Source organism: Nerophis ophidion, linkage group LG29, assembly GCF_033978795.1.
Source record: "Nerophis ophidion isolate RoL-2023_Sa linkage group LG29, RoL_Noph_v1.0, whole genome shotgun sequence".
Lineage (NCBI taxonomy): Eukaryota > Metazoa > Chordata > Actinopteri > Syngnathiformes > Syngnathidae > Nerophis > Nerophis ophidion.
This window is the reverse complement of record NC_084639.1, coordinates 14,373,572-14,445,660: the sequence shown is the minus strand read 5'-3', so window position 1 is coordinate 14,445,660 and position 72,089 is coordinate 14,373,572. Positions and strand designations below refer to the sequence as shown.

Genomic DNA, 72,089 nt, shown 5'->3' with positions numbered 1-72,089 from the left:
GTAGTAGTGGGTTTCAGTAGGCCTTTAAGAGCGCTCAAAGAAGTGTGTCACCAGTACCCGGATGTTGTGCTCGCCACGCCCCAAAGGGTGAGTGTGCAGTAGTGATGAGGCGTCATGAAGCGTTTTGACACATAGCAAAACTATTGATATTGTCACTAAATACTGACATCTGCTGGACATTAAAAATCCCTACAGGCTTCCTCCCGATTGTAGCTGAGCTCCAGCACCCCTGAAAAGGGACTAGAGGATGGAAATGAATGCCTTTTTAAGCAACTAAACAATAAGTAGATTTGTAACAGAAAACAACCAAAAATATTTATGTATTTTGAAAAAAAAAAGTCAACAAAATAAGATAGAAAAACAGATTTGTTACCAAAAATAGTTAAAACGGTTTGTGTACAAAAATAATGCATTTGAAAAAAAAAAAAAAAGATATCGGAAATAATGGATTTGGAGTAAAAAAATGTAAACAATAATAATGTATTTAAAAAATAATGTAAACAAAATTATGTATTTGGAAAATTACTAATCAAAATAATGGAATATAAATATGTTTGAAAAACAAATTGTAAACGATAATAGATTTGAAAAGAAAAAGTACAATAAAAATAATGGATTTGAAAAAAAGACATGCACCTGGGGATAGGTTGATTGGCAATTTGGAGACTTGTCCAGGGTGTACATCACCTTCCGCCTGATTGTAGCTGAGATAGGCTCCAGCACCCCCCAAAAGGGACAAGCGGTAGGAAAATGGATGGATGCATATAAATGCCTTTTTAAAGCAACTAAACAATAAGTGGATTTGTAACCGAAAACAACCCAAATAGACATGTATTTGAAAAAAAAATGTCGACAAAATAAGATATAAAAACAGATTCGTAAACAAAAATAATGCATTTGAAAAAAAAATGACAACGGAAATAATGGATTCGGAGTAAAAAAATGTAAACAATAAAAATGTATTTGAAAAAGAATGTAAAAAAAATTACGTATTTGATAATTGCTAACCCAAAAAATTGAATATAAGTATAAATACGTATGAAAAACAAAATGTAAGCGATAATAGATTTGAAAAGAAAAAAGTACAATAAAAATAATGGATTTGAAAAAAGACACGCACCTGGGGATAGGTTGATTGGCAACACTAAATGGTCCTAGTGTCTATCTGTGTTGGCCCTGCGATGAGTTTGAGACTTGTCCAGGGTGTACCCCGCCTTCCGTCCAATTGTAGTTGAGATAGGCTCCAGCACCCCCCAGCACAAGCGGTAGAAAATGGATGGAAATAAATGTCTTTTCAAGCAACTAAACAAAAAGTGGACTTGTAACAGAAAACAACCAAATGTATATGTATTTGAAAAAAAAAATTCAACAAAATAAGATATAAAAACAGATTTGTAACTACAAAAGAATGTAAAAATATGTATTTGGAAAATTGCTAACCAAAAACTAATTGTAAACAATAGATTTGAAAAAAAAAAAAGTACAATATAAACAATTGATTTGAAAAAAAAAACATGCACCTGGGGATAGGTTGATTGGCAACACTAAATTGGCCCTAGTGTGTGAATGTTGTCTGTCTGTGTTGGCCCTGTGATGAGGTGGAAACTTGTCCAGGGTGTACCCCGCCTTCCGCCCAAATGCAGTGGCGATAGGCTCCAGCACTCTCCGCGACCCCATAAGGGACAAGTGGCAGAAATGGATGGATTTGAAAAAAAAAGTGTAAACAAAAGCGTTGGATTTGAAAAAAAAAAGTGTAAACACAATTATAGGATTTGAAAAAAGAGGTAAAAACAATTCTATTGGATTTAGGGGGGAAACAGATTTGTGAACAAAAATAATTAATTAGAAAAAAATTTGTATATAAAAGTAATGAATTTGGAAAGAAAACGATTTGTAAACAAACACAATGGATTTGAAAACAATTCTAAAATAATGGCTTTGGAAAAAAAAGTGTAAAAACAGGTAACGTATTTGGAATGAAAAAAGAAAAAGAGTTGCAACCCAAAATAATGGATTTACAAATGAAATATTTGTGAACATAAATAATGGCTTTGAAAGAAAGTATAAACAAAAGTATTGGATTTGGAAAGAAAGTGTATAAACATTTAAGTTCAATTTAACTTATTCAGGATCGCCCCTTGAGATGCAGCATCTTAATTTAAGGGGGCCCTCAGAGAAAATGGATTAAAAAAAAAAATATATATTTTCAATGCAAAATAACGGTTTAGAAAATAAAAGTTATTTAAACAAAAATTGATTTGAAACAAACAAAAACAAGTTTTTGCTTTTTATTTTGTTGGCCTGTTTTTGTCCAACCTAGTTGTTGGGAATTTCCCCTCCATATGTGTTGAGAGCAGTAGTGGTCAGCGGTCGCGTTCATACGGTCTAGGTCGACCAATGAAAAGGCTTGTAACATAATGTTCAGTCGTAACCAAAAAGATTAAAAAATAAAATAAAATAAAAAAAATAATGATTTTATTTGAAATCCATGTTTTTGTTCCAAAGACATGCACCTGGGGATAGGTTGATTGGCAACACTAAATTGGCTCTAGTGTGTGAATGTCAGTGTGAATGTTGTCTGTCTATCTGTGTTGGCCCTGCGATGAGGTGGCGACTTGTCCAGGGTGTACCCCGCCTTCCGTCCGATTGTAGCTGAGATAGGCGCCAGCGCCCCCCGCAACCCCAAAAGGGAATAAGCGGTAGAAAATGGATGAAAATTGTTTTTGTTTGCAAATATTGGCTGCATTAGAAGACCCAGCAAACACATCTAATGTACTGCCATCTACTGGTCACTTTTATCATTACACTCACCACACCCAAAGGTCATCTCCTGTTAGTGCGTAACTTACGACAGTCATAGATTTGGGACGGCACAAGATTGTTGAAATTGGCACCCTAAGTACGCAGTGGACACAGCTGAGTGCACTTATTGAAGTAGAAGTGTGTGTTTAGGAGCACTTAGTCTTTGCCTGTCTTAACAGAGAAGAAGGAACATCGCCGAGACTTCCCTCTTCACGCCTTCCCCCCGTCCGCTCCCCCTCCCCCCGCCCCTGGAGCCCCGCCCCCCCACGGCCCCCTGCACCCCGACGTGACGTGCGACGGCTGCAACGGCCCCGTGGTGGGCGTCCGCTTCAAGTGCACCGTCTGCACCGACTACGACCTTTGCTCCGCCTGCCAGGTGCGGGGCACGCACACCGAGCACGCCCTGCTGCCCATCTGGCACCCGCTGCAGGTGAGTCGCAATGTCCGCCGCCGTGTCGCAACGGTGTTTGAGTACAGTTCTGGAATGTTCTTTTGGCGTTGGCAGGCATGGTTCCCTCGGGGCAAGTGGATGAGATCACTGAGACACTGCACAAAAAACCAGCGCAAATGTTCCGCTGCCGGCGGCGCCCCCACCGGCGGATGCGGCTCCACGGGTGAAGGCGCCCATACCGGTCAGTCCCGTCACTGTCGCCATCACCGCCGCCGCTCGCCAACTTGCTTGGGCTTTAACTTTGACCTTTGAACCCTCCGCAGGACTTAGTTACCTGAAGAACGTGGGCGAGGGCGTGGCGGCCATGTTGAGCCCACTGGGTGAGTAAACAGGTGTACACGCTAACCGATGATTACAAGATGGCAAACGTCCACACTACACGGCATATTTACACACTTAGGAAGTATTTAGTCAGCCACCGATTGAGCAAATTCTCCCACTTAAAATGATGACAGAGGTCTGTCATTTTCATCATAGGTACACTTCAACTGTGAGAGACAGAATGTGAAAAAAATACCAGGAATTCACATTGTAGGAATTTTTAATAATTTATTTGTAAATTATGGTGGAAAATAAGTATTTGGTCAACCATTCAAAGCTCTCACTGATAGGTTTTGGCTCCAAATCTCACGATACATGGCCCCATTCATTCTTTCCTTAACACGGATCAATCGTCCTGTCCCCTTAGCAGAAAAACAGCCCCAAAGCATGATGTTTCCACCCCCATGCTTCACAGTAGGTATGGTGTTTAGGGGATGCAACTCAGTATTCTTCTTCCTCCAAACAAGACAGGTTGAGTTCATACCAAAACGGATAATGGATGATACATCAGAGGATTGGGAGAATGTCATGTGGTCAGATGAAACCAAAATAGAACTTTTTGGTACAAACTCAACTCGTCGTGTTTGTAGGAAGAAGAATACTGAGTTGCATCCCAAGAACACCATACCTACTGTGAAGCATGGGGGTGGAAACATCATGCTTTGGGGCTGTTTTTCTGTTAAGGGGACAGGACGATTGATCCGTGTTAAGGAAAGAATGAATGGGGCCATGTATCGTGAGATTTGGAGCCAAAACCTCCTTCCATCAGTGAGAGCGTTGAATGGTTGACCAAATACTTATTTTCCACCATAATTTACAAATAAATTCTTTAAAATTTTTACAATGTGAATTCCTGGATTTTTTTTCACATTCTGTCTCTCACAGTTGAAGTGTACCTATGATGAAAATTACAGACCTCTGTCATCATTTTAAGTGGGAGAACTTGCACAATCGGCGGCTGACTAAATACTTTTTTGCCCCACTGTATGCTACACATGCGTACAAAATCTGGTATTTGTGTATTCACGCCTCTAGATGCTTGCATATTTCCCATTTGTGATTTGAGTATTTACGTAGTTTACATTTATGTGAGTAGGCATTTTTACATAGCATATTGCTTACTTACCTATTTGCATACTCACTCAATTGCATATGTCGTCATTTGTATATTTACACATTTCTGGTTGTGCATTTGTGTATCACCGTATTTTTCGGACTATAAGTCGCAGTTTTTTTCATAGTTTGGCCGGGGGTGCGACATATACTCTGGAGAGAGTTATGTGTGAAATTATTAACACATTACCATAAAATATCAATATTATTTATCTCATTTGCGGAAGAGACGAAGAAAATGTCAGCAATCGTCACACACACGTTAGTCAATAAGAATTCGGCGGGGGAATGTCATGGTAGAAGTGCATTGTGGGTCATGGAATGCTAACTGCTATATGCTACTGCCGTAGCTATTAAAGTGGATCATTTCATCGTTGGCGGTAACTTATAAAAAGTGAGAAGGGCTGAACAAAAATGGCACCGAAAGGGAAATTATGTACTGCAGATTACAAGCTGGACGTAGTGAAATATGCAGCAGAAAACGACAAGAGGTAGTGGCGCATACCTTTGGAGTTGGCAGAGTTGTTTAGAAGCGACATCGAGGAAGAAGATTTCATGGGATTTATCGATTAGGAGTGACGGATTGTTTGGTAAAGGTATAGCATGTTCTATATGTTATAGTTATCTGAATGACTCTTACCATAATATGTTACGTTAACATACCAGGCACCTTCTCAGTTGGTTATTTATGCCTCATATAACGTACACTTATTCAGCCTGTTGTTCACTATTCTTTATTTATTTTAAATTGCCTTCAAATGTCTATTCTTGGTGTTGGGTTTTATCAAATAAATTTCCCCCCAAAATGCGACTTATACTCCAGTGCGACGTATATACCGGTATGTTTTTTTCCTTCATTATGCATTTTCGGCCGGAGCGACTTATAATCCAGAAAATACGGTAGTTTATTTGCATATTTGTTGATGTACTTACTTATTGACGTATTTAGACCTTTGCTTCTTGAAATTAGCATTTTATTTTGCGGAGCAGACTGAAGTGTTTGGACCACCGTGTCCTTTTATCTTACTTGATGGTTGTTCAAAGTGCACATTTTATAAATAGTACCATAAAAAAGTGGAACTCAAGAGCACACCAGTGAAATACAACCAGAAAGACTTGTAGTGTTGACTAATAACCCAAAAGCTAACAGCTCAATTTTTATTTCATCCGACCACAAAAGGTCTTGTCTTTGTCCGTGTGATGTCAGATGAAAGAAACATTGAGCGGTTTGGCCTCAATACCCAGCATTATGTTTGGAGGAGGTTAAGGTGAGGCCTTTAATTCCAGGAACACCATCCCTACTGTCAAGAATGGCGGTGGTAGTATTATGCTCTGGGCCTGTTTTGCTGCCAATGGAACTGGTGCTTTACAGAGAAAAAATGGGACAGTAAAAAAGGATTACCTCCAAATTCTCCAGGACAACCTAAAATCATCAACCCGGAGGTTGGGTCTTGGCCGCAGTTGGGTGTTCAAATAGGACAGGGGTGTCAAACGTACGGCCCGCGGGCCGGATTAGGCCAGAAAAAAGGTTTTAGCCTGTCCGCGGGATGAGTTTGCTTAATATAAAAATGTATAAAAGTAATTTTTGAATGAAAGAAACCGCTGTTCTAAATGTGACCACTAGATGCCGCAATAGCAATTCTTTGTAGATGATGCTACATATGTACAAAATACAAACCACATATTAGTGCACCAATGGAGGAAAATGAGCAAACTACATTATGTAATTTGATTTTGATAACATTTTTTATCTTGATAGATAGAAAATTAACACCGATGAATTGACTAATGAACATTATCACATAATTTATTCAGAAAGTATAAATAACGACAAAGATAGACATGCAACATGTAAGTGTAAAAAAAAAAACAACCCAACAACATTATGATTTGTACATTTTCAGAACGTGCTTGTTCTATTCTTAAAGGAATCTGAAGTTATCTTTATTTTTAAGTTATCGTGCCATGATTTTACCAGTCCGGGAGTAGATTTTTCTCCAAGTGGGCCCCCGATCTAAAATGAGTTTGACACCCCTGCAATAGGACAATGACCCCAAACACACCTCAAAAGTGGTAAAGGAATGGCTAAATCAGGCTTGAATTAAGGTTTTAGAATGGCCTTCCCAAAGTCCTGACATAAATGTGTGGACAATGCTGAAGAAACAAGTCCATGTCAGAAAACAAACACATTTAAATCATTTTAAATCCTTAATCTAAATGTTCCATCTAAATCAAAGTCTTAAATCTAAATGTTAGCTCTAAATTTTAAATCTAAATGTTGAATCCAATTTTAAATCCAAAATGTTCCATCTAAATCTTAAATCTAAGTCTCAATATTCGATCTAAATCTTAAATATATATTTAAATATAGATTTAAGTGCTTTTTAATGTTTATTCCAAATCTAAATGTCAGCAGTAAATGTTAAATCTAAAAATAAATGTTGAATCCAATTTAAAATCTTACATCAAAATGTTTAATCTAAACCTAAATGTTCACATGAAATGTTAAATCTAACTGTTCAATCTAAGTCTATAAGTTCGATCTATGTTATATGTAAATGTTCCAAATCTAAATGTTAAATTTAAGTCAAAAATCTAAATATTACATCCAAATGTGAGCACTTTGTTAAATCTAAAAGTGAGCTCTAAATGTTAAATGTAAACATAAATGTAGAATCCAATTTTAAAGCTCAAATATAAATCTAAATTTCACTCTAAATCCTAAATCTAAATCTTAGATATATATTCAAATCTAGATATAAGTGCTAAATGATAATTCCGAATCTAAGTGTTATTTCCAAATCTAAGTTTTAAATCTAAATGTGAGCACTTAATGTTGAATCTAAATGTTAGCTCTAAATGTTAAATATAAATGTGAGCTCTAAATGTTAAATCCAATTTTAAATCCTAAATCTAAATGTTCCTTCTAAATCTTAAATATATATTTAAATCTAGATCAAGTGTTTTTTAATGTTTATTCCAAATCTAAATCGAAATGTCAGCACTAAATGTTAAATCTAAAAATAAATGTTGAATCCAATTTAAAATCTTACATCAAAATGTATAATCTAAACCTAAATGTTCACTCAATGTCAAATCTAATTCTTTAATCCAAGTCTATAAATTCGATCTATATCTAAATGATCCAAATGTAAATGTTAAATCTAAGTCTTAAATCTAAATATTACATATAAATGTGAGCACTTTATTTTAAATCTAAAAGTGAGCTCTAAATGTTAAATGTAAACATAAATGTAGAATCCAATTTTAAATCTAATATAAATCTAAATTTCACTCTAAATCCTAAATCTAAATTTTAGATATATATTCAAATCTAGATATAAGTGCTAAATGATAATTCCGAATCTAAGTGTTATTTCCAAATGTAAGTTTTAAATCTAAATGTGAGCACTTAACGTTGAATCTAAATGTGAGCTCTAAATGTTAATTGTAAACAAATGTTGAAGCCAATTTCAAATCTTAAATCTAAAATTAATCCAAACCTAAATATTCACTCGAAATGTTAAATCTAATTGTTCAATCTAATACGCTAAGTTCGATCTATGTTATATCTAAATGTTCCAAATCTAAATGTTAAATCTAAGTCAAAAATCTAAATATTACATCTAAATGTGAGCACTTTGTTAAATCTAAAAGTGAGCTCTAAATGTTAAATGTAAACATATATGTAGAATCCAATTTTAAATCTCAAATATAAATCTAAATTTCACTCTAAATCCTAAATCTAAATCTTAGATATATATTCAAATCTAGATATAAGTGCTAAATGATAATTCCGACTCTAAGTGTTATTTCCAAATCTAAGTTTTAAATCTAAATGTGAGCACTTAATGTTGAATCTAAATGTGAGCTGTAAATGTTAATTGTAAACATAAATGTTGAAGCCAATTTTAAATCTTAAATCTAAATGTTTAATCTAAACCTAAACGTTCAATCGAAATGTTACTGAACTTCACCAATTTTCTCAAGAGGAGTGGTCAGAAATTCAACCGCAAGCTTGTGGATGGCTACCAAAAGTGCCTTATTGCAGTGAAACTTGCCAAGGGACATGTAAGCAAATATTAACATTGCTGTGTGTTGGTCACATTTTCAGCAGACTCATAATAAATTAATAAAAGAACCAAACTTCATGAATGTTCTATGTGAACAACAAGTATGTGCTCCAATCACGCTACCACACAAAAAAATAAGAGTTGTAGAAATGACTGGAAACTCAAAACAGCCATGACTGTACGTCCTTCACAAGTGTATGTAAACTTTTGACCGCGACTGTATGTATATTTGGAACTCTATGGCCTTCAAAATAAAAGCGTAACCTCTGTGTGGGAATGGAGGGAAAAAGGGTTTCCTGCAACAAAGAAGTGACGTGGTTTTCTTCGCAGGCATCGAAGTGGACATCGATGTGGAGCACCAGGGTCAAAAGACCAAGGTAACCCCGCCCCCTCAGAGTGACGGTGACGTGGAGATGGACGGGGCCGCCGAGTCGGGCGGTGCAAACGGCGGCGGCGAGCCGGCAAAGGTCTGTCGAGTGGTCACTTCCTGTTAGTGTGTTGTGGTCACGTGACTCTGACGCCCGTCATGTTTCCGCATGGACAGGTGGGCAAAGACTCCGACGAGGAGTGGACTCACCTGAACTCCAAAGAGGTGGACCCGTCCAGTGGAGAAGTGCAGTCCTTGAAAGCCGGGATCCAGGACCTCAAAGTGGAACCAAAAGTGAACAAGGCTCCTCCCATGGCTCCTCAGCCGGGTCCTTCAGAGGCGTTGTACCCTCACCTGCATCCAGGTACGACCTTCCCCAAGCTCCTCTTTGACCCATGGCCTTACCTTTGACCTTTGCCCCCGCACAGAGGCTGACCCCCGGCTGGTGGAGTCGTTGTCCCAGATGTTGTCCATGGGCTTCACTGACGAGAGTGGCTGGTTGACACGCCTCCTTCAGGCCAAAAACTTCGACATCGGCGCCGCCCTCGACGCCATCCAATACGCCAAAAAGCCCAACCCACAGCGACAGTGATGTCATCGCTTCATTTATTGATTTGTTTGCATCAATAATCAATCAGTCCATTTTCTTCAAATCTCAATAAAGCTTTTGGAGATCCTCAACACTGTTTTTCTTTACCAAGACTTCAAAGGTCAATATCTGAAAATAGGGGGAGGGGCCAGTTGGTGAGGGTGTTCTGAAGACGGGGGTTGGAATAGTCTGGTTTGTGATAGTGTTCTTTGGACTTGGGGGAAAGTGGTAGTGGTCTTAGAACTGCGGAGAACTCTAGTTGGTGGGGATATGTTTGGTCCTGATGTGTCTCAGAACTGGGGGGTTGTCTATTAGGTGAGTGGTCTTAGAACATGGGACAGACTACTTAATAGTGGTCTCATAACTGGAGGACAATCTTGTTAGCGGTAATATCAGGACTGGGGGTGGGACAGTCTGGTTTGTAATAATGGTCTTAAAACTAGCAGTGGCAGTGAAGTTGGTGATAGTTGTCTAAGAACTAGGGGGCAGACTGGTTGGCAGGGATGATTTTGGAACAGAGTAGGACCGTCTGATTTTTGACCAGGGTGCAGTCTGGTCTGTAGGAATATTTTTTGCACAGTCTTGGTGGGTATAGTTTCAGGACTGGGGTAGGATAGTGGTCTCAGAACAGGGGAGCAGTCTAGTTAATAAGTGGTCTTAGAAATGGGGAGAGACTGGTTAAGAGTGTTTTTGGTACTGAGAGGAGAAGAGTATGATTATTGACGAGGGGGCAGTCTGGTTTGTTGGCACAGAACTGGGGGTCGTCTTGTTGTTGGGAATATTTTTGGTCCTGATGTGGTCTCAGGAATGGGGGATAGTCTAGTTGGTGAGTGTTCTTAGAACTGGGGACAGACTGGTTGGTAAGAGTGTTTTTGGTACTGAGAATAGGAGAGTATGTTGACGAGGGGGCAGTCTCGTTTGATGGCACAGAACTGGGGGGTCGTCTTGTTGTTGGGAATATTTCCGGTCTAGTTGTGGTATTTTTGGTCCTGATGTGGTCTCGGGAATGAGGGATAGTCTAGTTGGTGAGTGTTCTTAGAACTGGGGACAGACTGGTTAGTAACTGTGTTTTTGGTACTCAAGAGCAGGAAAGTATGTTTTTTGACAAGGGGGAAGTCTAGTTGCGGTATTTTTGGCACAGGAGGTAAACTCTGGTTTCTCATAGTGGTCATAGGACTAGAGGACAGTCTTGTTAGTGGTAATATCAGGACTAGGGGTGGGACTGTGTGGTTTGTGATAATGGTATTGAAACTAGCAGGGGCAGTGAAGTTGGTGATAGTTGTCTAAGAACTAGGGGGCAGACTGGTTGGCAGGGATGTTTTTGGGACAGAGTAGGACCGTCTGATTTATGACCAGGGTGCAGTCTGGTTTGTGGGAATATTTTTAGCACAATCTTGTTGGTGGGTATAGTTTCAGGACTGGGGGTAGGACAGTGGTTTGTGATAGTGGTCTCAGTACAGTGAAGCAGTCTCGGTGTTGAGTGGTCTTAGAACTGAGGACAGACTGGTTGGTAAGAGTGTTTTTGGTACTGAGTAGTAGAGTATGTTTATTGACGAGGGGGTAGTCTGGTTTGTTGGCACAGACTGGGGGGTCGTCTTGTTGTTGGGAATATTTTTGGTCCTGATGTGGTCTCAGAACTGGGGGGTAGTCTATTTGATGAGTGATCTTAGAACTGGGGACAGACTGGTTAGTAAGGATGTTTTTGGTACTCAGAGTAGGAGATGTATGTTTTTTTTTTTACAAAGGGGAGGTCTAGTTGCGGTATTTTTGGCACAGGAGGTATACTCTGGTTTCTGATAGTGGTCATAGGACTGGAGGACAGTCTTGTTAGTGGTAATATCAGGGGTGGGACAGTCTGGTTTGTGATAATGGTATTAAAACTAACAGAGGCAGTGAAGTTGGTGATAGTTGTCTAAGAACTAGGGGGAAGACTGGTTGGCAGGGATGTTTTTGGGACAAAGTAGGACCGTCGGATTTGTGACCAGGGCGCAGTCTGGTTTGTTGGCACAGAACTGAGAGGTTGTCTTGTTGTTGGGAATATTTTTGGTCCTGATGTGGTCTTAGAACTGGGGGGTAGTCTATTTGGTGAGTGGCCTTAGAACTGGGGACAGACTGTTTAGTAAGGGTGTTTATGGAGAGTATGTTTTTTGACAAGGGGGGGAAGTCTAGTTGCGGTATTTTTGGCACATGATGAATACTCTGGTTTCTCATAGTGGTCATAGGACTGTAGGAAATTCTTGTTAGTGATAATATCAGGACTGGGGGTGGGACAGTCTGGTTTGTGATAATGTTATTAAACTAGCAGTGGCAGTGAAGTAGGTGATAGTTGTCTAAGAACTAGGGGGCAGACTGGTTGGCAGGGATGTTTTTGGGACAGAATAAGACCGTCTGATTTTGACCAGGGTGCAGTCTGGTTTGTGGGAATATTTTTAGCACAGTCTTGTTGGTGGGTATAGTTTTAGGACTGGGGTAGGACAGTGGTTTGTGACAGTGGTGTCAGAACAGGGGAGGAGTCTAGTTGGTGAGTGGTCTTAGAACTGGGGACAGACTGGTTGGTAAGAGTGTTTTTGGTACTGAGAGTAGGAGAGTATGATTATTGAAGAGCGGACAGTCTGGTTTGTTGGCACAGAACAGGGGGGTCGTCTTGTTGTTGGGAATATTTTTGGTCCTGATGTGGTCTCAGGAATGGGGGATAGTCTGGTTGGTGAGTGTCCTTAGAACTGGGGATGGACTGGTTAGTAACAGTGTTTTTGGTACTCAAGAGTAGGTTAGTATGTCTTTTGAGAAAGGGGAAGTCTAGTTGCGGTATTTTTGGCATATGATGTATACTCTGGTTTCTGATAGTGGTCATAGAACTGGAGGACAGTCTTCTTAGTGGTAATATTATCAAAACTGGGGGTGGGACAGTCTGTTTTTTGATAATGGTCTTAAAACTAGCAGGGGCAGTGAAGCTGGTGATAGTTGTCTAAAACTGGGTTGGCAGGGATGATTCTGGGACGGAGTAAAACCGTCTGATTTATGACCAGGGTGCAGTCTGATTTGTGGGAATATTTTTAGCACAATCTTGTTGGTGGGTATATTTTCAGGATAGTGGTTTGTGATAGTGGTCTCAGAACAGGGGAGCAGTCTAGTTGGTGAGTGGTCTTAGAACTGGGGACATACTGGTTGGTAAGAGTGTTTTTGGTACTGAGAATAGGAGAGTATGTTTGTTGACGAGGGGGCAGTCTCGTTTGATGGCACAGAACTGGTCATGTTGGTGGGTATATTTACAGTACAGGGAGTAGGTCAGTCTGGGTTGTTTGTGGCAATATTTTTGGCACAGGGTGGTACAGTCTGGCTTGTTATAGCGGTCTTAGAACTGGGGGGTAGTCTTGTTGGTGGGTATACTTTCCGGGCCTGGGGGTGGGACAGTCTGGTTTGTGATAATGGTATTAAAACTAGCAGGGGCAGTGAAGTTGGTGATGATTGTCTAAGAACTGGGGTGGCAGACTGGTTGGCAGGGATGTAAAACCGTCTGATTTATGACCAGGGTGCAGTCTGGTTTGTGGGAATATTCTTAGCACAGTTTTGTTGGTGGGTATATTTTCAGGACTGGGGTAGGACGGTGTTTTGTGATAGTGGTCTCAGATCAGGGGAGCAGTCAAGTTGGTGAGTGGTCCTACAACTGGGGACATACTGGTTGGTAAGAGTGTTTTTGGTACTGAGAGTAAGAGAGTATGTTTATTGATGAGGGGGCGGTTTGGTTTGTTGGCACAGAACTGGGGGGTTGTCTTGTTGTTGGGTATATTTACAGTACTGGGAGAGGACAGTCTGGTTTGTTTGTGGCAATATTTTTGGCACGGGGTGGTACAGTCTGGCTTGTGATAGCGGTCTTAGTACTGGGGGGTAGTCTTGTTGGTGGGTATACTTTTCAGGACTGGGGGTGGGACAGTCTGGTTTGTGATAATGGTCTTAGAAAAGGGGGCGGACTGGTTGGTAGGGATGTTTTTGGGACGAAGTAGGACAGTCTAGTTTTTGACAAAGGGGCAGTCTGGTGTGTGGCAATATTTTTGGCACAGGGGTAGTATAGTGTAGTTTGTGATAGCGGTCTTAGAACTGGGGGGTCGTCTTGTTGGTGGGTATAATTTCAGGACTGGGGTTGGGACAGTGATTTGTGATAGTGGTCTCAGAACTGGGGGGACAGTCTAGTTTGTGATAGTGGTTTTAAAACTAGCAGGGGCAGTGAAGTTTGTGATAAATGTCTTAGAACAGAGGGGAAGACTGGTTGGCAGAGGTGTTTTGGGACAGAGTAGGAAAGTCTGATTTTTGACAAGGGGGCATGTCTGGTTTGTAACAATATTTCTGGCACGGGATAGTTTGTCATAGCGGTTTTAGAACTGGGGGGTCGTCTTGTTGGTGGGTATATTTTGAGGACTGGGGTTGGGACAGTGATTTGTGATAATGGTCTCAGAACTGGGGGGGGGGGGGGGCAGTCTCATTGCTGTGTATATTTACAGGGTTGAAGTGAGACAGTCTGGTTTGTGATAGTGGTCTTAGAACTGTGGTGGGGGAGGGCGTCTAGTTGGTGATAGTGATCGTAGAACTGGGGTCAGACTAGATGGTAGGGGTGTTTTGGCTATCTTTTTGCCACAGAGAATGGTATAGTCTGGTTTGTGAGAGTGGTCCTGGAACTGGGGGGCAGTCTAGTTGGTGGGTATATTTTCTGGACTGGGGGTGGGACAGTCTGGTTTGTGATAATAGTCCTAAAACTGGCAGGGGCAGTCTAGTTGGTGATGGTTGCCTTAGAGCTGGGGGCAGATTGGATGGCAGGGATGTTTTCGGGACAGAGTAGGACAGTCTGGTTTGTGATGGGGCAGTCTGGTTTGTGATAATGGTCTTCAAATTGGGGGCGGAGTCTGGTTCGTAGGAGTTAAAAAAAAAAAAATACACAGGGGTGGTACCGTCCAGTTTGTGTTCGTGGTCTCAGGATTTGGGGTTGATGGATGATTTTGGTACTGGGAGACAGTCTGGTTTGCGGCAGTGTTTTTAGGACTGGGTTTGGGACAGTCTTGTTTTTGATAGTGGTCTTAGGGTGAGGGAGGCGCAGTCAGGTATATGGCAAGGGTGGGCAGTCTGCTTGGCGGGGAAGTTTCTGGCAGGATGGGACTGTGATTGGCCAGTTTGCATTTTCAGAGACGAGGCGACTGTGTCGCTAAAACTTTCCCTGTCCCACTAACTTTGCCCCTTTTCTTTTTCGATAGTTGCGAAGAGATTACATTCCAAATTGCAAAGTTTATTTCAAAGATTATGCGTGCACAACCGTAATAAATTAATTTAAGGCTAGGAGTGATACCCTAACTGTCACTATACAGTTATGTGAGTTTATAAGTAATATAAATCAGAAAAGGAAAAAATGTTTCCTAATATTGTTCTAGTATTTCGACACAATGTTGTTGATTTAGACATTTCAATGTAAAAACCCCAAAGCCAGTGAAGTTGGCTATCACCAAATGGGCTCAGGAACACTTCAGAAAACATCTGTCAGTAACTACAGTTTGTCGCTACATCTGTAAGTGCAAGTTAAAACTCTACTATGCAAAGCGAAAGCCATTTATCAACAACACCCTGAAACGCTGCCGGTTTCGCTGGGCCCGAGCTCATCTAAGATGGACTGATGCAAAGTGGAAAAGTGTTAATTGCAGTGCAATTTACATCATCTACGGTCCATAATATCATCAAAACGTTATGAAAATCTGTAGCAATCAGTGCATGTAAGCGATGATATTACGGACATTCGATCCCTCAGGCGGTACTGCATCAAAAAGCAACATCAGTGTGTAAAGGATATCACCGCATGGACTCAGAAACACTCCAGAAAATCACTGTCAATAACTACAGTTTGTCGCTACATCTGTAGGAGCAAGTTAAAGTCCTATGCAAAGCCAAAGCCATTTATCAACAACACCCAGAAATGGCGCCGGCTTTGCTGGGCCTGAGCTCATCTAAGATGGACTGATGCAAAGAGGAAAAGTGTTCTGTGGTCTGACGAGTCCACATTTCAAATTGTTTTTGGAAAGTGTGGACGTCGTGTCTCCCGGAACAAAGAGGAAAAGAACCATCCGGATTGTTCTAGGTGCAAAGCTCAAAAGCCAGCATCTGTGATGATATGTGAGTGTATTAGTGCCCAAGGCATGGGTAACTTACACATCTGTGAAGGCATTATTAATTCTGACTGGTACATACAGGTTTTGGAGCAACATATGTCGCTATCCAAGGAACGTTATCATTGACGCCCCTGCTTATTTCAGCACGACAATGCCAAGCCACGTGTTATAACAGCGTGGCTTCATAGTAAAATAGTGTGGGTACTAGACTGGCCTACCTGTAGTGCAGACCTGTCTCCCATTGAAAATGTGTGGTGCAATATGAAGCGTAAAATGCCACAACGGAAACGCCGGACTGCTGAACAACTTAAACTGTACATCAAGCAAGAATGGGAAAGAATTCCACTTCAAAAATGTGTCTCCTCAGTTCCCAAACGTTTACTGAGTGTTGTTAAAAGATAAGGCCATGTAACACAGTGGTAAAAATGCCCCTGTGACAACTATTTTGCAACGTGTTGGTGCGATTAAATTCTAATTCTAGGTTTCCTAGTTTGAACATTAAGTATCTTGTCTTTGCAGTCTATTCAATTGAATATAAGTTGAAAAGAATTTGCAAATCATTGTATTCTGTTTTTTTTTACGGATTACACAAAGTGCCAACTTCACTGGTTTTGGGTTTTGTATTAAATGTTAAATTTAATACAATACATGTACTTTCTGCGATGAAACATAGCAAATACTGCTGTATGTTTAATATATTAGAATTTATACAAACACACATTAGTTTTTGATGTGAGGGAAAACCCCGTTCATGCTGTCCTCAACCAACATCACACATCTCCCACTTGATGACCGATTCGTAAATTTACCACAGACTTAGCAACTACAAGGTTTCCCTTCTGTATGTGTTGTCATATTCTCGCTCTGGCTGAATTTTTACCACAGACTGTTGTCATGTGTTTTTTTATACTGGCCCTCTGAGAAAATGTATTACCGCAAATTGGACATAGAAAAGGTTTTTCTCCCGTGTGAGTTCTCATGTGCGCCGTCAACGTGGCCCTCTGAGAAAAGGCATTGCAGCAAACGGAGCAGCTGAAAGGCTTTTCCCCCGTGTGCGTTCTCATGTGCGTCATCATGTTTACTTTCTGATTGAAGCTTTTGCCGCAGACTGAGCAACTGAAAGGTTTTTCTCCTGTGTGCGTTCTCATGTGTGATTCTAGATTTATGTTTTGAATGAATTTTTTACCGCAGACGGAGCAACCGAAAGGTTTTTCTCCTGTGTGCGTTCCCGTGTGTCGAACACAATCCCTTTTACTACAAAACATTTTGGCACAAAATGAGCAGGTAAAACCTGTCTTGTCGTCGGAGCATTCAGGGTGTGGGTTGTCAGTGTGAGTCCTCACATCACCTTCACAGTCTGTATCGCTGCTCAAAGGTTCTTGGGTGTAGTCCTTGTCTTCATCCTCAGTAGATTGTGATGTCATGTCGTCACTATCTGATAGAGGAGCGAAGAGGTTGTCAAGTTGGGGGTTGTCTTCATGGTCTTCAGTCTTCACAGAGACACCAGTCAGAGGCAACTTGGTGAGATCAGCCTCCTGCGGCCCGAGAAGACAGTCTTCTCCTGACTGACTGATCCAGACCTCTCTTTCTTCTTTTTCTTTAAAGTCGGGGGACTGTGGATCCTCCTGCTGAACGTCTGCAGGAAACAAACATTTTAGTTCAGACATGTATTTGTTTTTCTATTCACTGTTTGTTGATGCATCAGTGGGTATTGTATCGGCCTTTCTAAACTTTCCAGGTTCTAAACCAAAGGCCGTGGACTGAGCCAGGACAGGTGGCGCAGTTTCAAACGCATTTCAAAACTACAATTTAAGTCTTTCCAAAAATAGCTTTATTTGCAATAAAAAAGCTTTTCTTTCCAAGGTAAATGAAAACAACTTTAACTACATTTAAAGCTGTAAACTAAACTAAGCTCAAGTGTTGCGAAAGCAGTGGTAAAAAAAATGTTGTCACCGCAAGTCACTCCACCCGACAATTGTCCAATCAGTTTCACCTGTGCACCCTAAATGCGTTCCTCACTGGTGCTGTAATAACACAAATGTAAATTCATTTGTAATTTTAAAAAATACAAAATTAACTTAATATATGCAGTACCGGGGAAACAAATAACACAAAAAAGGCTACCACAACTATAATGACCGACATCAAAGTGCAGTAGCACAGTAGGCCCAAGTAAGCTGGGCGATAAATCGATATAGTCGATATATATCGCGGGTTTGTCTCTGTACGATATAGAAAATGATTATATCGTGATATTGGAGTATACGTTCTCACGCAGTTGCTTTTAGCTGCGGGCATTACACTACAGGCTCTTCCCACTCTTTCTTGTTTCTCCTTACAGAGACCTAAAACAAGCGCACGTTCTTACATACGTCACGTGTGCAATGCAGGCAGCTAGCGTCATGGTAACGTTAGCTGTGAGGCTAACGCTGCGGTGCGGGTGGTAATACGAGAGAGAGAAGGTGCGACTCTGGTAACAAATGGAGGAATAATTAATTCCCAAGAAACCGGCGGTTTGGCTTCAGGCGGGAAGATGTTAAACAATTATGCGGCAAAAGCATTGCTACAAAAAGTAGTACCGCTGCTAATTTGTAGCATCATTTGAAAAGTCTCCCGCTAGAGCTGGGGTCGGCAACCTTTACCACTCAAACAGCCATTTCGACCCATTTCACAAAATGAGGAAGACAATGAGATCCGCAACTATTCTCGCCAATATCTGCTGGTGGTCACCCAGATGACAAGAATAAGAGCATGCTATGAAACCATTGCCTTAAACACCTTCTACAACATGTACAAACTGCTTGCCAGTCCAGCAACATGTTGTGTGTGGCTTCCGCAGATAAACGCACACGACTGGAAGGCATACTGGGTGACACAGAGTACACTGACGGTTGTGATATAAACAACTTTAACACTCCTACTAATATGTGCCACATTGTGAACCCACACAAAAGAAGAATGACAAACACATTTCGGGAGAAAATCCTCACAGTAACACAACATAAACGCAACACAACAAATACCCATAGTCCTTTGCATCCATGACTATGTTATACACCCCGCGAGCACCAAACCCCGCCCACCTCAACCGTCAGTGTACTCTGTGTCACCCAGTATGCCTTGCAATCTCATACATGTACCGATAAAAGCAGCGAAATGCATGTGTCCGGTCGGCACGCGAATAGCATTCCATGAATGGCGGGCGTGATGACGTTCAAGAGGACGCATATAGCATTCCGAGAATGGCGGGCGCGATGACGTTCAAGAGGACGTTAAGAGTAATGTCATCACGGCAAGCCCTTAATATTGTAGTCCAAGTGAAAATTGGAGAACGCTGACTCCGGGTGATGTCCGGGAGAGGCATTGAATTCCAGAATCTCCCCGCAACAACCTGGGGGTCGGCGATTGTGCAGCTGAGCCGTATCAGAGTTGCCAAAGAGCCGCATGCGGCTCCAGAGGCGCGGGTTGCCGACCCCTGCGCTGGAGAATGAAGAGTGCTTGAAACTCTGCATGTCAACATCTCCTTTCGGTGCCACACCAACAAAATGCCGGAGCAGCTATTTCCACATCAACACCGTATGAAAAATAAGTCCACAAAAAAATGAGATAACGTCCTATTATGCAGCTCATTTTTATTTGACACTTATTGAAATATCTTGTGTGACATCATGCACAAAAGTGCACTTTATTTGTTTTAAACTATTGTAGTGGTGTTCTGTACAAAAAGTGCACTTTAATTCAGTGTTGTTTTGATATGTCATCTTAGTGACATCATGCACAAAAGTGCACTAATAGCTTGTTTGAAAATGTCTCTTGAGAATCTTGCACTTTCTGTTTTAGAAATGACATGAATGTTTGGGCCATTGCTTAATAACTGTTTAATAAATACAGTTTTGGTCAATTGACTTAGTTGTGATTTCCTTATCTGCGTGAAAGTTTAAAATGAGCATATATTAATGCAGTATGAAAAAGAAGGTTTTAATGTAGACACATAGAATCATCATACTGCTGTGATTATATGCATCAAGTTTTCATTCAAGGCTAAGGCAAAATATCGAGATATACATTGTGTATCGTGACATGGACTAAACATAGAGATATTAAAAAAAGGCCATTATCGCCCAGCTCTAGGCCCAAGTATCCATCAAACACCGCCACAATGACCAACACCAAAGTGCAGTGGCGCAATAGGCCCAAGTATTAATCTAAAAACAAATAATAAATTTAACTTAATATGAAATATTAATAACACAAAAATGGCTAACATGGTTATGTTTCTACTTTTTCCTCCGCTTGTCCGGACCGCCGGGGCAGCAGTCTCAGTTAAGAAGCCCAAATTTCCCGGCCTACGATGACCTCTTCCAGTTCCACCGGGGAGACACCGAGGAGTCCCCAGGTCACACATGATCTCTTCAGCGCATCCTTTCAAGTCTATCACTGGCCTTACAGTCGTGGTCAAAAGTTTACATCCACTTGTAAAGAACATAATGTCATGGCTGTCTTGAGTTTCCAATCATATCTACAACTTATTTTTTTGTGATAGAGTGATTGGAGCACATACTTGTTTGTCACAAAAAACATTCATGAAGTTTGGTTCTTTTATGAATTTATTATGGGTCTACTGAAAATGTGACCACATCTGCTGGGTCAAAAGTATACGTACAGCAATGTTAATATTTGCTTACATGTCCCTTGGCAAGTTTCACTGCAATAAGGTGCTTTTGGTAGCATCCACAAGCTTCTGCTTGAATTTTAAATGTTTACATTTAAAGGCCTACTGAAACCCACTACTACCAACCACGCAGTCTGATAGTTTATATATCAATGATGAAATATTAACATTGCAACACGTGCCAATACGGCCTTTTTAGTTTACTAAATTACAATTTTAAATTTCCTATGGAGTTTCTTGTTGAAAACGTCGCGTATGATGACGTATGTTTGTGATGTCTCGGGTTGTAGCGGACATATTAGCCCAGCACCACTCACGGCTAAAAGTCGTCTCTTTTCATCGCATAATTACACAGTAATTTGGACATCTGTGTTGCTGAATTTTTTGTAATTTGTTCAATTAATAATGGAGATTATAAAGAATAATGCTGTTGGTGGAAAGCGGTGGATAGCAGCTGTCTTTAGCACCGAAAAACAGCCGGTGTTTCTTTGTTTGTTGTGAAGCTTTAACACAGAGCGGTCAAGCAAACATGTTTCTCTACGTCAGGGGTGTCAAACTCAAATACAGAGAGGGCCAAAATTTAAAACTGAAAAAAGCTGCGGGCCAAGGTTGAACAAATTAACCTTTTAGGTCAGTGGTCCCCAACCACCGGGCCGTGGCCTGATTGGTACCGGGCCGCAGAAGAATTTTTTTATAAAAAAAAACTTTTTTTTTTTCTTTTTTTAAATCAAAATAAAAAACACAATATATACTTACAATTAGTGCACCAACCACAAAAACCTTTTTTCATGACAAAACGTCCCTTTTTCATGACAAAGAAGAAAAAAAAAGGACCCCCCCCAACCCCGGACCGCGGGACAAATTATTAAGTGTTGACCGGTCTGCGGATAAAAAAAGGTTGGGGACCACTGTTTTAGGTGGTAGCGTGTATTGTAGCGTCCCGGAACAGTTACTGCTGCAAGGGGTTCTGGGTATTTGTTCTGTTGTGTTACGGTGCGGATGTTCTCCCGAAATGTGTTTGTCTTTCTTGTTTGGTGTGGGTTCACAGTGTGGTGCATATTTGTAACAGTGTTAAAGTTGTTTATATGGCCACCCTCAGTGTGACCTGTATAGCTGTTGACAAAGTATGCATTGCATTCACTTATGAGTGTGTACAAGCTGCTTATATCATGAGGCTTGGCCAGCACGCCGTTTGTATGGAGGATAAGTGGACGTGACGACAGGTTGTAGAGAACGTTAAAGGCATTGCCTTTAAGGCACGGCCCCCAATATTGTTGTCCGTGTGGAAATTGGGAGATATTCACGAGAATGGTTGCCCAGGGAGATTTTTGGGAGGGGCACTGAACTTCGGGAGTCTCCCGGGAAAATCGGGAGGGTTGGCAAGTATGAGCATTAGCGGTGAATGCGGTGTTACAGCGGCACCGCCTATGTATAATATCTGCGGGCCAGCTCTAATGATAATTTGATATTGCCTCCAGGGCCAAATGAAATTACATGGGGGCCAGAGAGTTTGACACCCATGCTCTACGTCAACCAGCAAGTTTTTGGATAGGAAAATTGTGATATTAAGTCGGCTCTTACCGGAGACTTCAGTGGATTATGGGACCTCCTCCTGTAGCTGGCAAAAAGGCAGCTGTGATTTTGGCTCTTCGGCTTCTCTCAGAGACACTGGCGTTCACAGGCATGTGATTTGACCACAATGAAAAACACTGAAAACATCTCCGGGGATCTGGGGGACCTGGGCTCCTGGTTTTTCACCAATCTAACATACTAAGATTAACAAAGACAGCACCATTTGAAGAAAATATTTTAGTGTTTAAATACATGAAAACATAATTAATAGAACATACATACCCCAATTATCATATTGAATCACTATATTAGGTTCAGTCCCAACAGTATTTAGTCACTAATATTTACATCTTGTGTTCATTTCACATCCACAGGTTTCACATTGATCAGTGTTATTATCTACAGTTTATTTACACATTACTTCAGTTCACTTCACACATTTACTTGCTCGGAGAGCCCTAACATGGGCTTTCCTTGCAAATTTCTGAGCAGCCTGCATTTTCCTTTTGGTATCTGTTTTTGTAGCTTTTTTTGGATTTCACTGCCAACTTCTGCCTCTAGTATTATATGCAAATTTATTTCAAATAAATTGTTAACTGGAATCAATAATGCGACTCTTTGAATTTCTGTAATTTCATAATATATTTTCACGTGGCTTTTTATTTTTTAGAAAAAAACATTTATATTTCGCAAAGTAATAATTGGTTAACATTTAAAACAAACATGCGTATTTGGCAAGCAAATATTTTTTAGCTTACCTGATTATTAACTAGCCTGTCTGCAACTGAAGTGGCTTGTTTGGGTGGATCTTTCCTCTCGATGTCTACGGCAGTTGTCGATGTAACAAAGGATTGGTTTGCTCACTTTCGGTTGATATCCAAAAGTACCAGCTAGTGAAAAGTTTGTTTTCCTTGCTTCAAGTTGTTTCATACGTTTTTGGCGTTTCGCATGTACTTCCAAAGCCTTGAAACCTTGTGATCCATAGTCAATATTATCATGACACCACGTGCACAAAACTTTTCCGGGACGATTGATTTTCCGAATAAAATCGCCGAACAAAGTCGTAACTTCCTTCTTCCCAACACTATCAGTGATTTCCCTTTCCATCCAGTCCCATCGGAACTTATTTTTGACATGTTTATCAATTTCTTTTACTCGTGAAGCGTCCTTTCTCTCGAGAACCGGCATCGTTTACATTTGGAAAATGGCGGTAATAACGTAATCATAACAGATGTCCTGTTTGGTCAATATGTTCCTTGTCACCAATCAACTACGGCGTAATTACGCCGTAGTTGATTGGTCAACACCTTTTTCCCCCCAGAGATTTAAAAAGACGGAATTCCGACTTTAGACGGAAAAATCACATGCCCGGTTCACCGCAGCCATCTGACTTTGAGGTATGACTTTATAATCTCACTAGAATACTATTAACACAATAAGCAGAAAAGGGATTTTCCAGAATTATCCTAGTAAATGCGTCTAATTACATCTGAAACACTCCCACTGCCGCCGCTTTTTCTTTTTTTAGTTCTTCACTCTAACTTTCCTCATCCACGAATCTTTCATCCTCGCTCAAATTTATGGGGAAATTATCGCTTTCTCGGTCTGAATAGTTCTTGCTGCTGGAGGCAATGATTATAAACAATTTGAGGAGCCCTACAGCCCGTGACGTCACGCGCACATCGTCTGCTACTTCCGGTAAAGGCAAGGTTTTTTTATTAGCGACCAAAAGTTGCGAACTTTATCGTGGATGTTCTCTACTAAATCCTTTCAGCAAAAATATGGCAATATCGCGAAATGATCAAGTATGAGACGGATGACATCCGACAGTTTTCCTTCCTCCCACGCCACTTTGGTCTCCTCGGCGTAACGGAAGTGTTCAGGATTCTTGACCGCACCATTGCTATCCCCGTTTAAATAAGAAAATCTCATTCCAGTAGGCCTTTAACATGTAGAGCTCACATTTAGATTCAACATTAAGTGCTCACATTTAAATTTAAAAATTAGATTTGGAAATAACATTTAGATTTGGAATTAACATTTAGCACTTAAATCTCGATTTAAATAGTGAATTATATTTATATATAGCGCTTTTCTCTAGTGACTCAAAGCGCTTTACATAGTGAAACCCAATATCTAAGTTACATTCAAACCAGTGTGGGTGGCACCGGGAGCAGGTGGGTAAAGTGTCTTGCCCAAGGACACAACGGCAGTGACTAGGATGGCGGAAGCGGGAGTCGAACCTGCAACCCTCAAGTTGCTGGCACGGCCACTCTACCATCCGAGCTATACCGCATGGTATATATATTTAAGATTTAAGATTTAGATCGAACATTTAGATTTAGATTTGACATTTAAAATTGTACATTATACATTAATTCTACATTTAAAATTTAGAGCTCACTTTTAGATTTAAAATTAATTGCTCACAATTAGATGTAATAGATTTAAGACTTAGATTTAACATTAAATTTGGAATAAACATTTAGCACTTAAATCTAGATTGAAATATATATTTAAGATTTCGATCAAACATTTAGACTTAGATTGAACAATTAGATTTAACATTTCGATTGAATATTTAGGTTTAGAATAAACATTTAGATCTAAAATTTTGATTTAGATTGAACATTTAGATATGACAATTAAAGTCAACATTTAATATAAAGTTAAATGTGAGAAAAGTGAGCCAAATGTGAGAAATATATCTGCTGGAAAAGTGTGACTGAAAATTTACATTTGCCACGCCCTACACAAGTGTCATTTAAACACATTATAAAACATGACCAAAAACACCAAATAGCAGTTGAATATTGTAGTTATCCACAAAAAGCTACTAGCGCCGTTTTGTTAGCACAGCAGGAGCTATTCGATCTTATCCAAATGTAATTCCTACGTAACTAAACAAGCTGAAATGACCACAATCGTGTACACAGCGGATGGCCAACAGCTGCATTAAAGATAGCGCATGGAAAGTGGGACTTCTCCTGTTGGATAAATGAGATGAAGGCCATGTGCATGGTTCTTGTTAGGAGTGGTCACTCGTTGCATCGGTTTCAGCAGCTGCATAAGTAGAAATGTCCGATAATGGCTTTTTTGCCGATATTCTCCAACTCTTAATTACCGATTCGGATACAAACCGATAATGACGTATACAGTCGTGGAATAAACACATTATTATGCCTAATTTTGTTGTGATGCCCCGCTGGATGCATTAACAATGTAACGAGGTTTTCCAAAATAAATCAACTCAAGTTATGGGGAAAAAAAATGGCAACATGGCACTGCCATATTTATTATTGAAGTCACAAAGTAATTTTTTTTAATTTTTTTTAAATACCTCAAAACAGCAGCTTGGAATTTGGGACATGTTCTCCCTGAAAGAGCATGAGGAGATTGAGGTGGGCGGGGGGTAGAGGCTAGCAGGGTGTGTATATTGTAGTGTCAAGGAAGAGTTAGTGCTGCACGGGGTTCTGGGTATTTGTGCTGTTGTGTTTATGTTGTGTTACGGTACGGATGTTCTTCTGAAATGTGTTTGTCATTCTTGTTTGGTGTGGGTTTACAGTGTGGCGCATATTTGTAACGGTGTGAACTAAAGTTGTTTATACGGCCACCCTCAGTGTGACCTGTATGGCTGTTGACCAAGTATGCATTGCATTCACTTAGGTGTGTGTAAAAGCCGTAGATATTATGTGATTGGGCTGGCACGCAAGGGCAGTGCCTTTAAGGCAGAACTCCAATATTTTTGTCTGGGGTGAAATCAGGAGAAGTTCGGGAGAACGGTTGCCCCGGGAGATTTTCGGGAGGGGCAGTGAAATTCGGGAGTCTCCTGGGAAAATCGGGAAGGTTGGCAAGTATGACTGGGAAATACAACTGCTCTGTACTTCTCCCCACGTCCGTGTACCACTCCGTACAGCGGCGTTCTAAAAAGTCATGAATTTTCCTTTTGAAACCGATACTGATCCTTTCTGATATAAAGCATTTATCGGCCGATAATATCGGCAGTCCGATATTAATTGGACATCTCTAGTAATAAGGATACTCAATGGCCTAGTAGTTAGAGTGCCCTCCCTGAGATCGGTAGGTTGTGAGTTCAAACCCCGGCCGAGTCATACCAAAGACTATCAAAATGGGACCCATTACCTCTCTGTTTGGCACTCAGCGTTAAGGGTTGGTGTGGAGTTAAATCACCAAAAATTACCCCGGGCGTGGCCACCGCTGTTACCCACTGCTCCCCTCACCTACCCTGGGAGCGGTGATCAAGGGTGATGGGTCAAATGCAGAGAATAATTTTGCAACACCTAGTGTATGGTACTTTAACTTAAAGGGGAACATTATCACCAGACCTATGCAAGCGTCAATATATAACTTAATGGTGTAGAAAAAAGACCATATATTTTTTTTAACCAATTTCCGAACCCTAAATGGGTGAATTTTGGCGAATTAAACACCTTTCTGTTTATCGCTCATGTGGTGATGACGTCAGAACGTGACGTCACCGAGGTAATACAGCCGCCATTTTCATTTTCAACACATTACAAACATCTCAGCTCTGTTATTTTCCATTTTTTTGATTATTTTTTGGAACCTTGGAGACATCATGCCTCGTCGGTGTGTTGTCAGAGGGTGTAACAACACTAACAGGGAGGGATTCAAGTTGCACCACTGGCCCGAAGATGCGAAAGTGTCTGCCGCCAGACCCCCATTAAATGTGCGGGAGTGTCTCCACATTTGACCGGCGATGACAGACATGGCACAGAGATGTATGGATAACCTGCAGGTGCATTTGCAAAGATAAAGTCAACGAAATCACAAAGGTGAGTTTTGTTGATGTTGACTTATGTGCTAATCAGACATATTTGGTCGCGGCATGACTGCCATCGATGCTAACATGCTACGCTAATCGATGCTAACATGCTATTTACCGGCGGTGCTAAAGCAGACATGGCACAGAGATGTATAGATAACCTGCAGATGCATTTGCAACTATATTACGTTTCCTTCCACCCACATTTGAAGAGAAAAAAACACTTACCAATCGACGGATTTAAGTTGCTCCAGTGTCAAGAGATGCGAAAGTCCTGATCGTTTGGTCCGCACATTTTACCGGCGATGCTAACTCAGCTATTCGGCCATGCTATGGCTATGAATAGCGTCAATTGCCATTCGCTCAATAGCTTCAGTTTCTTCTTCATTACTTTCATACTCCAACCATCCGTTTCAATACATGCGTAATCTGTTGAATCGCTTAAACCGCTGAAATCCGAGTCTGAATCCGAGCTAATGTCGCTATATCTTGCTGTGGTATTCGCCGTTGTTTGTTTACATTGGCAGCACAGTACGATGTCACAGGGAAATGACCAGTCGCATCGCAAATAGCGAAAATCAAGCACTTTAGCTTTTTTTAGGGCTATTCGGGGACCGGTAAAAATTTGAAAAAAAATTAAAAAAATACAAGCCACTGGGAACTGATTTTTATTGTTTTTAACCCTTTTGAAATTGTGATAATGTTCCTCTTTAACAACCCGCGGCTCTGTGATCACACAAAGGGGTCGATATAAAAAGAAGATATTTAAACGCACAAATAAAAATTATATGGCTCTTATGACGCCAGAACAATATTTAATGTTTCCTCCGTCAAAAATAGTGTAATGTGTGTCTATTTATCTTAGTTATTTAAATAATATAGTTTGCTTAAAATTGTTCAGTGTGTGTAAAAGTACTTTTTGAGCACATTCAACAATACCGCGATAATAATGATAACTGTGATCATTTTGGTCACAATCACATTATGCAAGTTGCTATAACCATAGATATCTTATAAGAGTACGCAGCATGGAGTGCTACTGCCTACTGGCGCTGACGAGACGCTGGGCCGCCATCTTGGAGTGGTGATCCGCTCCACTCAGTGCAATTCATTTGACAGGAGCAATGAACTGTCAGCGTACTTAATTCATCTTACCACACTGAATACCACTGATTTTCACACGTTTTTTTGTCATACGTGTAACTATGATAAAGGACACATGTTTTATTATTCATAGTTTGCTTAACAGTAATAGAATATTCTTACATGCAATAAGTGACCAGACGTCAGAGATCAAAACTGGGAATATAATCCCAGAGAAGGGGGAAAAAAAATAGTCAGCTATTTTTAAATTGCTTAGGTTATATATACATGCGTATATCCTACATTAACAATTTATGAATACATTAGATATGTATATATCTTAGGGGCCTATGGACTGTATCTCTGTTGCTGCAGCAGCAGACTTTATTCTGTGTTGACACTTTGTATTGATATTTTGTATTACATTCTTCCCTTAAATGATAAAGTTTACAGTGATTGTTTTTTATGTATTTTTTATGTATGTCGCTTTGGATGAAAGTGTCTGCCAAATACTTCAACATAAACATATATAAACACCTGAAAGTCTTTACATCAGCTAAAACCACCAATCTTTTTCCCTGGATTCAGAATAAAACAAAATTCTGTCTTACCCAACAATGTTAGTATTTGAATATTGTTACTTGAAGACTTATCCTTAGTTACAATTATATTGTTAAGAAAGTAGTTTCTTATACTTTGCCTAACATGAGAATCCCTCATAATCAGTGGCAGCTGGTGAGTTTTGTTTTAGTTGGGGCTGAAAGTTTGTAAACCAAACCCATGTAGAAGGGTCATCCTCCTCCAGAAGATTTATTTGTGATTTTCACAAACAAATGAAGCATTCTGGTGCATTCTGACAAAATAGAACAATGGTTCTCAAATGGGGGTATGCGTACCCCTGGGGGTACTTGAAGGTATGATAAGGGGTACGTGAGATTTTTTAAAAATATTCTAAAAATAGCAACAATTCAAAAATACTTTATAAATATATTTATTAAATAATACTTCAACAAAATATATGTATGTATGTTCAAAATATATGTATGTATGTTTATAAACTGTGAAGAGAAATGCAACAATGCAATATTCAGTGTTGACAGCTAGATTTTTTGTGGACATGTTTCATAAATATTGATGTTAAAGATTTCTTTTTTTGTGAAGAAATGTTTAGAATTAAGTTGATGAATCCAGATGGATCTCTATTACAATCCCCAAAGAGGGCACTTTAAGTTGATGATTACTTCTATGTGTAGAAATATTTATTTATAATTGAATCACTTTTTTATTTGTAAACAAGTTATTAGTTATTGTAGATCTTTTTTTCCAAATAGTTCAAGAAAGACCACTACAAATGAGCAATATTTTGCATTGTTATACAATTTAATAAATCAGAAACTGATGACACAGTGCTGTATTTTACTTCTTTATCTCTTTTTTTCAACCATAAATGCTTTGCTCTAATTAGGGGGTACTTGAATTTAAAAAATGTTCTCAGGGGGTACATCACTGAAAAAAGGTTGAGAACCACTGAAATAGAACATTTCATAGGTTTGCAGAGCACTGTTTACAATATGCACACTGAAGGCATGATGCCACCATATATTAAAATTTTAAGTCTCACCTTAAAACTCATTTGTATACTCTAACTTTTAAATAGACCTCCCTTTTAGACCAGTTGATCTGCCTCTTCTTTTCTTTTTCTTCTCTGTCCCCCTCTCCCTTGCGGAGGGGGTCCGGTCCGATGGCCATGGATGAAGTACTGGCTGTCCAGAGTCGGGAATCAGGATGGACCGCTCGTCGGGACTCAGAATGGACCGCTCGCCTGCGTATCGGTTGGGGGCATCTCTACGCTGCTGATCCGACTCCGCTTGGAATGGTTTCTTGTGGACGGGACTCTCGCTGCTGTCTTGGCTCCGCTTTGAACTGAACTCTCGTGGCTGTGTTGGATCCACTATGGATTGAACTTTCACATTATCATGTTAGACCCGCTCGACATCCATTGCTTTCGGTCCCCTGGGGGGGTGAGGGGCCCACATTTGTGGTCCTCTCCAAGGTTCTCATAGTCATCATCGTCACCGACGTCCCACTGGGTGTGAGTTTTCCTTGCCCTTAAGTGGATTCTTCCGAGAATGTTGTAGTCGTAGTGGTTTGTGGAGTCCTTTGAGACATTTGTGATTTAGGGCTATATAAATAAACATTGATTGATTATAGGAATAGTAATAGTAATCCCCCAATTTGTATTTTCATCAGTCTACTCATTTGAGCAGGAAAATGCTGAACACCAGCCTGGCATCTTTCTTTTCTACCTGTCAACAGTCAGTTTAGCATCTTTCTTTTCTACCTGTCAACAGTCAGTTTAGCATCTTTCTTTTCTACCTGTCAACTGTCAGTTTAGGCTACACGCCAGCTCCTCGTCACCACTTCAAGATGGCGGCCCAATTTCTCGCACCACAGCAGCCAATGCTGCATTTACTTATAAGATGCCTCTGGGTGTAACATTGATGGTGTGATGATATCGCGGGACTCGGCGAGAGTCACGCGGGAGAATCAAGATGGCGGAATATCTTCAATATAATTCAATGCATGTCTAAAGAAAGCTAAAGTTCCTCCTCTGCACATTTATTTGACGCCTCAATATCGACAAACTGTAATTTCGTATATTACGTCGTATAAAGGATGACGTATGAGGATAATAAAAGTGTAAAAATACCTTCAACGTGTGAAACAATTTGAGTTTTGCGAACAGCTTCCAGTTGTTGTCGATGTCGCTCCTTCTCCTCTCTCGTTCGAGAAAGTTCCTCCTGGTACGACGTTATCGTGCTTTCAAACAACGCGAATATTTCATCAGCTGCCGCCATTAGTCGCTCTTTCACCAACTCTTTCAACATGTTGATGTCTTGTAGCGAGCACACTGACACGCTAACGTCTGCCTTAAAAAACACAGTTGTTTTTCGTCGATGGAGGTTTGACCACCGCCGAAGCGCCCATGAATCTCACTGCTGCCATCCTGTGGCGACATGGAAGACTGCTCAAGATGAGAGCTGCACATGTTAATCCTACACAGAATTTAACTACAAAGTCCTTTGGTTTACAGCAGTGTTTTTCAACCACTGTGCCGCGGCACAATAGTGTACTGTAAGACAGTGGTCCCCAACCACCGGGCGATTGGTGTGTATATATATATATATATATATATATATATATATATATATATATATATATATATATTTTTTTTTTAATTATTATTATTATTATTTTTTATTTATTTATTAAATCAACATACAAAAACACAAAATCCACATACAATTAGTGCACCAACCCAAAAACCTCCCTTTTTCATGACAAAGGAAAAAAAAAAAATCCCCCGCCCGCCGGGCTTCGGGACAAATTATCAAGCGTTGACCGCAACTACAAAAAGGTTGGAGACCACTGCTATAAGATATTGTTTGGTGTGCCGTGGGAAATTATGCAACTTCACCTAATAGGTCCAAAAACATATTTTCTGCAAAAAATTATTATAATGTGCTGTTGTCTAGTGCAGTGTTTTTCAACCTTTTTTGGTATATGAAAGGTATGTAACGCTTTAACCAAAAATTAACAAAAGGCAAGTCCCGCTAGGAAAAGGCACTGAAGCATAGGGATGGCTATGCAAAACAAAAGTAAAACTGAACTGGCTACAAAGTAAACAAAAACGGAATGCTGGACGACAGCAAAAACTTAAAGCGTTTGGAGTGAAGACAGCTTCCACAAAGTACATCCATCTTTTGGATAATGTACGCTATCCAAAGAAGGATAGCGAACTTCACCTAATTGGTCCAAAAAATATTTTTTTGCCCAAAAAAAAATTTATAATAATGTGCTGTTGTCTAGAGCAGTGGTTCTCAACCTTTTTTCAGTGATGTATCCCCTGTGAACATTTTTTTAATTCAAGTAACCCCTAATCAGGGCAACGCATTTTGGGTTAAAAAAAAAAGAGATATGGAAGTAAAATACCGCACTATGTCATCAGTTTCTGATTCATTAAATTGTATAACAGTGCAAAATATTGTTCTTTTGTTGTGGTCTTTCTTGAACTATTTTGAAAAAAAGATATAAAAATAACTAAAAACTTGTTGAAAAATAAACAAGTGATTCAATTATAAATAAAGATTTCTACACATAGAAGTAATCATCAACTTAAAGTGCCCTCTTTGGGGATTGTAATAGAGATCCATCTGGATTCATCAACTTCATTCTAAACATTTCTTCACAAAAAAAAAATCTTTAACATCAATATTAATGGAACATGTCCACAAAAAATCTAGCTGTCAACACTGAATATTGCATTGTTGTATTTCTTTTCACAGTTTATGAACTTACATTCATATTTTGTTGAAGTATTCTTCAATAAATATATTTATAAAGTATTTTTGAATTGTTGCTATTTTAAGAATATTTTTTAAAAATCTCACGTACCCCTTGGCATACCTTCAAGTACCCCCAGGTGTACGCGTACCCCCATTTGAGAACCACTGATCTAGTGCAGTGTTTTCCAACCTTTTTTGGTATGTGAAAAGGTTGAGAACCACTACAAATAAGTGTTGAGAACACTTATTTGGAACATCCCACAGGTGTGCAGCTTAATTGGGAACAGGTGGGTACCATGATTGGGTATAAAAACAGCTTCCCAAAAAATGCTCAGTCTTTCACAAGAAAGGCTGGGGCGAGGTACACCCCTTTGTCCACAACTGCATGAGCAAATAGTCAAACAGTTTAAGAACAACGTTTCTCAAAGTGCAATTGCAAGAAATTTTGGGATTTCAACATCTACGGTCCATAATATCATCAAAAGGTTCAGAGAATCTGGAGAAATCACTCCACTTAAGCGGCGTGGCCGGAAACCGTCATTGAATGACCGTGACCTTCGATCCCTCAGACGGCACTGTATCAAAAACCGACATCAATCTCTAAAGGATATCACCACATGGGCTCAGGAACACTTCAGAAAACCACTGTCACTAAATACAGTTTGTCGCTACATCTGCAAGTGCAAGTTAAAGGTCTTCTATGCAAAGCGAAAGCCATTTATCAACAACATCCAGAAACACCGCCGGCTTCTCTGGGCCCAAGATCATCGAAGATGGACTGATGCAAAGTGGAAAAATTTTCTTTGATCTGACGAGTCAACATTTCAAATGGTTTTTGGAAATATTTGACATCCAGACTGTAATCGACGCAAAGTTGAAAAGCCAGCATCTGTGATGGTATGGGGGTGCATTAGTGCCCAAGGCATGGGTAACTTACACATCTGTGAAGGCACCATTAATGCTGAAAGGTACATACAGGTTTTGGAACAACATATGCTGCCATCTAAGTGCCGTCTTTTTCATGGACGGCGCTTAGATGGTTTGTTTCAGCAAGACAATGCCAAGCCACATTCAGCACGTGTTACAACAGCGTGGTTTCGTAAAAAAAGAGTGCGGGTACCTTCCTGGCCCGCCTGGAGTCCAGACCTGCCTCACATCGAAAATGTGTGGCGCAATATGAAGCGTAAAATACGACAGCGGAGAGCCCGGACTGTTGAACGACTGAAGCTCTACATAAAACAAGAATGGGAAAGAAATCCACTTTCAAAGCTTCAAAAATGAGTTTCCTCAGTTCCCAAACATTTATTGAGTGTTGTTAAAAGAAAAGGTGATGTAACACAGTGGTGAACATGCCCCTTCCCAACTACTTTGGCACGTGTTGCAGCCATGATTATTATTTGCAAAAAAAAAAAAAAAAGTTTATGAGTTTGAACATCAGCTACAATAGAAAAACAACAAAATGTTGTCTTTGTTGTGCATTCAATTGAATATGGGTTGAAAAGGATTTGCAAATCCTTGTATTCCGTTTATATTTACATCTAACACATTTCCCAACTCATATGGAAACGGGGTTTGTACAAGGCCTTCACAATTTTTTTTAAATGTGGCTTATCAAAGCCTACAGCTGCCAGCACTAAAAGATGAGCCTGTTTTAATGCTAATATAAATGTTATGTTGGGTTTTTTTTTTTTGTGATCATATTGTATTTGTTTTTTTTTTTCTTTTTCTCTCTCTTTTAAATTGTAATTGTACTGCCTTTTTTACATCATGGCCAGGGGACTACGGATGAAAACTAGCTTTCTGGTTAATTTTGTCTTTTTTAATGAAATTGCACTGTCCCCTTTAAAATAAATTAATATATGGACCGCTCGCCTGTGCATCAGTTGGAGACATCTCTGCGTTGCTGATCCGTCTCCGCTCGGGATGGTCTCCTGCCAACCCCCCTATAGACTGGACTCTCACTATTATGTTACATCCACTATGGACTGGACTCTCACAAAATTATGTTAGATCCACTATGGACTGGACTCTCACTATTATGTTAGACCCACTATGGACTGGACTCTCACAATGTTATGTTAGATCCACTATGGACTGGACTATCACTATTATTTTAGATCCACTTTGGACTGGACTCTCACAAAATTATGTTGGATCCACTATGGACTGGACTCTCACAATATTATGTTAGATCCACTATGGACTGGACTCTCACTATTGTATCAGATCCACTATGGACTGGACTCTCACAATATTATGTTAGATCCACTATGGACTGGACTTTCACAATATTATGTTAGATCCACTATGGATTGGACTCTCACTATTATGTTAGATCCACTATGGACTGGACTTTCACAATATTATGTTCGATCCACTATGGACTGGACTCTCACTATTATGTTAGATCCACTATGGACTGGACTCTCATTACTATATTAGATCCACTATGGACTGGACTCTCACTATTTTATGTTAGATCCACTATGGACTGGACTCTCACAATATTATGTTAGATCCACTATGGACTGGACTCTCACTATTATGTTAGATCCACTATGGACTGGACTCTCACTATTATGTTAGATCCACTATGGACTGGACTTTCACAATATTATACAATATTATGTATTATGCTAGACCCACTTGACGTCCACTGCATCTGGTCTCCCCTAGAGAGAGGGGGCGTTACCCACATCTGCGGTCCTCTCCAAGGTTTCTCATAGTCATTCACATTGACATCCCACTGGGTTGTGAGTTTTTCCTTGCCCTTATGTGGGCTCTGAACTGATGATGTTGTTGTGGCTTGTGCAGCCCTTTGAGATACTTGTGATTTAGGGCTATATAAATAAACATTGATTGATTGATTGACATGAGATTTTTGTTCCACCCCAATCTGTGGAAATTAATATTGACCTACAACTTTACTTTTCTCAAAAGCGACTGCCGCCTGTTGCTCAAACCTCAAATTTTAAAACACCTGTGGAACATGTTTACAGGAGATGGAAGCACATATATCGCCTGCAAAGTGAAGTTTTATTTACTGTCTCACAAAACCTTTAAAAAATACCCCAAAAATATATATACCGTATATATTTATGTTTATTACATGTGGCAGTCTTACGTTTAATTTTGAATACATGGGAAACTCTAACGACTCAACCACTCGAGCACAAACCGGACATGAAAACATTTACTCTGCATCGTGTGTTGACATGTGCGCTCTCAAGCTCTTCTTATGGTAATAGCTTTTATTGCAAACCGAACAACTGAAAGGTTTTTCTCCTGTGTGTTTCCTCATGTGCAATTCCATACTGGCTCTCCGAGAAAAGGTATCGCCGCATATTGAACAAATAAAAGGTTTCTCCCCCGTGTGCTTTCTCATGTGCACGGTCAAGGAGCCCTTATGAGAAAAAGTGCTGGTGCAAACTGAGCAGCTGAAAGGCTTTTCCCCCGTGTGTGTTCTCATGTGTGCCGTCAACGTGGACCTCTGAGAAAAGTTGTTGCAGCAAAGTGAGCAACTAAAAGGCTTTTCTCCGGTGTGTGTTCTCATGTGCGAGATCATATTGTCTTTCTGAGTGAACCGTTGACTGCAGAACGAGCAGCTGAAAGGTTTTTCCCCCGTGTGCGTTCTCGTGTGTCGGACAAAATCCTTTTTGACGCAAAAGCTTTTGGCACAAACCGAGCAGGTAAAGCGTTTTTTGTCCGTCTTATTTTCAGAGCATTCGGGGTGTTTGTTGTCAGTTTGAGTCCTCATACCATCCTCACAGTCTGTATCGCTGCTCAAAGGTTCTTGGGTGTTGTCCTCGTCTTCATCCTCAGCAAAGTGTGAGGTTATGTCCTCACTATCTGATAGAGGAGCTAAGAGGTGGTCAACTTGGGGTTTGTCTTCATGGTCTTCAGTCTTCACAGAGACACCCGTCAGAGGCAACTTGGTGAGATCAGCCTCCTGCGGGCCGAGAAAACACTCTTCCTCTGACTGACTGATCCAGAGTTCCTCCTCTTCCTCTTTAATGTGGGGGGGCTGTGGATCCTCCTGATTCAACCTGGAACTTCCCTCCCGTGGCATAGGGGGATGTTCTTCTTGACGACGCTGCTGCTGGCCATCTGCCGGATACAAACATACTTCCATTTAGACATGTTAGTCGAGCGTGCTAAGCATCGAGCTAAAAGCCTGAGCTGTCAACTCTTGTCATCGTCAGGGAGTGAGGTTTATGGCTGTACACATAAACCTCACTAGGAGTGTGAATATTTGGGCACCTAACTACTCGATCTGATTCTTGGGGTGACGATTCAATTCGGAATTGATTCTCGATTCAAACCAATTCTCGCATTGTAGGCATAATAGTTATAATTATTGTATCGTAATTAATGTATCCTTGCTTATCCATGTGGACTAGACACTGCCCAAGAGTTGGTGGGCGGCCAAGGGTGGAGTCGGCTCTCTTAGTTGCTTTGTTGGGTCTACTCCTGTCTCTGGGCATGCTTCCCCCACCCCAGCAGACGATGGAATGGAACACCGCAGTGCATATGTTTTTTTTGTTTTGTTGCATGTGTGTAGAAGTGACAGGTTGCATCAGCTCTGCTCTTTTAAAGGCCTACTGAAATGAGATTTTCCTATTTAAACGGGGATATCAGGTCCATTCTATGTGTCATACTTGATCATTTCGCGGTATTGCCATATTTTTGCTGAAAGGACGATAAAGTTCGCAACTTTTGGTCGCTAATAAAAAAGCCTTGCCTTTACCGGAAGTAGCAGACGATGTGCGCGTGACGTCACAGGTTGTAGGGCTCCTCACATCCTCACATTGTTTATACTCATAGCCTCCAGAAGCAAGAGCTATTTGGACCGAGAAAGCGACCATTTCCCCATTAATTAATTTGAGGGAGGATGAAAGATTCGTGGATGAGGAAAGTTAGAAAGAAGCAAAAAAAGAAAAAAGAAAAAAAAGAAAAGGCGACGGCTCCAGGCGGCGGCAGTGGGACCGTTTCAGATGTAATTAGACACTTTTACTAGGATAATTCTGGAAGATCCCTTATCTGCTTATCGTTTTAATAGTGTTTTAGTGAGATTGTAAAGTCCTACCAAAAAGTCGGATGGCTCCGGTGAACGCCAGTGTCTTTGAGAGAAGCCGAGAGCCAAGATCACAGCTGCCTTTTTGAGCTGCAGGAGGAGGTCCAGTAATCAACTGAAGTCGCCGGTAAGAGCCGACTTAATATCACAATTTTCCCATCCAAAAACTTGCTGGTTGTCGTCGAGAAACATGTTCGCTTGACCGCTCTGTGTTAAAGCTTCACAACAAACAAAGAAACACCGGCTGTGTTTCGGTGCTAAAGGCAGCTGCAAACCACCGCTTTCCACCAACAGCATTCTTCTTTATAGTCTCCATTATTAATTGAACAAATTGCAAAAGATTCAGCAACACAGAAGTCCAAATTACTGTGTAATTATGCGATGAAAAGAGACGACTTTTAGCCGTAAGTGGTGCTGGGCTAATTTGTCCGCTACAACCCGAGACGTCACAAACACGCGTCATCATGCCGCGACGTTTTCAACAAGAAACTCAGCGGGAAATTTTTAATTGCAATTTAGTAAACTAAAAAGGCCGTATTGGCATGTGTTGCAATGTTAATATTTCATCATTGATATATAAACTATCAGACTGCGTGGTCGGTAGTAGTGGGTTTCAGTAGGCCTTTAATGTCTTTAATGTCCTTTGTGGTGCTTGATGTTTCCCTCTTACTCACATGTTTATGTGTGCTATGGATATGAGTTCCCCCCCCCCCCCCCCCCTTGGCCTCAGTCTGAACCCCCTCCCCAACATTTACCTGTTTCTCACCTTTTTTGTAAGGGGCGCCGGAAGTTGTCAGACCCGTCAGTGATCCTGTTCTGTCTCCCTGTAATGTTTGTCTCCTCTTGAATGGGATTGTGCTGAAAATGTTAATTTCCCCTCGAGGATTGCTTAAGTATTTCCAATTCTGATAATTAGACTTAAAAAAAATATAGGTTAGAAAAAGTCTTTGGTTGCATACAGATTGCCTAAAAGTATCTTAAAAAAAATATATATATATATCTCCATTTTCTGACGCTTGTCCCTTTTGGGGTCGCTGAAGCCTATTTCAGCTGCATTCGGGCGGAAGGCCGGGTACACCCTGGACAAGTTTTTTTTTTAAATCAATTAAAAAAAAACCTTATTGACAACACTAAATTGGCCGTAGTGTGTGAATGTGAGTGTGAATGTTGTCTGTCTATCTGTGTTGGCCCTGCGATGAGGTAGAGACTTGTCCAGAGTGTACGCCGCCTTCCACCCGAATGCGGTTGAGATAGGCTCCAGCATCCCCCTCGACCCCAAAAGGGACACGCAGTAGAAAATGGATGGATTGATTAAAAAAAATCATGAATCGATTTAGAATCGTGATTAATAAAAATCACGATTCAGATGTGAATCGATTTTTGGCCTCCGTTACCCTCACCCCTCACCCCTCACCCCTCAGGTTGAGTACTTGCTTCCACTTTCTCTGGGACTCGAACCTGGGTCCACCGTCACGAGAGACGAGCGTACTAGTGCAGTGGTTCTCAAACTTTTTTCAGTGATGTACCACATGTGAACATATTTTTCATTCAAGTACCCGCTAATCAGAGCAAAGCATTTTTGGTTGAAAAAAAAGATATAAAGAAGTAAAATACAGCACTATGTCATCAGTTTCTGATTTATTAAATTGTATAACAGTGCAAAATATTGCTCATTTGTAGTGGTCTTTCTTGAACTATTTGGAAAAAAAAAAGACATAAAAATAACTAAAACTTGTTGAAAAATAAATAAATAATAAATAAATAAATAAATAAATAAATAAATAAAGATTTCCACACATAGAAGTAATCATCAACTTAAAGTGCCCTCTTTGGGGATTGTAATAGAGATCCATTTGGATTTATGAACTTAATTCTAAACATTTCTTCACAAAAAAAGAAATCTTTAACATCAATATTTATGGAACATGTCCATAAAAAATCTAGCTGTCAACACTGAATATTGCGTTGTTGCATTTCTTTTCATATTCATATTTTGTTGAAGTATTATTCAATAAATATATTCATTAAAGATTTTTGAATTGTTGCTATTTTTAGAATATTTTTAAAAAATCTCACATACCCCTTGGCATACCTTCAAGTACCCCCAGGAGTACACGTACCCCCATTTGAGAACCACTGTACTAGGGTACCAAGTTTACGAGAATTACCTGCATTTCACAAAAATTATGTTAATATTTTTTTCTTCTCATTAGCGGGATTTTTTCCTGAGTCGTCTGTTTTGTGGATGATTAATTTGGGGGGGAAAAAAACGTCATGATAAAATGTGTAAAGCAATGTGATGTGTAATACAATATGTGGCCAGAAGGAGGCAGTATTAAATAAAGAGTCAAAATGACTGCCAACCGGATGTTATGTGTACTTGCTTCCTTATTAAAATAACACATGAAAAATTCAAAAACACAGCGAGTCAGTAAAGATCGAGTCCGATTTAGCTGCGTGGTATAAAACATGAAATATGAGGATAATGAAAGTGTTAAAAAATACCTTCAACGTGTAGCACAATTTGAGTTTTGCGAGCAGCTTCCAGTTGTTGTCGATGTCGCTCCTTCTCCTCTCTCGTTCGAGAAAGTTCCTCCTCGTACGACGTTATCGTGCTTTCAAACAGCGCGAATATTTCATCAGCTGCCACCATTAGTCGCGCTTTCACCAACTCTTTCAACATTTTGGTGTCTTGTAGTGAGCACACTGGCAAGCTTGAGCAATGCTAAATGCTAAAATGCTAACCGATGTGTCACCGCCCGAGTAACTGGATTTGCCCGATCCGTTTGCGCATGCGCAATGCACTTAGCCTAAAAATGGTGGAATACCCCCCCCCCGCTCCGTTTCTTCACCATGTCCCCTGCGAGGCACCGTAATTATTCCAGTGGATCTATCCATCCATCCAATTTTTACAACTTATTCCCTTTTGGGGTAACGGGGGCGCTGGCGCCTATCTCAGCTATAATCGGGCGGAAGGCGGAGTACACCCTGGACAAGTCACTTCCTAATCGCAGGGCCAACACAGATAGACAGACAACAAATTGAATGAATTTAGCGATTTATATTCTGGAAAGTATGACAAAGTTAAACAATTTTTTATGTCCACATTTTGATAATTTTTATTTCCACATTTTCATCGTATTTTTTCTTAATGTTTATATTGTTGCCGTTCATAACGGCACCTGATTATATATATATATATATATATATATATATATATATATATATATATATATATATACATAAATAAAAGAGATCTCTTTAAAATGAAAATGTGTTTTTGTTTTGGCATTTTTGTCAAAGTTTGCTGTTGACCAACCCCAAGATGCAGAGATGGAGGGAGGCATTTTGCAGGGAAACATGATTTAATTAAACACTAAGCCAAAAACAAACAAAGGGTTCAAACAAAAAAGGGCGCACGTGGGGGGATAACAAACAAAAGGCCTAGCGTGGAAGCTAACAGATATCTAGCAGGAAACAGAAGTCGTACTTGTAAAATGAAAGAACAAACTGGAAGCAGGGAACAAAAAACAGTAAGCTACAAACATCAACCGAATATAGCTTACCGCTGCGCTGCAAAGACACGACAAGGTACGACACGACAGGAGCGAGAACACATCACAAGAGCGACAAGAAGTGTGATCGACAAATCAATAATCCAGCACTGACTGGCGGAACAAAGCAGGTAAAATAGGAACTGGCTGATTGACACCAGGTGTGGCCATGTGCCAATCAGCCTCAGCTGAGGGGAAAGAAAGCACTCAGAGAGACAAACAGGAAGCTGAACCAAAATAAGAGTGCTGACAGGAACTAAGGACAGGAAATACTAAACACACAGAGGAGAAACTAAAACACAAACAAACTGTCAGTGGCAAGCCTGACCATTTTAAATATAAAAATATTATAACCTGTAATTACTAGAGGTAAAATAACTTTTATTTCCGATTTTGTTAGGAAACTGACTTAATGAAAAGGCTTGTACTTCATATAATCTTTCTTTGTCTTCTCATTTTTTTCTTGCATACATTCATGCAATCATCTTTGCACAATGATTGCGCTAATTCGTTACGAATTATAATGTCACGTTTGAATGTAAATAAAGTTATGTTAGAAAAAAAATAAAATCACTGGCATGACATTTTGCGCATGTGCGGACAGATCGCGTCCCCTTGAGAAATCATGTAGTGACAGCAAAGAGCAGAAGGGATATAGGTTAACGATACAATCATACTTGCCAACCCTCTCAGATTTTCCGGGATACTCCCGAAATTCGGCACCTCTCCCGAAAACCTCCCAGGACAAATTTTCTCCCGAAAATCTCCCGAAATTCAGGCGGAGCTGGAGGCCACGCCCCCTCCAGCTCCAGACCTGACTCATTGTTGTGACCCTCTTAAACAGGACAATACTGCCATCTACTGTACATAGAATAGAATGTAAATATATTCTACATTTAAGTGCAGTCGAGGAACCTGCATTTGGGAGTCTGTTCTGAAGCCCACAGTAAAGAGACATAACTTCATCACCTCGCCTGGTTATTGACTCCAACCCAAAATATCACACCGTAGACGAGCAAAATGAAGAAATACGCTTGCAAGTTATAGAACGATTGTAAACAAGAATTTCAGTTTATCCATGAGAGTTCGAAGGGGAAGGGGTATGTTGCCTGTAAATTTTGTAGAACAGACTTCACCATTGAACACGGCGGCCGAACGAAAATACTCAGTCATGAACGGTCAGTCAGCGAAGCACAAAGCGTCCGCAGCGCAGCCTCGTTCACAACCCAGTATTATGGCCCACCTCGCAAAATGGAGACCCAATGGTGTATCTTATGCTGAGACAAAGATGGCTGTGCTGATAGCTGGAAGCAACATCCCGTTCTCCTACAACAAATCCGTGAAGGATGTTCCCGGATTCGGAGATCGCTCGCCAATACGCAAATGGCAGAACAAAGGTTACTCAAATAGTGAAAGGTAAGTGTTTTTTTTTTTTTTAGTAACCAGCAAGCACAGTACAGTTAGTAGAACTGTGTTTTTATTACTGTGTATTTGATAGGTGCCCACCCCGACCACCTCAAGAAATCGGAGGTCTCAAGGTTGGCAAGTATGGATACAATCTTGGAGAATTATTAAAAGTACAAAAGCCCTTCAACTGATATACTTGTTGAAACATTTCAAATGATTCAGACAGCCCTTTTTTTCATATTTTTTAGTATTATTACTCTATCTGTATTTGCTTTTATTTCCTTGATGTTGAAAATGCATTGACTTTTCCGTGGATTTCAAATGTATGTTTGTTGGTCAATAAAAAAAATAAAAAATAAAAAATAAAAAAAATAAAGGGTTATATGCATAGATATCATAAATCAGGGGTGTCCAAACTTTATCCACTGAGGGCCGCACACTGAAAAATCAAAGCAACCAGGGGCCATTTTGATATTTTTTATTTTAAAAAACAATAAAACATATGTATAAAAAATATACATTTTGGCCTCCACTCAGGCTTGATCTCAGGGACCCCAAGGGTTTTGGTAAAAAAAATATTAAAAATGAGTCATTATTCAGTATTATTTTTTTTATATTATTATTCAAGTTTTAATTCTCTAGATCAACATTAGGTCCATCTGTCAATAAATTGATTTCAAAGATTTAAGTTGTATGCTTTTTGTCACAAAAAAACAACTGTTTTTTTTATGGAAAAAAAATCACAAAATATGCAATATTTTCACCCAATAATTTTTTAAAGTGGAATATTTGAGATTATATAATAATTGGAGCATTAAAAAGGTCAATAATTCATAACACCATTGATTTTAATTAATTATTTTTTTTTGAGCAATGACATTTAAAAAACAAATCACACTAAAATATTGGGGATCCAAAAGGGTCCTACTCATTAAAGTGTTAGAAAATAAATTATACATGTTTTTTAGTTTACTTTTAACACAATAATCTCGAGATCAACTTCAGATCCATCTGTCAATTATAAGTTTTACTGTTGTTTATGTTTTTTGTTTGTTCATTTTAGGCCCTTCTTTAAAAAAAACCTGCTCAGTTTTTTATACGGCAAACACAAAATATGCAACATTTTCCTTAAAAAAATACCTTAAAGTGGAAAATTGACGTAAAAATGACGTAATTGGAGCCTCGAATAGGTCATTAATTCATAATGACATTGATTTTGATTCATTATTATTTTCTAAAGAAAGAAACAGCCTGCAGGGCAGCTTTGTGTTATTAGAGTAAACATTGCAACATTTTCTTGTTACATTTCACCCGTTGGCTCCTTTATATCACTTTTTACGTTTTAAAATTTTTTTCAATCATATTTCTAAAATGTGCCGTGGGGCTGTTGAAAAAATTACCTGCGGGCCGCACTTTGGACACCCTTGTCATAAATGAATAGATGCTGCATTGGGTGCAGTGTGGCAGGAGATTCAGCCGCCATCTTGAACCGGTATTCTGCTCCTCTTTGAGCAGCAGAAAGAAGAAGGAAGAACATGGCAGAGTATTGTGCTCCGTATTCTTGCACATATCGGACTGGGGGGGATTACTTTTCATAAGTAAGATGAACATTACTATTGGTTGAATTTTGTGAATTGTTGCCAGTTCCTGCAGCGAGCTTGGTTAGTGACTGTGTTTAGTGCCAGTGTTCCGGATATAACTTTATCAGTCATTATCTTTAACGCTGACTTAGATTACAACAGACACAATAATGTTATTAAACAAATATTATTGGCATAACACTGACCAGCGATTTGTTTTTTCCCACAAAATGTACACTTAATTTACCAACAGCAAGCAAACTGTCATGTCTTCAACTTAAGACTTAGACAAACTTTATTAAACCACAAAGGAAAAATGTGTTCCACACAGTAGCTCAGTTACAAAGGATGGAAAGGATAATGCAGGTATAAAGTAGACAAAAAATGTACCATAGTAGCAATATAAAATATAACATATAGACAGTGCATATTATATATACAGTATAAACCAGGGGTCACCAACCTTTTTGAAACCAAAAGCTACTTCTTGGGTACTGATTAATGCGAAGGGCTACAAGTAAATAAATTGCCAGAAATAGCCAATTTGCTCAATTTACCTTTAATAAATAAATCTATATAGGTTGATTGGCAACACTAAATTGGCCCTAGTGTGTGAATGTGAGTGTGAATGTTGTCTGTCCATTTGTGTTGGCCCTGCTATGAGGTCGCGACTTGTCCAGGGTGTACCCCGCCTTCCGCCCGATTGTAGCTGAGATAGGCGCCAGCGCCCCCCGCGACCCTGAAAGGGAATAAGCGGTAGAAAATGGATGGATGGATGGATGGATATATATATATATATATATATATATATATAAAAAATGGGTATTTCTATCTGTCATTTCGGCGTACATTTTTTTTCCTTTTACGGAAGGTTTTTTGTAGAGAATAAATGATGAAAAAAAAAACACTTAATTGAACGATTTAAAAGAGGACAAAACACGGAAAAAATGAAAATGTAATTTTGAAACATAGTTTATCGTCAATTTCAACTCTTTAAAATTCAAAATTCAACTGAAAAAAATAAAGAGAAAAAAATAGCTAATTCGAATCTTTTTGAAAAAATTAAAAAAATTATTTATGTAACATCATTAGTAATTTTTCCTGATTAAGATTAATTTGACAATTTTGATGACATGTTTTAAATAGGTTAAAATCCAATCTGCACTTTGTTAGAATATATAACAAATGGGACCAAGCTATATTTCTAACAAAGACAAATCATTATTTCTTCTAGATTTACCAGAACAAAAATTTTAAAAGAAATTCAAAAGACTTTGAAATAAAATTTAAATTTGATTCTACAGATTTTCTAGACTTGCCAGAATATTTTTTTTTGAATTTTAATCATAATAAGTTTGAAGAAATATTTCACAAATATTTTTTGTCGAAAAAACAGAAACTAAAATTCATCCATCCATCCATTTTCTACCGCTTATTCCCTTTCGGCGTTGCGGGGGGGGGCTGGCGCCTATCTCAGTTACAATCGGGCGGAAGGCGGGGTACACCCTGGACAGGTCGCCACCTCATCGCAGGGCCAACACGGATAGACAGACAACATTCACACTCACATTCACACACTAGGGCCAATTTAGTGCTGCCAATCAACCTATCCCCAGGTGCATGTCTTTGGAGGTGGGAGGAAGCCGGAGTACCCGGAGGGAACCCACGCAGTCACGGGGAGAACATGCAAACTCCACACAGAAAGATCCCGAGCCTGGATTTGAACCCAGGACTGCAAGACCTTCGTATTGTGAGGCAGATGCACTAACCCCTCTGCCACCGTGAAGCCAGAAGCTAAAACGAAGAATTAAATTAAAATGTATTTATTATTCTTTACAATAATAAAAAAAATACTTGAACATTGATCTAAATTGTCTGGAAAGAAAAGGAAGGGATTTAAAAGGTAAAAAGGTATATGTGTTTAAAAATCCTGAAATAATTTTTAAGGTTGTATTTTTTTCTCTAAAATTGTTTTTCTTAAAGTTATAAGAAGCAAAGTAAAAAAATAAATGAATTTATTTAAACAAGTGAAGATCAAGTCTTTTTAAAAATATTTTCTTGGATTTTCAAATTCTATTTGAGTTTTGTATCTCTCAGAATTAAAAAAGTCAAGCACAACGAGACCAGTTGGCTAGTAGATAAATAAAATGTAAAAAATAGAGGCAGCTCACTGGTAAGTGCTGCTACTTGAGCTATTTTCAGAACAGGCCAGCGGGCGACTCATCTGGTCCTTACGGGCATCGCGTTGGTGACCCCTGCTATAAACTATATACTGATATATTATATTTTTATATAATGTATACAATTATATAACAAATCCCAAATACTGTGTACAATATTACAGAATATGTGACAGCTGCAGCAAAAAAAAAAGAGGTCAGCAAAAAATAGAGAGCAGATTCAGCAGAAAAGATACATTATAAACAAAGAGGTATCTAACATAGAAGCAGTCAGGTAATAGACAGATGTCATCTATTGCTGTATGGTGAGTGATTATACAGCTGGATGGAGTGCGGAATGGAGGAATTCTTGAATGGAACACAGTGGAAACACAACTGAAGGAGCCTGTTGGAGTATGAACTCCGCTTTCCCTCAATTGTCTGGTGGAGTGGGTGGGCAGGATTGTCCATGATTGCGAGCGGTTTGTCCCTCAATTTCACAAACTCCTCCAACTGCGTGTCAATAGTTTGGCCGGCTTTCCGGATCAGTTCGTCAATCCGGTTTAAATCCCTATTGCTGATGCTGCTCCCCCAACAAAGCACTGCAAAGTACAGGGCACTGGCCACAACAGACTGGAAAAAGATCTCCAACAGCTTACTACACACATCAACGGACTAAAGGATTGAAATGGTTTAATTTAAAACTATGAACAAGTGAACCTCGGACTGTACAATAGCTTTTCATTAAACCAATTTGGCTGTTGATGTATTCTCAATTTTAGCAGCTTTGCTTCATTATCAACAAACATGCGTCAAAATAAGAGTTGTGTTAAAGGGGAACATTATCCCAATTTCAGAAGGGTTAAAACCAATAAAAATCATTTCCCAGTGGCTTATTTTATTTTTTGAAGTTTTGTTCAAAATTTTACCCATCATGGAATATCCCAAAAAAAGGTTGAAAAGTGCCCGATTTTCGCTATGTGTAAATCCACCGTCCATTTTCCTGTGACGTCATCTAGTGATGTAAACATGGGGGACAGCACAGCAAGATATAGCGACATTAGCTCGGATTCAGACTCGGATTTCAGCGGCTTAAGCGATTCAACAGATTACGCATGTATTGAAACGGATGGTTGGAGTATGGAGGCAGATAGCGAAAACAAAATTGAAGAAGAAACTGAAGCTATTGAGCGAATAGCTATTGAGGCTATTCGGCGATCGCCTTCTAACCAACGATTGAGCGTCGCAGGATATCCATACATCTCTGTGCCATGTCTGTCTTAGCATCGCCGGTCAAATGTGCAGACCAAACGAGGGACTTTCGCATCTTTTGACACTAGAGCAACTTAAATCCGTCGATTGGTAAGTGTTTGTTTGGCATTAAATGTGGGTGGAGGGAAAGGCTGGCTGGAAATATAGCTACAAATGTACATACAGCTAGCCTAAATAGCATGTTAGCATCGATTAAATCAACTTGAATCCGTCCCTGATCGTGTTGTTACACCCACCGACAACACACCGACGAGGCATGATGTCTCCAAGGTACGGAAAACAGTCGAAAAAACGGAAAATAACAGAACTGATTTGACTTGTTGTTTGAGAAAATGGCGGATTGACTACCTAGGTGACGTCACGTTGTGATGTCATCGCTCCGAGAGCGAATAATAGAAAGCCGTTTAATTCGCCAAAATTCACCCATTTAGAGTTCGGAAATCGGTTAAAAAAAAAAAGGTCTTTTTTCTGCAACATCAAGGTATATATTGACGCTTACATAGGTCTGGTGATAATGTTCCCCTTTAATGAAGGCTGTTTCCAATTTTCATTCTTTGCGAGTTTGCATCAATTGTTGGTCACACATTAGTGATGGATGTGATCATTGGAATTCATTGAACTGCTTCCACTATATGGCACTCTCTTGGTGGTTTTTTGTTTCGCTGTGATTAAAGTATTAACTTTTATTTTTATTTTGCGGCTGCCTATTTGTCATCAATAGGAGACACTGATGCGGATGTTTCTAGAACTTCTCCAAGTTCATCGCTATGTGCTCACCTACAGGTTCATTATCAACAGACCCATGTAAGCGTCAATATATACCTTGATGTTGCAGAAAAAAGACCATATGTTTTTTTAATCGATTTCCGAACTCTAAAAGGGTGATTTTGGCGATGGAAACGTCTTTTCATTTGTTCGCTGTCGGAGCGATGACCTTTCACCCGTGACGTCAAAACGTGAAGCAATCCGCCATTTTCTCAAACACATTACACGCAACAAGTCAAATCAGCTCTGTTATTTTCCGTTTTTTCGACTGTTTTCCGCACCTTGGAGACATCATGCCTCGTCGGTGTGTTGTCGGAGGGTGTAACAACACGATCAGGGACGGATTCAAGTTGTCTTACGTGGAGTGTGCATCGATTACCACGGCATGCTATTCGGCGATCGCCTTCTAACCAACGATTGCATCTTTTGAACACTGGAGCAACTTTAATCCGTCAATTGGTAAGAGTTTGTTTGGCATTAAATGTGGGTGGAGGGAAAGGCTGGATGAAAATATAGCTACAAATGTACATACAGCTAGCCTAAATAGCATGCTAGCATCCATTAGCCGGCAGTCATGCCGTGACCAAGTATGTCTGATTAGCACATAAGTCAATAACATCAACAAAACTCACTTTTGTGATTTCGTTGACTTAATCGTTGGAAATGCATCTGCTTTGAGTGTTGCGGTGTATCCACACATTCTTGCCATTTCTGCCATGTTAGCATCGCTTAGCATAACGTGCTAATCGATGCACACTCCACGTAAATCAACTTGAATCCGCCCCTGATCGTGTTGTTACACCCTCCGACAACACACAGACGAGCCATGATGTCTCCAGGGTACGGAAAACAGTCGAAAAAACGGAAAATAAAAGCTGATTTGACTTGTGTGCGTAATGTGTTTGAGAAAATGGCGGATTACTTCCCGTTGTAATGTCACGGGTGAAAGGTCCTCGCTCCGACAGCGAACAATTGAAAGGTGTTTAAATCGCCAAATTCACTCTTTTAGAGTTCGGAAATCAGTTAAAAAAACATATGGTCTTTTTTCTGCAACATCAAGGTATATATTGACGCTTACATAGGTCTGGTGATAATGTTCCCCTTTAAACAATAAAGAGGTTTTAGCACATCATCGGTCCTTTGCAATCTTACAAACACCAAAGAAATTGCCAACTGTTATTTTTTGGACATGACAAAGACTTAAATATTCTTAAAAATATTTTTGAACACATCTTGTTAAAATAACATCAATGAACAGTACATGTATGAAGTGACTTTTGATCCAGGAGTCATTTAGCCTTTGCCACTTTATGTTTGTACAACTGTATGTTTGTAAACTTTGGAACACAACTGTATGTTGCGATCAAAAGTTTACATACACTTGTGAAGGACATAATGTCACGGCTGTCTTGAGTTTCCAATCATTTGTACAACTCATTTTTTTGTGATAGAGTGATTGGAGCACGTACTTGGTCAAAAAAAACAATCATGAAATTTGGTTCTTTTAAGAATTTATTTTGGGTCTACTGAAAATGTGAACAAATCTGCTGGGTCAAAAGTATACATATAGAAATGTGGTTACATGTCCCTTGGCAAGTTTCACTGTAATAAGGCACTTTTGGTAGCCATCCACAAGCTTCTGGTTGAATTTTAGACCACTGTTTTGACACAATTGGTGCAATTCAGCTAAATGTGTTGTTTTTTTGACATGGACTTGTTTCTTCAGCATTGTCCACACATTTAGTCAGGACTTTGGGAATGCAATTCTAAAACCTTCATTCTAGCCTGATTTAGCCATTTCTTTACCACTTTTGTCGTGTTTGGGGTCACCCAACAGCGCCCAAGACCCAACATGATGATTTTAGGTTGTTCTGAATAATTTGGAGGAAAGCCTCCTTTTTCACTTTGCCATTTACTCTCTGTAAAGCACCAGTTCCATTGGCAGCAAAACAGGCCTAGAGCATGATACTACCACCACCATGATTGACGGTAGGCCTTGTGTTCCTGGGGTTAAAGGCCTCATCTTTTCTCCTCTAAACATATTGCTGGGTATTGTGGCCAAGCGGCCATATTTTTGTTTCATCTGACCACAGAACTTTCCTCCAGATGGTCTTATCTTTGTCCATGTCAGATTAAATATACAATTATAGCTGAACTGCACCACTTTTGTCAAGGGGAGTAGTCAAAAATTTTACCAAAAGCTTGTGGATGGCTACCAAAAGCGCCTAACTGCAGTGAAACTTGCCAAAAGACATGTAACCAAATATTAACATTGCTGTATTTATACTTTTGATCCAGCAGATGTGGTCACATTTTAAGTAGACCCATAATCAACTCATTGAAGAACCAAACTTCATTAATGTTTTATGTGACCAACAAGTATGTGCTCCAATCACTATCACAAAAAAATAAGAGTTGTAAAAATTATTGGAAACTCAAGACAGCCATGAATGTATGTACTTGATGTGTGGTTTTCAGCTCATTTTATTAACTGATGAAGTATATGTTGGTGCATCATAAAGACAGATTACATGACAAACACTTTTTGATTTGAGGAAAAACTGTATCCCTGTTGTCCTCAACCATTCAGACTGTCTTATCATGTAAGTCAACATTTCCTTTTGTTTCAGAGTTGATTCAAAATAACATAGCTGCTGTTCTTAGTGGCACGCTAAACCGGAACTCATGAGGGAATCTAAAATAAACTACTACTAAAATTACTACTTCCATTTTTCGCGTGGGACATTCCACTTCCACAACTAGACAGTCTTGTAGAACGAACTGGACAGGGAAACATTTATTCTCCGCAGTGTGTCGACATGTGTGCTGTCAAACGTTGCTTATCATTATAACCTTTATCACTTATTGGACAACTAAAATTATTTTATTCTGTGTTTTCTCATGTGTAATTTCATTCCGTCCCGCCGAGAAAATTTATCGCCACAAACTGAACATGTAAAAGGTTTCTCTCCTGTGTGCTTTCTCATGTGCACAGCTAAAGAGTACTTCTGAGAAAACTGTTTGTTGCAAACTGAGCAAAGGAAAGTTTTTTTACCGGTATGTTCTGTCATGTGTAACTTCAGGCTGGACTTCCGAGGGAATTTGTAGCCGCAAACTGAACAAATATAAGGTTTTACTCCTGTGTGCATTGTCATGTGTAATGTCAGGCTAGAACTCCGGGAAAATGTTACACCACAAATTGTACAAATAAAAGGTTTCTCACTTGTGTGTATTCTCATGTGCGCAGTCAAAGAGCCCCTCTGAGAAAACGTGTCACCACAAACTGAACAATTATAAGGTTTGACTCCTGTGTGTGTTCTCATGTGTAATATCAGGCTAGAACTCAGGGAAAATTTATCACCACAAATTGTACAAATAAAAGTTTTTTCGCTTATGTGTACTCTTACGTGCGCAGTCAAAGAGCTCCTCTGAGAAAATGTGTCGCCACAAACTGAACAATTAAAAGGTTTTTCTACTGTGTGCGTTCTCATGTGCAATGTCAGGCTGGAACTCTCGGAAAACTTTTCATCACAAATTGTACAATTAAAAGGTTTCTCGCTTGAGTGTACTCTCATGTGCCCAGTCAAAGAGCTCCTCTGAGAAAATGTGTCGCCACAAACTGAACAATGAAAAGGTTTTTCTCCTGTGTGCATTCTCATGTGTACAGTCAAAGTGGACTTTCGAGAAAAACTACTGCCGCAAACGGAGCATCTGGAAGTTTTTTTACCTGTGTGTGTAGCAGAATCCTTTTTATTACAAACACTTTTGGCACCAAACGAGCAGGTAAAACCTTTTTTTTCCGTGTTCTTTTCAGGGCATTCAGGGTGTTGGTTTGCAGTGTGAGTCCTGGTGTCACCCTCACCGTCTGTATCGCTGCTCAAACGTAATTGGGTGTGGTCCACGTCTTCATCCTCAGCAGAGTGTGATGTTACATCCTCGCTATCTGATAGAGGAGCTAAGAGGTGGTCAACTTGTGGTTTGTCTTCATGGTCTTCAGTCTTCAGAGAGACAGCAGTCAGAGGCAACTTGGTGAGATCAGCCTCCTGCGGCCCAAGAAGACACTCTTCTCCTGACTGACTGATCCCACCTTCGTTCTTTTCCTCCTTAAGTTGGGTGGGCTGTGGATCCTCCTGCGTCAAAGTGGATCTTCCGTCCAGTGGCGTCGGGGGATGTCCTTCTGAGCGACCAATCAACTGCTGGATGTCTATAGGAAACAAACACACTTTAGTCCAGGGGTGTCAAACTTATTTTAGCTCAGGAGCCGCATGGAGGAAAATCTGTGAACATGCGTGCTGGACTATTAAAGGCCTACTGAAATGAGATTTTCTTATTTAAATGGGGATAGCAGGTCCATTCTATGTGTCATACTTGATCATTTCGCGATATTGTCATATTTTTGCTGAAATGATTTAGTAGAGAACATCGACGATAAAGTTTGCAACTTTTGGTGCTGATAAAAAAGCCTTGCCTTTACCGGAAGTCGCAGACGATGACGTCACAAGGGTGAGGGGCTCCTCACGTCCTCACATTGTTTATAATTGGCGCCTCCAGCGGCAAGAGCTATTCGGACCGAGAAAACAACAATTTCCCCATTAATTTGAGCGAGGATGAAGGATTCGTGGATGACGACATTAAAAGCGAAGGACTACAAAAAAATAAAATAAAATAAATTAAAAAGCGACGGCTCCTGGCGGCAGCAGTGTGAGCGTTTCAGATGTAATTAGACACATTTACTAGGATAATTCTGGAAGATCCCTTATCTGCTTATTGTTTTAATAGTGTTTTAGTGAGATTGTAAAGACATACCCCGAGGTCGGATGGCTGCGGTGAACATGCAGTGTCTCAGAGAGAAACCGAGGAGCCAAGCTCACAGTTGCCTTTTAAAAAGCTGCTGCAAGAGGACGAATAATCCAATGATGTCTCCGGTAAGATATACTGTATATCACAATTTTCCCATCCAAAAACATGCTGGTTGACGTAGAGCAGGGGTCACCAACGGGGTTCCCCTTGGCACCAGGTAGCCCGTAAGGACCAGATGAGTAGCCCGCTGGCCTGTTCTAAAAATAGCTCAAATAACAGCACTTACCAGTGAGCTGCCTCTATATTTAAAATTGTATTTATTTAATAGCAAGCTGGTCTCGCTTTGCTTGACATTTTTAATTCTAAGAGACAAAACTCAAATAGAATTTGAAAATCCAAGAAAATATTTTAAAGACTTGTTTAAATAAATTCATTTTTTTTAAACTTTGCTTCTTATAACTTTCAGAAAGACAATTTTTTTGACAAAGAATATTTGTGAAATATTTCTTCAAACTTATTATGATTAAAATTCAAAAAAAATATTCTGGCAAATCTAGAAAATCTTTACAATCAAATTTAAATCTTATTTCAAAGTCTTTTGAATTTCTTTTAAAATTTTTGTTATGGAAACTCTAGAAGAAATAATGATTTGTTCTTGTTAGAAATATAGCTTGGTCCAATTTGTTATATATTCTAACAAAGTGCAGATTGGATATTAACCTTCCTAAAATAAATTTTTATCAGGAAAAATTACTAATGATGTTCCATAAATTATTTTTTAAATTTTTACGAAAAGATTTGAATTAGCTAGTTTTTCTCTTCTTTTTTTCGGTTGAATTTTGAATTTTAAAGAGTCAAAATTGAAGATACACTATGTTTCAAAATTTTATTTGAATTTTTTTCCTGTTTTCTCCTCTTTTAAACCATTCAATTAAGTGTTTTTTTCAAAATGTATTCTCTAAAAACCTTCCGTAAAAGGAAAAAACCTGTATGACGGAATGACGAGAAATACCCATGTATATATATATATATATATATATATATATATATATATATATATATATATATATATATATATATATATATATATATATATATATATATATATATATATATATATATATATATATTTATTTATTAAAGGTAAAATGAGCAAATTGGCTATTTCTGGATATTTATTTAAGTGTGTATCAAACTGATAGCCCTTTGCATTAATCAGTACCCAAGAAGTAGCTCTTGGTTTCAAAAAGGTTGGTGACCCCTGACGTAGAGAAACATGTTCGCTTGACCGCTCTTTGTTAAAAACAAAGAAACACCGGTTGTGTCTCGGTGCTAAAGGCAGCTGCAATCCACCGCTTTCCACCAACAGCATTCTTCTTTATAGTCTCCATTATTAATTGAACAAATTGCAAAAGACTCAGCAACACAGATGCCCATAATACTGTTTAATTGCGCGATGAAAAGAGACGACTTCTAGCCGCAAATGGTGCTGCGCTAATATTTCCTGACAGTCCGTTACGTTACGCGTACGCGTCATCAGTGACGTTTTCAACAAGAAACTCAGCGGGAAATTTAAAATTGTAATTTAGTAAACTAAACCGGCCGTATTGGCATGTGTTGCAATGTTAATATTTCATCATTGATATATAAACTATCAGACTGCGTGGTCGGTAGTAGTGGGTTTCAGTAGGCCTTTAAAAGCATGGCATTAAAACGAAAAAATAAAGACAACTTCACATAGTTTTCTTTGTCTTACTTTGGCCAAAAATAAAACACTTTCTGAAAATATTACAATAAAAATATCGAAAAAAAATACAGGCAGCGGTAAAGTTTAGATCCATGAAGGAAAGAAAAAAGTGAATGAATGTTTATAACTGAATACTTTTACATATGCATAAACATTTGTTTTCTTTTGTATTACTTTTTAAAATGAATTAAGTAATGTTTATGGCAACCTTTTTCCAAAACATGATATAGAATGTGAGATATAACAGGATAATGCATACATTCATCAGTTGTTTTCAAAACGTTTACAACGTTTTTATGACTTGATGACCCCATTTTGAAAATTCCTAGGGTCAGGACTGATGGAGTATTGGAGCGTGCAAAACAGCAGCAGGCGGCTGTGGCCTGCGGGCCAGTTCTAATACTAATCAAGTATCATCCCGGGGGCCATAGATAATTAATTCGCACACACCAGATTTGGCCCGCGGGCCTTGACTTTGACATCCCTGCTTTAGTCAGACATGTGTTTTACTAAATTAGCCTTAATGTGTGAATGTGACTGTGAATGTTGTTTGTGTTGGCCCGGCGACTTGTCCAGGGTGTACCCTGCCTTTGGGTTAGGTTCCAGCCCCCCTGTGGCTCTCAAAAAGGGACAAGCGGTAGAAAACGGATGTGTGTTGATGCATCAGTGGTTAAAGGCCTACTGAAACCCACTACTACTGACCACGCAGTCTGATAGTTTATATATCAATGATGAAATATTAACATTGCAACACATGCCAATACGGCCTTTTTAGTTTACAAAATTACAATTTTAAATATACCGCAGAGTTTCTTGTTGAAAACGTCGCGGAATGATGACGCGTATGATGACACGTGTTTGTGATGTCTCGGGTTGTAGCGGACATATTAGCCCAGCACCACACACGGCTAAAAGTCGTCTCTTTTCACCGCATAATTATACAGTATTTTGGACATCTGTGTTGCAGAATCTTTTGCAATTTGTTCAATTAATAATGGAGACTATAAAGAAGAATGCTGTTGGTGGAAAGCGGTGGTTTGCAGCTGCCTTTAGCACCGAAACACAGCCGGTGTCTTTGTTTGTTGTGAAGCTTTAACACAGAGCGGTCAAGCGAACATGTTTCTCTACGTCAACCAGCATGTTTTTGGATGGGGAAAATTGTGATATTAAGTCGGCTCTTACCGGAGACTTGAGTCGATTATGCAACCTGCTCCTGTAGCTGTCAAAAAGGCAGCTGTGATCTTGGCTCCTCCAATGGCTTCTCTGAGAGACACTGGCGTTCACCGCAGCCCTCAGACATTCAGGCATGACTTTATAATCTCACTTAAACACTATTAACACAATAAGCAGATAAGAGATTTTCCAGAATTGTCCAATTAAATGTGTCTAATAACATCTGAATCGCTCATACTGACGTCGCCTGGAGCCGTCCCCTTTTTTTTTTTTTTTTTTTTAGTGCTTCACTCTAACTTTCCTCATCCACGAATCTTTCACCCTAGCTCAAATTAATGGGGAATTCGTCGCTTTCTCGGTCCGAATTGCACTTGCTGCTGGTGGCTATGATTCTAAACAATGTGAGGATGTGAGGAGCTCTACAACCCGTGACGTCACGCGCACATCGTCTGCTACTTCAGGTACAGGCAAGGCTTTTTTATTAGCGACCAAAAGTTGCAAACTTTATCATCGATGTTCTCTACTAAATCCTTTCAGCAAAAATATGGCAATATCGCGAAATGATCAAGTATGACATAGAATGGACCTGCTATCCCCGTTTAAATAGGAAAATCTCATTTCAGTAGGCCTTTAAAATTAAAACTACAGTAGAATTTTCCCGCTTGTCCTGATTGCAGGGGCAGCAGTCACAGTCAGAAGTTCAGACTTCCCAATATAATAATAATGTATAGTCACCTCGTCCAGTTCAAACGGGGAGACACCCGAGGAGTCAAAGGGCCAGTTCAAAGTAATAATCCCTCTAGCGTAGTGTTTTTCAACCACTTGTGTGCTGTGAGATAGTCTGGTGTACCGTGGGGAGATTATCTAATTTCACCTATTTGGGTTAAAAATATTTTTTGCAAATCTGTAATTATAGTCTGCAAATTATGTGTTGTTGTTGAGAGTCGGTGCTGTCTAGAGCTCGGCAGCTAATTGCTTTGTAGATGTCAGAAACAGCGGGGAGCAGTGTGCAGGTAAAAAGGTGTCTAATGCTTAAACCAACAATAAACAAAAAGGTGAGTTCCCCAAAGAAAAGGCATTGACGCTAAGGGAAGGCTATACAGAACGAAACTAATACTGAACTGGCTACAAAATAAACAAAAACAGAATGCTGGACGACAGCAAAGACTTACAGTGTGTGGAGCAATGTACATCGGGACATGACATGACAATCAACAATGTTCGCACAAAGAAGGATAAAAACAACCGAAATATTCTTGATTGCTAAAGCAAAGTAGATTTGGGAAATATCGCTCAAAGGAAGACATGAAACTGCTACAGGAAAATACCAAAAAAAAAGAGAAAACGCAACCAAAATAGGAGCGCAAGACAAGAACTAAAACACTACACACAGGCAAAAAGCAAAAATCTCAAAATAAGTCACGGCGTGATGTTACAGGTTGTGTCAGTACACCTACATCGAGACAAGAGCTATAGTGATGCATGGGTGGTGATGAATAAAAGTCATTGTGGGGTGGGGGGGCGTGGCCTGCGGACCTGCAGCAAAGCAGGTTGTGCCAGGACCGGCTTCGAGATCTTTGCACATTTGTGAAAAAATAACTGTCTAAAACTCTGAAAAGGAGCGGTGATGTCAGCGATTGGTGGTCCAAAGAACCCGGAGGAGCAAGACCTCCACAGTCATATCCAACAATTGTGACGACTTTTCACTGTCAACTGAGTTTAGTTTTTTAATGATTTCTGCTGGTCGTGTGCCTTTGGATTTTTTTAATGCAAAAAAATGTGCCTTGGCTCAAAAAAGGTTGAAAAACACTGCTCTAGCATGTCCTTGGTCTACCATGGGGCTTCATCCAGGCTGAGCATGTCCGTAAGGCATCATCAGAGATGGCATGTGGACTCGATGCCATGTCAACTGGCTCTTCTTGAAGCAAAAAAGCTGTGGTGAGTTTTAGCGTAAATCCATCCACCCTACAGAGGAAATTAATTTTGGCCGCTTATGTCCGTGATCTGGCTCTTTCGCACACAGCTGATGGTAGAAAGTAGGGAGGGCACAGAAATCTGGCTAACATTTGTCGTGAACAGGGTTATAACTTCATAAATATTTGGCCATCCTTCTGATGCAGACCTACTCTGCTGAGGATGGACGGCCTTCACACTAACCAGGAAGGCGACATCACTCTTTCTAAATTACTGTGGGAGTCTCACTTGACTAGCGACACTAGAGCAGGCTGGGACACAGGCAACTAGCGAGCCTATAATCCTAGGTGTGGAGTAAATTGAACTAACCAGTGCCAGGCTAGGCAAATTCTACACATATAGAATTTCTCATAATACTCATACCCCACAATCATTTACTAGTTATGTTTGCAATTACAAAACCCAAAACCAGTGAAGTTAGCACATAGTTTAAATCAGGGGTGCCCACACTTTTTCTGCAGGCGAGCTACTTTTCAATTGACCAACTCGAGGGGATCTACCTCATTTATATATATCATTTATATTTATTTATTTATGAAAGAGACATTTTTGTAAACAAGTTAAATGTGTTTAATGATAATACAAGCATGTGTCACACATATCGATGTCTTTCTTTCACGAAGACAAGAATATAAGTTGGTGTATTACCTGATTCTGATGACTTGCATTGATTGGAATCAGACAGTAATGATGATAACGCCCACATTTTCAAATGGAGGAGAAAAAAAGTTGTCCTTTCTGTACAATACCACATGAAAGTGGTTGGTTTTTGGCATCTAATTCATCCAGCTTCCATATACTTTACAAGAAAAACATTGGCGGCAAATTCCGTAGCTTGCTTGATTGACATTCACGGCACCCGAGGGTCTTGTGAGATGACGCTGGCTGCTGCCAGTTCATTATTATGAAAAAATGACAGAGAGGAAGGCGAGAAACACTTTTTATTTCAACAGACTTTCGCGCCGTCCCTTCCGTCAAAACTCTAAAGGCCGACTGCACATTTCCTATCTTCACAATAAAAGCCCTGCTTCATGCTGCCTGCGCTAACAAAATAAGAGTCTCGGAAAGCTGACGTGCACAAGTGATGTGCACACCAGCTTTCTGAGGGATCGCTTGTGCACGCCAGTTTTCCGAGACTCTGTATTTAGTTAGCGCAGGCAGCATGAAGCAGGGCTTTTATTGTGAAAGTAGGAAATGTGCAGTCGGCCTTTAGAGTTTTGACGGAAGGGACGGCGCGAGAGACTGTTGAAATAAAAAGTGTTTCTCGCCTTCCTCTCACTCATATTTTCATAATAATGATCTTGCAGCAGCCAGCGTCATCTCACAAGACCCTCCGGTACCGTGAATGTCATTTAAGTGACGTCTTGGTGAAGATTGATGATCACTAATTTTTAGGTCTATTTTTTTTTAAAAGCCTGGCTGGAGATCGACTGACACACCCCCCGCGGTCGACTGGTAGCTCGCGATCGACGTAATGGGCACCCCTGTTCTAAATGGTAAGTAAAAAAACAGAATACAATGATTTGCAAATCCTTTTCAACCTATATTCAATTGAATAGACTGCAAAGACAAGATACTTAATGTTCGAACTGGTAAACTGTGTTATTTTTTGCAAATATTAACTTATTTGGATATTGATGCCTGCAACATGTTTAAAAAAAGCTGGCGCAAGTGGCAAAAAAGAATGAGAAAGTTGAGATATGCTCATCAAACACTTGCTCGGAACACCACACAGGTGAACAGGCCGGTGCCATGATTGGGTACAAAATCAGCTTCCATGAAATGCTCAGTCGTTCACAAACAAGGACGGGGCGAGGGTCACCACTTTGTGAACAAAAGCGTGAGCAAATTGTTGAACCGTTTAAGAACACCATTTCTCAAAGAGCTATTGCAAGGAATTAAGGGATTTCACCTTCTAAGGTCCGTAATATCATCAATATGTTCAGAGAATCTGGAGAAATCACTGCAAGAAAGCGGCAATGCCTGTGACCTTCAATCCCTCAGGCGGTACTTCATGAAAAAGCGACATCGGTGTGTAAAGGATATCACCACAAGGGCTCAGGAACACTTCAGAAAACCACTGTCAGTAAATACAGTTCGTCGCTACATCTGTAAGTGCAAGTTAAAACGCTACAATGCAAATGCAGAGCCATTTATCAACAACACAGAGAAACGCTGCCGGCTTCGCTGGGCCCGAGCTCATTCAAGCTGGACTGATACAAAGTAGAAAAGTGTCCTGTGGTCTAACAAGTCCACATTTAAAATTATTTTTGGAAACTGTGGACGTCGTGTCGTCAGGAACATCTATGTGATGAAATCTACACTAAGCCGGATAACCCCTTAAACGAATATTTACAAACCCCGTTTCCATATGAGTTGGGAAATTGTATTAGATGTAAATATAAACGGAATGCAAAGATTTGCAAATCCTTTTCAACCCATTTTCAATTGAATATGCTACAAAGACAACATATTTTATGTTCAAACTGATAAACATTTTTTTTGTTGCAAATAATCATTAACTTTAGAATTTGATGCCAGCAACACGTGACAAAGAAGTTGGGAAAGGTGGCAATAAATACTGATAAAGTTGAGAAATTCTCATCAAACACTTATTTGGAACACCCCACAGGTGTGCAGGCTAATTGGGAACAAGTGGGCGACATGATTGGGTATAAAAGCAGCTTACAAGAAATGCTAAGTAATTCACAAGCAAGGATGGGGTGAGGGTCACCAATTTGTAAGCAAATTGTCGAAAAGTTTTAGAACAACATTTCTCAACGAGCTATTGCAAGGAATTTGGGGATTTTACCATCTACGGGCCGTAAAATCATCAAAAAGTTCAGAGAATCTGGAGAAATCACTGCACGTAAGTGATGATATTACGGACTTTTGATCACTCAGGCGGTACTGCATCAAAAACTGACATCAGTGTGTAAAGGATATCACCACATGGGCTCAGGAACACTTAATAAAACCACTGTCAGTAACTACAGTTGGTCGCTACATCTGTAAGTGCAAGTTAAAACTCTCCTATGCAAAGCCAAACCCATTTATCAACAATATCCTGAAACGCCGCCGGCGGAAAGGGGTTCTGTGGTCTGACGAGTCCACATTTCAAATTACATTTGGAAACAGATAATGTGCTGTCCTCCAGAACAAATAGGAAAATAACCATTCAGGTTATTATAGGCGCAAAGTTCAAAAGCCAGCATCTGTGATGGTATGGGGGTGCAATAGTGCCCAAGGCATGGGTAACTTACACATCTGTGAAGGCACCATTAATGCTGAAAGGTCCATACAGGTTTTGGAACGACATATGTTGTCATCCAAGCAACGTTATGGACGCCCCTGCTAATTTCAGCAAGACAAGTGTTACCACAGCGTGGCTTCGTAAAAAAAAAAAAGAGTGCGGGTACTTTCCTGGCCCGCCTGCAGTCCAGACCTGTCTCCCATCGAAAATGTTAGCGCATTATGAAGCGTAAAATACGACAGCAGAGACCCCGGACTTTTGAATGACTGAAGCTCTACATAAAACAAGAATTGGAAAGAATTCCACTTTCAAAGCTTCAACAATTAGTTTCCTCAGTTCCCAAACGTTTTTTGAGTGCTGTTAAAATAAATGGTGATGTAACACAGTGGTGAACATGCCCTTTCCCAACTACTTTTGCACGTGTTGCAGCCATGAAATTCTAAGTTAATTATTATTTGCAAAAAAAACAAGGTTTATGAGTTTGAACATCAAATATCTTGTCTTTGTAGTGCATTCGACTGAATATGGGTTGAAAAGGATTCGCAAATCATTGTATTCTGTTTATATTTACATCTAAATTTACATTTACATTAAATTTACATTGATAATTTACATTATTTACATTAAATACCCACTCAGTGGCCAAGTGGGTAGAGTGTCCGCCCTGAGATCGGTAGGTCGTGAGTTCAAATCCCGGCGGAGTCATACCAAAGACTATAAAATTGGGAGCCATTAGCTCCCTGCTTGGCACTCAGCACTAAGGGTTGGAATTGGGGGTTAAATCACCAAAAATTATTCCTGGGCGCGGCACCGCTGCTGCTCACTGCTCCCCTCACCTCCCAGGGGGTGATCAAGGGTGATGGGTCAAATGCAGAAAATAATTTCGCCACACCTAGTGTGTGTGTGACAATCATTGGTCCTTTAACTTTAACATCTAACACAATTTCCGAACTCATATGGAAACGGGGTTTGTATTTAGCCTAAGCTCTGTTTCAGCCACACTAAACCAGCGTTTAAGGCTCTGTGTATTTTTTGAATCTCCGGCTCTTAGCTTTGTATAGACTCATTGATCATTTACAAACTAAGTACAGAGAGGAAGTGACGCCCCACACCAGAAGTGACGTCAGAAAGAACGCGCCACAGCCAGCTTCATATTAAAGCGGTTTTGTAACTTGGAGCTTACCACTTAAAATATGGAGAAGAGTCATTCAGACATGCTTTTTCTCCTTCCTCTACATTTACAGACGCTTGTGGAAATCACACATGAATACCTTAAGAAGAAAGAATTGCAGCTATTTGGGATACAACACTTCTCAGACAGCAAGAGAACTTTCGAATGTCGAGGCCAGCTGTGATTCTACTCACCGAAAAACGCGCGCGCCGTCTATTTCTTGAATCTCCGGCTCTTAGCTCTAAGTGGACTCATTGATCGTTTACAAAGTGAGTTCAGAGAGGAAGTGACGCCAGAAAGACAGCGCCCCTCACAGGAAGTGATGCCAGAAAGAACGTACCCCTCACAGGAAGTGACGCCAGAAAGAACGTGCCACAGCCAGTTTGATAACAACCGGAGCTAACCACTGCCCGTGTTTCTCCTTTTTCTACAACAGGGGACTCAGACACGTGGCCCGCACCTTGATGTGAAATTGTAATGTTGGTGCGACCCGCAAGTTTTATATGAATGGCGCTTAACAGCGTCACACTTGCCAACCCTCCCGATTGTTTCCGGGAGACTCCTATAACTCAGGGCAATCAGTCTCAGGGGGTGCCATAGTGGCACTAACATTAGCACCCTGTACAACCTGTACACACAGCATGCCAGCCCAGTCACATGTTGTATCTGGTTTTTGTTTTGCAAGACAAACTTGATCAACAGCCACACAGGACACACTGAGAATGGCTGTATAAAAAAGTTTAAAGGGGAACATTATCACCAAACCTATGCAAGCGTCAATATATACCTTGATGTTGCAGGAAAAAAAACATGTATTTTTTTAACCGATTTCCGAACTCTAAATGGGTGAATTTTGGCAAATTAAACGCCTTTCTGTTTATCGGTCTTTTAGCGATGACGTCAGAACATGACGTCACCGAGGTAATACACCTGCCATATTCATTTTCACATTACAAACACCGGGTCTCAGCTCTGTTATTTTCTGTTTTTTCGACTATTTTTTGGAACCTTGGAGACATCATGCCTCGTCGGTGTGTTGTCGGAGGGTCTTACAACACTAACAGGGAGGGATTCAAGTTGTACCACTGGCAGGAAATTTGCCACCAGACCCCAATTGAATGTACCAAAGTGTTTTCACATTTGACCGGCAATGCTAAGGCAGACATGGCACAGAGATGTAAAATAAATAAATGATAAATGGGTTGTACTTGTATAGCGCTTTTCTACCTTCAAGGTACTCAAAGCGCTTTGACACTACTTCCACATTTACCCATTCACACACACATTCACACACTGATGGAGGGAGCTGCCATGCAAGGCGCCAACCAGCACCCATCAGGAGCAAGGGTGAAGTGTCTTGCTCAGGACACAACGGACGTGACGAGGTTGGTACTAGGTGGGAATTGAACCAGGGACGCTCGGGTTGCGCACGGCCACTCTCACCACTGCGCCACGCCGTCCCTAGGAATGTAGGAATAATCTGCAGATGCATTTGCAACGATTAAGTCAACGAAATCACAAAGGTGAGTTTTGTTGATGTTGTTGACTTATGTACTAATCAGACATATTTGGTGACGGCATGACTGCCAGCTAATCGATGCTAACATGCTACGCTAATCGATGCTAACATGCTATTTACGCTAGCTGTATGTACATTTGAAACTAGATACCCACATTTAATGCGAAACAAACACTTACCAATCAATGGATTTAAGTTGGTCCAACGTCACAAGATGCGAAAGTCCTGATCGTTTGGTCTGCACATTTTACCGGCGATGCTAATAAGGCAGCCATGCTGTGGGCCACTTCATTAGGTACACCCACGCTATGGCCGAATAGCGTCAATAGCTATTCACTCAATATCTTCAATTTCTTCTTCAATTTCGTATTCGCTATCTGCCTCCATACTCCGACCATCTGTTTCAATACATGCGTAATCCGTTGAATCGCTTAAGCCGCTGAAATCCAAGTCTGAATCCGAGCTAATGTCGCTATATCTTGCTGTGGTAACCGCCATGTTGTTTGTATTGGCAGCCCTGTATGACGTCACAGGGAAATGGATAGTGGTTTCGAAGATAGCGAAAATAAGGCACTTTAAAGCTTTATTTAGGGATATTCCGGGACCGGTAAAATTTTGAAAAAAAAATTCAAAAAATACAACAAGCCACTGGGAACTGATTTTTATTGTTTTTAACCCTTTTGAAATTGTGATAATGTTCCCCTTCAACACTTTTACAAATATGCGCCACACTGTGAACCCACACCAAACAAGAATGACAAACACATTTCGGGGCAACATCCGCACCGTAACACAACATTAACATTCAAAGAAGGTGAGTTCATTAAAAAGTGCATGTTAGATTTTTTAATAAATCTTTCTTGCAGCCCAGCCTCACTTAGTTTCTGCATCCAGTGCCCCCCCCAGGTAAATTGAGTTTGAGACCCCTGTTCTACATGAACAGACGCTTGTGGAAATCACACATGAATACCTAAAGAGAAAGAAACGCGCGATTGCAGCTGTTTTGCATATGTACCACACATCTCAGGTGGCAAGAGAACTTTTGAATGTCCTGGTCAGCTGGGATTCTACTTAGCGAAAAACTTTTTCACTTCCTCCCGTGGATGTGATAAAAAAGGTACTGTGTGCTTTGTAAAACCTGGCCGTCGAGGGAAGACTAACTATGGAAAACAGCGAATGCATTTGGACTGGCACAGCATACTGCATCAGTTATTGTTCGCCATGTATGTCGCGGACTGAATGTCCAAGTCCAGAGTATATGAAGTAGGGCTGGGAAATATATCGATATACGCGATATATCGCGGGTTTGTCTCTGTGCGATATAGAAAATGACTATATTGTGATATTCGAGTATACGTTCTCACGCAGTTGCTTTTAGCCGCGGGCATTACACTACAGGCTCTTCCCACTCCTTCTTGTGTCTCCTTCTCACAGACAGTAAGCGCACCTTCTTACGTACGTCACATACTGTCATGTCATACGTCACATACGTATACGCCCTCGCGGAGCAGAGAGGTAACAGACTGGGTAACGTTAGCTGTGATGCTAGTGAAGCCGTGCGAGTGGTAATACGAGAGAAAGAAGGTGCGAATATGGTTACAAATGAAGGAGGAATTAATTCCCAAGAAAAACAGCAGGGGGTCCATCGTCTGGCGGTGGTTCGGCTTCAAGCGGGAAGATGTCAAATAGACAACTTTAAAGGCCCACTGAAACCCACTACTATCGGTAGTAGTCTGATAGTTTATATATCAATGATGAAATATTAAAATTGCAATACATGCCAATACGGCCTTTTTAGTTTCCTAAATTACAATTTTAAATATCCCGCGGAGTTAACTGTTGAGTGACGCGTATGATGACGCGTGTTTGTGATGTTATTAGTTGGAGGGGACATATTAGCCCAGCACCACGTGCGGCTAAAAGTCGTCTCTTTTCATCACGCAATTACACAGTATTTTTGACATCTGTGTTGCTGAATCTTTTGCTATTTGTTCAATTAATAATGGAGAAGTCAAAGTAGAAAGATGGAGGTGGGAAGCTTTAACCTCTAGCCACACAAACACATGGTGTTTCCTTGTTTAAAATTCCCGGAGGTGAAGCTTTACTATGGATCAGAGCGGTCAAGTGAACATGGTTCCCGACTACATGTCAACCGGCAGTTTTCGGTGAGAAAATTGTGGTAAAAAGTCGCCTCTTACCGGAGATCAGCGGAGTTTCTGTCCTGCTGCAGCTTTGTGACTTCCCTCAGAGACTGACGTCAACACACCCGTGGACACACACCTCCGACTATCAGGTACTATTTAAATCACTAAAACACTAGCAAGACAACAGAAAGATAAGGGATTTCCAAGAACTATACTAGTAAATGTATCTAAAAACATCTGAATCGCTCCCAATGCAATCGCCTTTTTTTTTAAACTTTATTTTTATTTTTTTTCTTATAGTCCTTCACTCTAAATTTCCTCATCCATGAATCTGTCATCCTCACTCAAATTAAATGGGGAAATTGTCGCGTTCTCGGTCCGAATAGCTCCTGCTGCTGGAGGCTCACATTATAAAAAATGTGAGGAGCCCTCACACCGGTGATGTCACGCGCACATCGTCTGCTACTTCCGGTACAGGCAAGGCTTTTTTATTAGCGAACAAAAGTTGTGAACTTTATCGTGGATGTTCTCTACTAAATCCTTTCAGCAAAAAATGGCAATGTTGCAAAATCATAAAGTATGACACAGAATGGACCTGCTATCCCCGCTTAAATAAGAAAATCTCATTTCAGTAGGCCTTAAATTTGTCAAGTGTGGGGCACAAGCGTTGCTACCAGAAGTAGCATTACTGCTAATATGTAGCATCATTTGAAAAGTCACCTGCTAATAACGGTTTAATAAATACAGTTTTGGTCAATTGACTTAGTTGTGATTTCCTTCTCTGCATGAAAGTCTAAAATGAGTATATATTAATGCAGGATGAACAAGAATGTTTTAATGTAGACACATAGAATCATCCCACTACTGTGATTATATGTATCAAGTGTTATTTCAAGGCTAGGGCAAAATATCGAGATATATATCGTGTATCACGATATGGCCTAAAAATATCGAGATATTAAAAAAAGGCCATATCGCCCAGCCCTAATATAAAGTCACCAAAAAGGAATGGACAATGAAGGTGAAGGCAAAAAAAGTGAGGAGTGTTCTGACCAGATATCTAGATCCCTAGTTTGATTGATGTAAAATGTTCTTTATTAATAAGGAGTTGATTAATTAATGATGGCTCAGGTGTGATTCAATAATAGGCCCCACAGCACACTGGATTCGTGTTAATTGAAATACCACAACACTGGATATTGTTAAGATAAGTTACATTTAGAACTTGCACACAAAGCAACACTGGAGGTGACTGTGACGTGCGTATTTTCCGCGCATGCTTATTAGGTTGTGTTGCGCCGGCTGGCGGAGAGGCGAGGGGGTCTTAAACGGTGGCATTGTTGTGTGTGGACACGGATAAGGTTAAGAGGGATTTAACAAAATTAGCCGGCTTAGTGTAAACGGAGCCTGAGACATACCTGGAATACGGCTGTCGTAAAAACGGACGACACGAGGCGGTTGCGTCTCATGGCTGTATGTTGTTCATGTGTTATTAAAATGTTAGAATAATTATGCATATATTATCACACTAACTTTAGTATGCTTAAAGTCCGTTGCTTTGGTTATTAGCTAGTGTGCTCGAGTTAGACTTTTTCTAATCTATACAAGGACAAAACTTCTTGTCTGAGGGGTGGCCTCAATCACAGATGTTATCTTTGTTTTAGCCCGCTAACAGCCAAGGACTTCAATGACCTCAAAATGACAGCACACAGACAAAGCAGAGACTTCAAGGACCTCAGCGAAGATTAGATGACAACACGCAGATGAAGCGGGGACAAGGCAAAATCAAAAGGCCCCCAACCCATTCCGTCACATACTGTCCGTCCTAAACCTGCTTTGCATAATATATGTGACCACTACTCCTTTTAGAGGCCCTCAGTGATGTTGACTATGGACGTGGGAGCTGAACCTTAGAGCATAGGGCCAGACTGTGACTAAGTGTGCAGCGCCATGCGTTCTCCTCATGAGCTAAATTGAACTCTGTCTCTGCATGGTTCCTTGCTTCTTGTCTGATTAATAGATGTCATCAGTGTTGGAACCTGACATAAAGACTTCTTAAAGATACTCGCTATAAATGTCAAACTATTCCATGTTATTTCACCTGTTCCGTATATTAGCGACATAACGTCGTTTAAAAGATGAAGTATGAGGATAATGAAAGTGTAAAAATACCTTCAACGCGTAGCACAACTTGAGTTTTGCAGACAGCTTCTAGTTGTTGTCGATGTCGCTCCTTCTCCTCTCTCGTTCGAGAAAGTTCCTCCTCGTACGACGTTATCGTTCTCTCAAACAGCGCGAATATTTCATCAGCTGCCGCCACTAGTCGCTCTTTTACCAACTCTTTCAACATTTTGATGTCTTGTGGCGAGCACACTGACGAGCCTGAGCGATGCTAAATGCTAAAATGCTAACGTCCGTGTAACGTGCCAATGGCGTACTGAGCGGCCGCGACGTTTGCGCTATGCGCATGCGCCTCATTTGAAAAAAAACGCGCATGCGCCTCATTTGAAAAAAATACGCATGCGCAAAAGTAACAACTGTCTTCGTGTTTTACAGCGGTTGGTATCCATTTTAATGGTGCATTATCGCCCCCTTATGTTCCGGAGTGTGGGTCAGACTAAACCAGGGGTCGGCAACCCAAAATGTTGAAAGAGCCATATTGGACCAAAAATACAAAAACAAATCTGTCGGGAGCCGCAAACAAATTAAAAGTCATATTCCATTTAGATAGTGTGTCATGAGATATAAATTGAATTAAGAGGACTTACAGGAAACTAAATGAGCTCAAATGTAGCTACACATGAGGCATAATGATGCAATATGTACATATAGCTGGCCTAAATAGCATGTTAGCATCGATTAGCTTGGATTGACCAAATATGTCTGATTAGCACTCGACACAAGTCAATAACATAAACAAAACTCACCTTTGTGCATTCATGCACAACGTTAAAAGTTTGGTGGACCAAAACATGGCATAAAACACGTCTTAGAAAGTCGGAGAAAGTTATACATGTAAACAAACGACGGTTAGTTCAAGGACCGCCAAAATTAATAGGACAAAACGGCGCTCGACAAATACTCGAATCAGAGAAGCATGTTTAATGCAAACAGTGTGCTTTATAACAATTAGGGAGGTTTGTGTCATGTTTGTCCTCCTACAGAAACCATATTAAAACAAAAAGTATGTTTTTTTCCCTCTCACGTTTTCCCATTTTTTATACATTTTTGAAAAAGCTCCAGAGAGCCACTAAGGCGGCGCTAAAGAGCCGCATGCGGCTCTAGAGCCGCGGTTGCAGACCCCCTAAACCAGGGGTGTCAAACTCAAATACAGAGTGGGCCAAAATTTAAAACTGAACAAAGCCGCGGGCCAAGGTTGAACAAATGAACCTTTTAATAGGGACACAAACAAGTTTTGCGTTGAATATTGAACAGGCAAGGCTTATATAACTTTATAGTGACATGCAAAATAGAGTTTCAAATAATAATAAATAAATAAATGAAAAATGGGTTGTACTTGTATAGCGCTTTTCTACCTTCAAGGTACTCAAAGCGCTTTGACACTACTTCCACATTTACCCATTCACACACACATTCACACACTGATGGAGGGAGCTGCCATGCAAGGCGTCAACCAGCACCCATCAGGAGCAAGGGTAAAGTGTCTTGCTCAGGACACAACAGACGTGACGAAGTTGGTACTAGGTGGGATTTGAACCAGGGACCCTCGGGTTGCGCACGGCCACTCTCCCACTGCGCCACGCCGTCCCAATAATAACAATAATCAAAAAATATCAATGGCATATCAAATAAAATTTAAATAAAAATTGAATGCCTCTTTTCTATTTGCAGCCTTCTGAGGTAAATATCAAAATCAACTTTTTCCACAGGCCAATAGTAAATTTGAAAGTAAAATAACAATTAGGAATAAATCAAACATTCAAGCCTTGAAGTAGCAAGAGAAAGTGCACGAGTGAAACGTTAATTATTGCTCAGTTTGCTACACTGATTTGCTTTAACAACGCTTATATAACTTAATAGTGAAAAATCAACTTTCAAAAAACAACAAAAAAACCAATCACAGAAATAAAATGTAAATAAAAAAATGTATGCCTTTTTTCTATTTGCAGCCTTCTGAGGTAAATATCAACATTAACTTTTTCCACAAGCTAATAAATTTGAAAATAAAATAATGAGGTGGTCAGGGTTGGGGGGTGGCGGGGTTTGGTGGTAGCGGGGGTGTATATTGTAGCGTCCCGGAAGAGTTAGTGCTGCAAAGGGTTCTGGGTATTCGTTCTGTTGTGTTCATGTTGTGTTTAGGTGCGGTTGTTCTCCCGAAATGTGTTTGTCATTCTTGTTTGGTGTGGGTTCACAATGTGGCGCATATTTGTAACAGTGTTAAAGCTGTTTATACGGCGACCCTCAGTGTGACCTGTATGGCTGTTGATCAAGTATGCATTGCATTCACTTGAGTGTGTGTGTGTGTGTGTGTGTGTGTACACAAGCCACATATACTATGTGACTTGGCTGGTACGCTATATGTACAGAAGAAAAAGAGACGTAACGACAGGTTGTAGAGAACGCTAAAGGCAGTGCCTTTAAGGCACGACCCCAGTATTGTTGTCCGGGGAGAAATCCGGGAGAATGGTTGCCCCGGGAATATTTTCGGTAGGGGCACTGAACTTCGGGAGTCTCCCGGGAAAATCAGGAGGGTTGGCAAGTATGAGTATAAGCGATGAATGCGGTGTTACAGCGGCACCGCCGCTGTATAATACCGGCGGGCCAGCTCTAATGTTAATTTGATATTGCCTCAAGTTCCAAATTAAATTACACGGCGGGCCAAATTTGGCCCACGGGCCAGAGTTTGACACCCGTGCCCTAAACGCTTAAAGGCCTACTGAAATGAGATTTCCTTATTTAAACAGGGGTAGCAGGTCCATTCTATGTGTCATACTTGGTCATTTCGCGATATTGCCATATTTTTGCTGAAAGGATTTAGTAGAGAACATCGACGATAAAGTTTGCAACTTTTGGTAGCTAATAAAAAAGAATTGCCTGTACCGTGACTGCGTGGGTTCCCTCCGGGTACTCCGGCTTCCTCCCACTTCCAAAGACATGCACCTGGGGATAAGTTGATTGGCAACACTGAATTGACCCTAGTGTGTGAATGTGAGTGTGAATGTTGTCTGTCTATCTGTGTTGGCCCTGCGATGAGGTGGCGACTTGTCCAGCGTGTACCCCGCCTTCCGCCCGATTGAAGCTGAGATAGGCACGTGACGTCACGGGTTGTAGGGCTCCTCACATCCTCACATTGTTTGCAATCATAGCCGCCAGCAGCTAGAGCGATTCGGACAGAGAAAGTGACAATTTCCCCATTAATCTGAGCGAGGATGAAAGATTTGTGGATGAGGATAATGAGAGTGAAGGATTAGAAAAAATAAAGTTAAAAAAAAGTACATAAAAAAAAAGGTGAGGTCAGTGAGAGCAATTCAGATGTTATTAGACACATTTACTAGGATATTTCTGGGAAATCCCTTATCCGCCTATTGTGTTACTAATGTTTTAGTGAGATTATATAGTACCTGAAAGTCGGAAGGGTGTGGCCATGGGTGTGGTGACCGCCAGTGTCTCTGAGTGAAGTCACGCAGCTGCAGCAGGACGCAAGCTCCGCTGATGTCCCCGGTAAGAGACAACTTATTACCACAATTTTCATACCGAAAACTGCTGGTTGACATGTAGTCGGGATCCATGTTCGCTTGACCGCTCTGATCAATAGGAAAGCTTCACCTTCGGGAATTTTAAACAAGGAAACACCGTCTGTGTTTGTGTTGCTAATGGCAGCTGCAGTGCACAGCTTCCCACCTCCATCTTTCTACTTTGACTTCTCCATTATTAATTGAACAAATGGCAAAAGATTTAGCAACACAGATGTCCAGATATCTGTGTAATTATGCGATTAAAACAGACTACTAATAGCTTGGATCGGGCTGGAAAAAAATGTCCGCTACAACCGGTGACGTCAAACGCATGCGCCATCATACGCGTCCGCCATTTTCAACAGGATACTTCGCGGGAAATTTAAAATTGCAATTTAGTAAAGTAAACCGGCCGTATTGGCATGTGTTGCAATGTTAATATTTCATCATTGATATATAAAC

At 40.2% G+C, this 72,089-nt stretch overlaps 4 protein-coding genes across 6 annotated transcripts in view; 1 reads left to right on the top strand and 3 right to left on the bottom strand.

Annotated features, from left to right (window-relative positions):
* Positions 1-9,808, top strand: part of sqstm1 (sequestosome 1) — a 14,807-nt gene extending 4,999 nt beyond the window's left edge. The window contains exons 3-8 of the mRNA XM_061891944.1: positions 2,982-3,232; positions 3,308-3,434; positions 3,517-3,573; positions 9,091-9,227; positions 9,305-9,491; positions 9,556-9,808. Coding sequence (XP_061747928.1) covers positions 2,982-3,232; positions 3,308-3,434; positions 3,517-3,573; positions 9,091-9,227; positions 9,305-9,491; positions 9,556-9,719 — 923 coding nt within the window. The 3' untranslated portion in view covers positions 9,720-9,808. The remainder of the gene's footprint in view (positions 1-2,981; positions 3,233-3,307; positions 3,435-3,516; positions 3,574-9,090; positions 9,228-9,304; positions 9,492-9,555) is intronic.
* On the bottom strand, positions 6,694-31,011 carry LOC133546100 (gastrula zinc finger protein XlCGF8.2DB-like). Its single transcript, XM_061891945.1, has 2 exons — positions 30,704-31,011; positions 6,694-17,495 (listed from the first exon to the last, which is right to left on the bottom strand). Exons 1-2 carry the CDS (start codon positions 30,879-30,881, stop codon positions 16,711-16,713), a joined length of 963 nt encoding a protein of 320 aa, XP_061747929.1. The 5' UTR covers positions 30,882-31,011; the 3' UTR covers positions 6,694-16,710.
* Positions 31,012-35,356: 4,345 nt separating this feature from the next.
* On the bottom strand, positions 35,357-41,068 carry LOC133546004 (oocyte zinc finger protein XlCOF19-like). Of its 3 annotated transcripts, XM_061891792.1 has the most exons (3): positions 39,919-40,203; positions 38,180-38,271; positions 35,357-36,446 (listed from the first exon to the last, which is right to left on the bottom strand). In XM_061891792.1, exon 3 carries the CDS (start codon positions 36,406-36,408, stop codon positions 35,533-35,535), a length of 876 nt encoding a protein of 291 aa, XP_061747776.1. In that variant the 5' UTR covers positions 36,409-36,446; positions 38,180-38,271; positions 39,919-40,203; the 3' UTR covers positions 35,357-35,532. The 3 variants fall into 3 exon arrangements, with proteins under 3 accessions (XP_061747776.1, XP_061747778.1, XP_061747775.1); XM_061891794.1 differs by lacking the exons at positions 38,180-38,271; positions 39,919-40,203 and adding an exon at positions 40,980-41,068; XM_061891791.1 differs by lacking the exon at positions 38,180-38,271.
* Positions 41,069-48,453: 7,385 nt separating this feature from the next.
* LOC133545953 (gastrula zinc finger protein XlCGF57.1-like) lies at positions 48,454-68,408 on the bottom strand. The gene is made up of 2 exons (XM_061891703.1): positions 68,104-68,408; positions 48,454-52,354 (listed from the first exon to the last, which is right to left on the bottom strand). Exons 1-2 carry the CDS (start codon positions 68,279-68,281, stop codon positions 51,030-51,032), a joined length of 1,503 nt encoding a protein of 500 aa, XP_061747687.1. The 5' UTR covers positions 68,282-68,408; the 3' UTR covers positions 48,454-51,029.
* Positions 68,409-72,089: the final 3,681 nt, after the last annotated feature.

Coding starts and splice junctions, on each gene's coding strand:
- LOC133546004 (XM_061891791.1), bottom strand. CDS start 40,096: ATGTTGAAAGAGTTGGTGAAAGCGCGACTAATGGTGGCAGCTGATGAA. Junction 36,447..39,918: donor AATTGTGCTACACGTTGAAG/GTATTTTTTAAC, acceptor TGTATCCGGCAG/ATGGCCAGCAGCAGCGTCGT.
- LOC133546100 (XM_061891945.1), bottom strand. CDS start 30,881: ATGTTGAAAGAGTTGGTGAAAGAGCGACTAATGGCGGCAGCTGATGAA. Junction 17,496..30,703: donor AATTGTTTCACACGTTGAAG/GTATTTTTACAC, acceptor TGTTTCCTGCAG/ACGTTCAGCAGGAGGATCCA.
- LOC133545953 (XM_061891703.1), bottom strand. CDS start 68,281: ATGTTGAAAGAGTTGGTAAAAGAGCGACTAGTGGCGGCAGCTGATGAA. Junction 52,355..68,103: donor AGTTGTGCTACGCGTTGAAG/GTATTTTTACAC, acceptor TGTTTCCTATAG/ACATCCAGCAGTTGATTGGT.